Below are 72,089 nucleotides of genomic sequence, written 5' to 3' on the forward strand. Positions count from 1 at the left end.
TCAAAAATGTGCCCAATCTTTCATACCCACTCAGTATATGTTTTGATTCTGATTATGTTTTTGAGGGTGTAAAAAATGATACATATAATGTTGATTCTCTTCCTATGTTTGATAGACAAAATGATAATGCATATATGGCTGATAGGTATGATAATGAAGGTTCATATGTTGATATGAATTCTGGCTTTGATATGTATTATGAGGATCTACCTTTTAGAAGACATGACAGATCTAAGGTGTTTTTCTCAGATTTGCAAGGAGGAAATGAACCATTGGCAAGTAAAAATCATGTATTTTCATGTGTGAAAAATGCTGATAGAAATTGTGATTAGCATGAAGTTGAAGTACAGTCATGTTATGAGAAAGTTTTCCTCTCTAGTTTGCAAGATATTATTGTGAAAGAGTGTTTATTATTTCAGCAAACTAGCAATAAGGATCTGTCTGATATTCCCAACTTTCAGAGGGAGTTGAATTACTTCTCATTTCAGCAGAGAAGTAATGGTAAAAAATATGGCACTCTTTGCTCACCTAGTGACCAACCCTCTCAGCATGTGTTTGATTTTTAGAGATATCATGATTATAAACATGTTGATGATTATGTTTTATGTGATCAGCTAATTAGAAATGGAAGTGTGAATGATCAGGTAGATAACAATGAAAATTTCAGCTTACCTCCAGTTTGTGGAAATGAAAATCATGTGTTTAACAGAGGTAAGAATTGATTTCAGTTTTGATGGCCTGGGGCCATTTATAATTTGTAAATTTTGTACAGTCGCTTTTCTTTCAGTTGTGTGGTTTTCAATAAAGTGCCCTGTTTTTGAAATGAGATGAGAAGAGAAGAATGATCCATTTTTGGGTGGTCTGCTTAACTATAGATATCTGGATTCTTGTGTTGATCTTGCAATCAACCATCCCTAGTCAGAGCCACTATTGGGACTTATTAAAATTGAGTCAAAGTTTAGAGGCCCAATTCAAAATTTTGCTCTGCATGTCAGAAAGGCACCCAAATAAGTCAATTTGAATGGCCTAGTTTGTGAGAGGTCAAAATGGAGCCAGTTGATTTTCATGGGGTAAGGCTCGAGATTCATGTCCCAGACCTTTCATTTGGCCTATTCAATGATGTGCAACTTTCAGAATTCAATTTGGAGAAGTTTACCAGGTACCCATTTCGAGGGGTGAGCTGAAAGTGCATTTTAGGCACAAATGCAAATTTTATGGAGTAGCCTACTTTGAGCGATTACATCTTTTTCCCTGTTTATCATCATGGATAAATTCAAAGTGGATTCAATTTTATGCATAAAAGTGAGTTACCCTACAAAGTTTCAAGTCTTGATGAATCCATTTGCTCATTTTTCAAAGCCAAATCCGTTTGCAGTTTGTGTGGTTTGACTAGTCCCTGTTTCGATAGCTAGTCGGAGCCTTGTTTTGTGTAAGTGTAAAAGTTGCCTCAATGAGCATCATGCCAAAATGATTCTTCCAAGTTAATGCTGGTATAAATGATGAGCTACATTTAAAATTTCAAGCCTTTATCAATCCGTTTGATCAGTTTTCAAAAGGATTCATTTAGCCATCGTTTTCAGTTATCCATACTTTCAGTGACGTATCAGTTAATGTAGCCATTTTTATGAGCGCGCCATTTGCATCCTGTTAGCTTTTGGTCGAATTGAGAATTCAAAGATTTAATATGTAATTCAAGGTACCTATGTTTCAAATTTGAGGGTCTACGGAGGTCGTTTGATATTTTTAAGAAAGGCATCATGTGTTGCCAGAACATTGACTTCATCAGGTCCGCAGTGTCCACAAAGCCAATTGGGCATTTTCAGCAATTAATATCTCTTTGCTCAGGACTCATCTTGAAAAATCATTTGGTAGAGTTCATCCTTGTATATCAGATTACACACCTGTCAGATGGCGAGGTCCAGAAAGGTGTTTTGACCACTTTGAAAATTACGTCTTCGCGATTAAATGCGAAAATGTGGCATAGTTGCCTGAAGGTTGCAAAATTTAGTCTGATGATCCAAAAATGGTGTCAATCATTTCCAGAGGTAAGTTTAAGGTTCCTGAGGTATTTTAGAGGCCATTTCTATGAAAACGAGAATTTTTTAGCCGGATCCACTTTGGGGCCCGACCTAGCTCATGCTCACGGATTGATTTTATTGACAACTGTGTTTAATAAAGGATTTTCAGAATATGGCATGATGCTGAATTCATCCTGGTGGCAGTGGAAAATGAGAGGGCAACAATAACTCCTAGCAAATGAAGAAATAATTAGCAGCGAATGCCAATCTCCAGTAGTCCTCCCTGTGTGTGGTGTTAAAAGGGGACTTAAAAATTAAAACAAATGCAAGGTGAGGTGCAGACCAAATATCCTCCTTGTTGTGGTATGTGGGGTTTTATGTTTTCAAATTAATGCATATTGGTAGCCAATGTTCTTCTTGGTGGAGTGGCGAATAAAGAGTCAACAGAAAACTTTCAAGCAAATGCTTTGGGTAGCTATTCCCATGTCGTGGCATTGGTGGTAGGGGACAGCGTTGAGATCTTTTACTAAATGCAAAGACCAGTCCATCCTCCTTTCTCACATGGCATGCAATGCAATATGGAATTTAGACCAAATGCAATTTAACAGAGTAACTCCTCCCAGAATGTGGCATTGTAAAAGCATTGAGAAACCAAGCAAATGCAAGCAACAGCCTGCATGACTGGTAAAGGAGCTTTCAAATAAACATTTAGCCAATGCAAACCTTGTTTCCTCCTCCCTGCATGGAACAGAATGTGGAGTATGGAGACAATAGCAACAATTAATTCCATACAAGCAAATGCAATTAGCAGATGTTGAAGGAGGAGTGAGAGGTAATAGCTGCGATGGTGAGTGAGATGGATTGTGGCGTGAAGATCCTTTGCCAGCACCTTCCATTCTCCATGCTTTAGCATTCCTCCCAGCTGTGCGATAGGCATGGTGTTTGGAATGAAGGTTAAAGCATCAAATTAATTTAAAAGGCCAATGCCAAGGTTTGAAATTGTTTCCTCCCTGTGAGTGGCATTATGGTTTGCTCAAAAAGCCATTGAACCTCATGCAAATAGAAGAACTCACCATTAAAGCTCAGGAAAGCTTTCGAATACATAGTGCCAGGCAAATAACAATATCCCACATTCACTAGGAAGTGTTATTTTTTGGTATTTATAAGCAAAAACAAACCCATCTAATATGTCAAAGCCATCTGGGCTTTTGACAGACAGTGCCTATGGGCGCCCAACGTGGGCCCATGTGTGGGCATGGATCCCAAGGCGACAGAGGAGGTGATTGAGTGGTGACCAGGTGGACCCCATGCAGGCACGCTTCCTAAGGCAAACATGCGAATTTTGAAGAGAAGGGTCGGCTTAACTGTTGAGCAGGTTGCAGAGGATCCGACGAAGCAGGTGATTTCGCGGGCCGAAGATGCACGCGAGTTACACCCTGCGAAATGGTGAAAAAGGTAAAGATCGTGCATGTTTCGGGAGGTCAGATGGTATGCGCAGTTTTGCGAAGGAAATTTGTGTGCCAGTTAAGCCTAGCGAAACAACAAAATGTGAAATGGCGAAAATGGTGAAAATGTAGCATGGTAAAGGTCGAGCAAGTTTGGAGCAGATCGATGGCCTGCGTGGTTTCGTGGAGTGGAGATGCACACTGGATAAAGGCCATGAAATGGCAAAAGCCAGGTGGTGCACAAGTGGCAGGTCCAGTCAGTGGTCCAGCAGGCGGGCCCGGTGAGGTGGCAATGACGTGGCACAGAGGTGGCACCTAGGTGGACGACGAGTAAGCAGACACGTGGCAGAGTGACGAGGTGTCATCCTAGGTGGTGCTCAGTGGACCCCATTGACCAATCAGGTTCTACCACGTGGCAAGGCATCAGAGCACAATCAGAGCAAAAATCAAAATTAAAATCAATTAAATGATATAGTTGAAACTATAGAGAAAAATTGAAAAATTTAAATGATGTGCACATGTTGAGGATTAATTCACTCAGGGGCTTATTTTTTGTCAAAATGGCAAGTATTATATATTTCCAAAAATCTCTCGAGATGAGGAATCCGGTTAGGCAGTTAATTTTGACAAATGTGGGATATTTCGAGAGGAGTTTCCATGGGAGTGAAATTCAGTTAGAGAGGAGATACTTGGCAATTTCAGTTGTAGATTTGATTTTCTTCCCTCTCCTTCTTATTCCCAATTCTTCTCATTTTGTAAGCATTCCAGAAATTTGGAGAATGACTCCATATTTTCATGGCTTCCAATTCTGAGTTTTCTTCAAGATTGTACAGAGCAGGGCTTTCCTTTCAGTAATGGTGTTCAATTCTTTGCTATAGGTGTTCTTAGTTGCAGGTTCTTGTGTATGTAAGGCATGCTAAAATTCACACAGAATTTGTCTCTGGATTTGTATTTTCATTATATTCAAATTAGATCCTCAAGGAGGCTGAGATTTGTTATCTCAAGGAGGTAGTTGTGATTGTTTGCAGGGATTCTTCAAGGAAGAATTTAAATTCTGTAATAAATCATGAATAATGGAATATAGTTTCTGGATTTGATATTTTCTGTGAGTGAGCTGAGTAATGCATTTATGCAAGGCATTAATGTATGAATATTTCATAATGAAGATGGATTTGCAATCGAAGCTTTCATTTATAGTTTGATGTGTGACTTTGTTGCCCTTGGATAAGGCACTAATTCTATAATTAAGGGGATTCTCAAACAATTTAAAATCCAATCAGAATATCTTTAGTGTATGTTATGTTTTGAAATGTTTCATCTATCTCATTCTCAAGCATAGTTGAGTTTTATGTGTAGATTTAGCCCATCTGTAATAAACTACTTGTTTTAGAGCCCTGGTGAGATCTATCTGTTTATTGTTGATGCAGATATGTGTCTATAATTGTTGTATTTAATGCGTCAAAGGGTGTCCCCCCTAGGTCTAGTAGAACTTGAAGTGTAGGAGGATCAATTAGGGTCCTATGTTATGTTGTCCAAGCCCCGATGTGTTGTAGATTGAAATTGGCCATTTCATAGAAGGATTGCAGGTGTTCTTCGGTTATCACTTTTGGTGAACAACACATCCTTGTAAAGATAGTTGGTGTGTTGATGTTGATTGTTGGGTTGATATGATAAGTGGTCATCGTTTGAGTATTTCACAGTGTTTTCTTGGTATCTGCTTGAATTTGTATGTACAATGCATTGTCATTTTTTTGATTGATTTGATGTTTTCTGATGTTTTTTGGATTTGGTGAGATACTTTTCCAATGTTTTTGGCATTTTGATGATTGTTTTGAATGTTTTTGGATTTTGTGAGACAGTTTATAATGAAGAACTTAATGAATCATAATATAATGTAGAATCCACTTCCATCAACTAGATTAAGGGCATTGCCCCCAGTTTAGATATGACTATGAAAAAATGGGATGCAAGGCGCGTGAAGTACTATCCTGGATTGCAGATCAATAACAAGCCATGGTTTGGGCAGATGGATGAATGGATGAAATGAATGTGATCGCAACACATCTAAAAGATAAAGGAGCCATAGCCACTACGAGTGGCACCTATTTGCCAGGTTTTCACCAGCGCACTTACCCAAGGTGCCATCGGAGTGGTTGTTTATCGTTTGGATGCATAATTTTGCTTTACTATTTTGATGTTTTTGTTTTTTTTCGGGACATTTATCTAAATCTTTTTTTTTTTTTTTGGTGTTTTTCTAGTATGTAGGGGAGCCTGATGCTCTGTATGGCTTATGTATAAAACCGTTTGAGGTGCATGTTGTTGATCGGATCTGCTAGTGGTTCTCCTTTTGAAGTATCCAACTGATATGCCCCGAACCCAAATACAGTAGTGATAAAATATTGACCCAGCCAATTTGATTCAAACTTTCCTCGATGTTCTCTATTTGGTTGGTTATGAGGATTATCTTGAAGAACAAGATCACCTACCTCAAATGTACGAGGTCTAACCCGATGATTATAGCTTCTGCTCATGCACTGCTGATAGGCCTTGAGGTGATTGTATGCAGCTTGTCGTTTCTCATCAAGTAGCTCTAAGTCCTGAAGACATGATACTCTGTAGGCTTCGTCATCTATAAGATTATGCAAGGAAACCCATAGAGATGGTATCTCGACCTCAATAGGAAGGATAGCTTCTGCACCATAGACCAATGAGTAGGGAGTTGCGCCTATAGGGGTTCGAATGCTAGTTCGGTATGCCCATAGTGCTGGATTTAATTGAACATGCCAATCACAGCTGGCATCATTGACGGTCTTCTTGAGGATTCTCAATATGTTCTTGTTTGATGCTTCGACCTGACCATTTCCTTGTGGGTAATAGGGAGTGGAAAAGCGACGTTGGATATGAAACTTCTCACAAAGTTCATGGACATCTTGATTCTTAAAAGGAAGACCGTTATCTGTGATGATGGACATGGGTACACCATATTGGCAGATGATGTAATTAAGGATGAATGAGGTGATCTGCTTGCCGGTGACTTGGGTAAGTGGAACAGCTTCGATCCACTTTATGAAGTATTCGGTGGTGGTAATAATAAATTTGTGGTTGTTGGATGAGGATGGATGGATCTTACCCACAAGTTCAAGTCCCCATTGACAAAAAGGCAATGGTGTTGTGATTGGTTGCAATTGTTGTGCTGGTGCATGTATCAGATCTCCATGAACTTGGCATTTCTTGCATTTTCTGACAAAATAGTAGGAGTCTTTTTCCATTGGTGGCCAATAGTATCCAGTGTGCATGAGCTTCTTGGCTAGTGACAAACCGCTTGCATGAGTTCCACAAATTCCTTCATGTACCTCTTCCAAGGCCTTTGTTATCTCATCTTGTTCTAGACATCGAAGGAGAGTACCATCAAGACTATGTCAATATAAAGTTTCAGCAATAATGGTATATCGAGTGGTTTGGTGAATGAAGGTTTTACGTTGGCTATTTGATTGGTTAGGAGGAAGTGTCTGATCATGGAGGTAGGTGTAGAACTCACCATACCATGGGGATTTGGAATCGATAAGGCGACATATTATCTCAGATTCGGGGATATCATAAGCAGGAATCCAAAGTTGTTCGACCAAGAACTTGTAGCAAGTTGAATTTTGTGGAAGATCTAAGAGAGAGGCGATGGTAGCCATAGCATCAATAGCTTGATTCTGATCTCTAGGTATTTTCTCAAAGGTGATAGTAGTGAATGATGTTTTTAATTTGTCTACGATTTGTTTGTATGGCATGAGTTTGTCATCCTTGCTCTGATATTCATCTATTGCTTGTCGAATGACCAGTTGGGAGTCGCCATATACTTGTAGTTTTTGTAACTTCCATTGTATGGCTAGCCTGAGCCTTGTGATCAAGGCCTCATATTCAACTATGTTGTTTAAATATGAAAAAGTGAGCCTGTAAGACTTCGGGATGTTGTCACCTTGAGGTGTGATAAATAGAATGCCTACCCCCAAGCCATGTGTAGTGTATGAATCATCAAAGTATAGTTTCCATGGTCATGTTGTTGTGATCATGAATATCTCTTCATCTGGAAAATTGGAAATGAGAGGATGATCGCCTATGAGTGGTGCATTGGCCAACTGATCTGCAATGACTTGTCCTTTGATAGCCTTACGGTCCACATACTTGATGTCAAATTCACTTAGAATCATCGCCCATTTGGCCAAGCAGCCTGTCAATGCTACTTTGCTGAGTAAGTACTTGAGTGGATCAATCTTTGCAATGAGTTGTACTTTATGTGTCAATAGATAGTGCCTCAGTTTAGTGGCTGCCAAGATCACTGCTAGGCAATCTCGCTCAATAGGGGTGTAATTAATTTCATGGCCAACCAGTGTGCGAGAGATATAGTAAACAACACACTCTTTCCCTTCTGCATTATGTTCTGCCAGTAGTACACCCAATGCTATATTTGTTGCTAAGATATAGAGTAATAGAGGCTTACTTAGATCCGGTTGGATCAGCAATGGTGTATTCATGAGATAGTCTTTAAGCATTTGAAATGCTTGCTGGCATCTGGTATCCCATTGAAAGCGGATGTTTTTGTGTAACAGGTGTGTAAAGGGGTGACACTTATTCTCCAGTTGTACAATGAATCTTCAAATGGATTGTAGTTGCCCTTGTAGTGTCCTTAGATGACTAATGTTCTTTGGTGGTGGTATGTCCATGATTGCTTTAACCTTTGCTGGGTCGACCTTAATGCCTTTGACTGAGACAATGTATCCTAGAAGCTTCCCTGAGGTTACTTCAAAGACACATTTCTTTGGGTTGAGTCAAACATGATATTGTTCCAATCTATCAAATATTTTCTCTAATATGTCTAGATGACCTTCTCTTGTGAGTGATTTTGCTAGTAAGTCGTCAACATAATCTTCCATTATAGTATGCACCATGTCATGGAAGATGGTGGTCATTTCTCATTGATAGGTCACTCCTACATTCTTTAGACCAAAAGGCATTACATTTCAGTAGTATGTTCCCCATGGACATGCGAAGGCTATCTTATGTTGATCCTCTGGTGCGATCTTTATCTGATTGTACCCTAAAAAGCCATCCATGAGTGAAAGCATTGCATGTCATCCTATTAGGTCTACTATTATGTCTATGTTTGGTAGGGGGAAGTCATCTTTAGGACATGCTTTGTTCATATCTTTGAAGTCCGTATAGATACAGATGCCCCCATTTGGTTTGCCGACAAGCACAATATTGGAGATCCAATCTGCATAATCAATTGGTCTAATAAAACCAACATCTAGGAGTTTCTTAAGTTTTTCTTTGACTAGTACTGCAATCTGAGGATGCATCTTGTGAAGCTTCTTCTTGGCAAGTTTGGCTCCTTTTGTGACAGTGAGGTGATGCATGACTAAATTAGGATCAAGACCAGGCATATCTGCATATGACCATGCAAAGTTGATCTGACACTTCTAGAAGAATTCGACAAACTTAGGTTGTTCCTCTGGAGTTAAAAGAGATGTCAGGTGTATGTGGTGAGGTGTTTCAGGAGTCCCCACGTTGTATTCTTTTGTCTCTTGAATGAGAATTGTTGATCGTTCCTGTTGTGTACTAGAGAGGAGAATGTCAAACCTTTCATCCTCAGGTGCCTCAAAGAGGTTTTCACCATTGGATAGACTCTTTCTTTTTACTTTTGCGGGATCAAACAATACCACAGTGTGGTTTTCACTGGAAGATCCATGTTTTATTGTTATATTTTTGCAGCTGAAAGGTTTGGCATCTGCCCCAAAGTATGTTGTGCTATTAAGTTCGATGGTGAATCCAGCTTTGTGATCCCCACTTGGTATGTTATCCTATAGTTCCAAAAAGTCAATGATCGCCTCATCATTTTGGAAATGGTCAAGACATGGGGGATTATGTTGGTTCCATTCGATGAGTTCAGGATGGATAATGGGCATTACCTCATCGATTAGGTTTAGTTTGTTAGATGTGTCAGTGAGGGTTAAGATGTTTTGGTGAAGGTCATTGATGGTACTCTCCATGTCAGAATCAGGCGTAGGATGTGATGTAGGGTCTGTGGAAGAAGTTTCTAGCTCATGAATCCAAGAGGTCTTTATCTGTGCTTCTTCGTAAATAGGGATGTCTTTGCGAGGTGGAGGTAGTGATGCATCTTCCTCATATGAAGTATTAAGTTGTATGGAATCAAATTCCCATTCATGTGAGTCAGTCTCTGAGTCACTTTCTAGTATCCGATTACTATACCATACTGGGATATTCTGTGAGTTAAACACTGCAAGTGTGATTGGTTTTGTAGATGAAATGATTGGTGATGTAGGAAGGATTATGGGGATCAATGAATCTGATATGGGGAGTATCAGTTGTGTTGACTCTACTGCTTCTACTAGAATTTCCAGTGTCATAGATATTGTTGTGGGTTTTGATATAGTTGTTGCTGTTAGTGGTGCTATTGATGTTATTGCGGTTGTTGATGGGATTGTTGGTTTGATTGGTGGGATGAATGGTGTTGTGGATGTTATTGTTGGGATGTTTAGCCTCAGTGGGGCAGTTGCTATGGTGTTTGATGCTACTTTTATAATCAAAGGTGACCTCTTTGTAATAGGCTGATATAGTGGTTTGCGGGGTTTCCCTTTGAATCTGAGCTTAAGAAGGGTCTCTTTTTGAAAGCCTAGGCCAGTGTTATCTTTGAGTTTTAATTCTGGTTGTAGCGGTTTATGTCTTCCTTTCTTGTAAGGTCCCAAAGCACTCTGACCATCATAACCCATTATTTGCATAATGAGAAGGCCTTTGCCATACAAATCTGTGGGAAGCTTAGCTTGCAGAATGTCAGTAGTGATAGGATCTTTATAGATCCATTTTGCTAAGTCCTCATCTCTGGTCTCTTCTTCTTGACTCTTTCAAAGGATGAATGGCATCAAAGTACATGTTGGCTTGATCAGTGGTTGTTGAAGTAACCGTTGAGGTTTACCATGAGTTATAGGAGAAGTAGGCATTTGTCCAACACAAAAGAGTTGGTTGAGATTGTATTCCCCAGGACCTTCCTCTGCTATTTTCATCTTGAGCTTCTCTTGTTTGGGTATAGTGGTGTTTGAACTAGAAAGAGAGGTTGGACTTATGTATAATGTGGATGAGATGGCTTCTCTATTGTTGGGAATGATAATCTCTAGTTGATGACTTATATAATGACAATATGCAAAGGGGTTTGCATCTCCTAGGATTGTGATTTCTACACCATTATGTGGGAACTTGATACACTTATGGTAGGTGGATGGAAAGGATTGCATGGCATGTATCCAAGGTCTTCCTAATAATAAATTGTATGGTAGAGGAAGGTCCAAAACTTGACAGATGATGTGTTTCACCACAGGGCCCACTCGGATTGGTAGCACCACAGCTCCTTTGGATGAATGCTCTGCATCATCATAGGCTTTTATTGTTATCTTCTTGTGGGGATCCACTGATTCAATTGCATATCTCAATGTCATGACCAATTATAGTGTACAAATATTTAAGCATGCTCCATTATAGATTAAGACTCACTTGAACCTATGTTGGTTGATACACCCTTCAATGTGGAGTGAGGTGTTGTGAGATTACTGGAAGGACGAGTTGTCACTTTTAGAGAAAGTGAGACAAGGTGATGATCTTAGGTTTCCAACCATAGCTTGGAACTGATCTATATTTAGGTTTGTAGGGACTGACACCTCTTGGAGAGCTTGATCCAAGATTGTTTTATGGGATGGAGATAGGCATAATAGCTCTAAGATAGATATTAGTGTGGGTGTTTTATCTAATTGGTCCACAAGGTTATACTGCTTTGGGATAGATGGGGTGCCTTGTGAAGCTTCTTTTATTGTAATCTTGCCACAATGTGTAACAACATTGCAAGTGGAGCTAGGATTTTTGATAGTAATTGTTGCAATTTGTTCACTGGCATCATATAGGTGATTCATAGTGTAATTATATGCGGCTTGCATATAATTGGTGGTATCTGTGTTTCTCCCTGAAGTGGAAAGACCCCTTTGATCTTGTGATGGAAGTGGATTTTTTAAACATGAGATGATCATTGTTTGTTGTCTTTGGGTCATGTCCTTCAATTTTGATTGCACCTTGGTCAATAAGATCCTGAATAAGATCTTTCATATGTGACAATTTCTTGTCTTATGTCCTTTCCCTTGATGGAAGTCACAATGTTCAGTATCCCTCCACCATGAAGGTTTTACTTGAGGTTCATAATTTGATGTTTTGGGTAAGGTCACCAGATTTTGAGAAACCAACTAACATAACACTATTTTGATGGGTTCCCCTAAGGGAGTGTATGTTCATTTTCGTTTAAAATTTTGTTGACGTTGTTTGGGTTCCTCTTGAGATGTGTTGCGACCTTGATTTGGAGGAGCAACTGTGTTATTCTTGGATGGGGGTTCTATCCTACAAATCATACCATGGGTTGTGCACTTTTGATAGTTCTTGTATCCACAACCCCGTCGTTGACAATGTTTTTGTTTTTGTTCCAGAAGTTAGATTCATCACTATTGAAGCATGGGTGAGGGCCATCCTTTGGCTCATTATATATCTTGATAATCCCTTTCTTGATGAGAGCCCGCTCACATTTTAGACCTTTGGTGATCATGTCATTGAAAGAATCTAGGTCTTTTACGTCTAGGTGAAATTCCATTTCGTCATTTAAGTTGGAAATAAATATTTCCAGTAGTTCTTGTTTAGGTAACTTAAGATAACGTCTGCTAGACATTTGACATCATCATTGTAGAAAGACTGAAAATAGCTCACCTGGTTTTTGTTTAGTGTTACATAGATCAGGCATTGTGATATCACGTTCAATGTTACGTGAGTAATCTGTCAGGAACTTTTGGATGAGTTATTCAAATGTCCTAATGCCACCTAGTAATCGAGAGAACTATGATGTGGTTGTCCCTCCCAAGCTTTGGGGAAAAATTCGCATTAGGTATGTGTCCTCGTATGCCACTTCGAGGCAAGATGAATGGAATTCTCTAACATGATCGTGAGGATCTCCTTTCCTCAGTACTTTTCAAACTTGGGTGTTTCAAACCCTCGCGGAAAAGGTGGCATATGAAGATTCCTATCAAAGGGATAGGGACAAATGTCATTGAGGGAAAATTGATTGGTTTTTACATCACTATGAAGTTGTTGGGCGAGATTCTCCACTTGTTGTCGCAACATGTCTATTTCATTTGGAGGAGGAGGTGGTGGGGGATTACCTTGATGAAGGTTGTATCTGATATGTTCTCGACCTCTTTCATCCTCATTACAACTTTGGCATTCCGATGCTTGTCTTAGTTGTGCAAAATCAAAGTCAGAGGGTAGTTTAGCCCCCTCTTGAGCAAGTCTTAAAAAGTGAGCATCGACATTGCTCCTGAGTATTTCATCAAAAATTCTATTAAAGAGAGGGTTGTGTTGTTCCCTTTCTATTTTCATCGGAGTAGGAGTGCCTGGATTTTCATCATTTATATTTCCTCCTAGGGCTTCTTGGAACTCATTGATATTTTCCTCCTCTTCCTCTTCAATTTCTTGTTGTCTAGATCTTGATCTGGTATGAGCCATTTTGTTTACAAGCTTTTGTTGAAGTTTTATGAAAATGATGATGAGATGGTGATGAGATGAAAGATTGATGTTTGGTGAAGTGTTTCGCATATGAATCTCTAGCACTAAAGATAGGTGCCGCCAAAGTTCTTTCTTGAATTGCTTGTTGTGTTTGATTGACAAAGTTTGATGTGATAAGGTTTAGAGAAATCTAAGATGTATTACAAACTTAACTACCTAGTAATGAGAGGATGCACTCATAGACTAGTTTTAACCTGCATAGAAATGTCTCTTAGGATGAGCTTATCCTAGATGTAGAGACACTCTAAAAAGTGATGTGTTTGTGTTTGATTTAAGCAATATCGAAATAGAACTTAGGACAAAAACCTTTTGATGTTTTGAGAGTTGGAATGGAGTTGATGAGATATGAATATGATAATGGATGAGATGTTTAACTTCAATAGAAACTTTGTGTTACAAAAGGAACAAATTCTTCCTCTTCTTGTTTAGGGGTTGGTGGTTCTTCCCAAGCTACGTTATATGTGATGCAAATGTCGAGAAAGAAGTCAGGATTGATTTTTCCTCCTTTGTTCTTATGATAACTCAAAGCTTGATATTGCATAAAAGCTCTGTGGTTTAATGACTCTTGATCAAATTTGTTTGATTTCCCTTGAAGATATAGACACATGCGACGTAGGAAGGTTCTATGAGAGACAAATATTTGTCAATTAAGATAGAATAATTTCCTCCTTTTGATAAGAGCCTTTGAGCTCAATGGTCTTTTCTTCAAGTTGATGTGTTGATGAAGATTCTGCTTTCTCAAGATGTGAAGAATGGTCATATAATTCGACACCTTTGTTGTTGCTCTTGGTTTTTGATCTTTTGTTCTTGAAATGTTTGTGTTGGATGAATTCTTGTTTTGGATTTTGGATTTATGATGTTTCTTTGACAAGAAAACAAAGCAAGCACACAAACACAAGAATGTTGCCTCAAAAGGCACAAGTAAGTATGGGTCTAGATCAACCCAATCTTTTGAACTTTTTATGACCCTTTCCTTCAAATGTATTTTAGGTGTTTCCCAAAGCTTGAAGTCGTCTCAATTTGCACTGGTCTTGACTCAAAAACTAAAACACTTCAAACACTTTTTATCCCTAAGGTCAAATGGCCAGTTGCGATAATTTTAGCCCACATCTTGATATTTCTTCAACTTTGGTACTACATACCTTATGAATCCTGTCGTGGCAAGTAAGGATGTGATATACTAAGTCTTGCATGAGCATAACAAATACATGATCCCTATGATGGGGGAGTCACCACTTTTATCAGGCTACAAGTAACCTTTCAAAAAGCTATGTTTCTACTCAAGGAAATATGTATGGTGAGTATCTTGGGAGCAAAACCTTTTATGCTCTTGCACTAAATTTTATCACAAATATCCTCAATCAATAGAATGGGTGGGCTTCTACTTAAAGGTGTTTAGTAATTTTTTATGTCTTTGGACATAAGTTCATTCTGGAGTGACTCACTTAAGAGCCTTGTAACTTGTGGTGGGGCCCATTTTTCCTTTCGGCAAGTTACACTGTAGGAACAGCTATACCCAAGGCTACAGCTTTCACTCTCACCTAATTTCTATAGTGGCTTGAAGGATTTACTGCGCGAGATCATTCCAAAGAGTGATGTGTCTCTTGGTAGGCCTCTCTTAAAAAAATAAAATTTGAGTGTTACTAACACCTTTCTCTTGCACCTAGGACCACGAAAGCCAAGGGAGAGGATAGTGTGTGTTAGAAGTAGGACCACTCGACAAACTCTTTTGCACAAGTGTGCCAAACACAAAATACACTTGTTCTTTTTTTTTAATTTGTCATTGCAATGATGTTCTATCTATTAGGAGATGTTGCTCCAACATTCATGATGTTCTTTTTAATTTCAAAGGCAATATGTTTAAGTAAACTAGGAATTTGAAATCCTGGTCAACTGAATGAAAAAAACGTTGCATGAAGTAAAATCGTTTTGCAAAATGAGACAAGTTGATTGTTCTTTTTATTTGGACACCAATTGAAGTGTTGATTGTGAATTTTTAATTCTAGATTGATGCAAGGAAATTAAATTTTGCATTGTTGATTTTAAGCACCAAAAGAAAATTTTGATTCCTAACTTGCAAGAAATAAAGGTTTGTTTTTTTAATTTTAAGCACCAAAATGAAATTTGAATCCTAACTTGCAAGAAATAAAGTTGTTTTGTGAGTTTTTAGAGCACCAAAATGAAAGTTTTTGATTTTTTTTTTTTAACAAAAAGGGGTTAGCTTTAAAACCTACAGATGAAGCAAAAAGTTAGTAAAATCCAAAAATATGGTGGGCTTCCACAAGCCTAAAAAAATTATTTTATTGATTACATGGCCTTTTTTACAATGTTCTCTTACAATAACACTACTTTGTGTGACAACAGAAGTGCTACTTAACACAAACACGCTAGAGTATAGATAAGAGTGCTAAAGTAAAATACTTAAACAACAATACAAGCATGCTAAAGTATGGACAAACACGCTACTTAAGAGACAAAAACGCTAATATATAGACAATAGCGCTAAATTTGAGACAATAGCGCTATTGTAAAAATAATAGTGCTAAAATATCAAATTGCAATAGTGCTAAAGCATGAATAAAAGCACCAAAGCATGACCTATGTTTCAAGCTAAACAATCAAAAATTTAGTTTGTTAAAAAAAAGTTGTGGGATTCACGTCAGGTTCACCAAATGATGCTTTGCAAAATGGGCAATGTTAGACTATAACCTGTGGTAGTATAACACCCAAAAACACAAGAAACAAAGACAAACATTAGTGTTAATCAACAAAAAACTAGTCAAAGCAAGCATACCAAAAGAGACACTAAAACCATGATAAAATATTTAACTATGGAAATAGATACAACAACGCATCTCCAAATGCCTTCTAACATGCTTTTAGCTCCTTCTCCCTTGTTCCTCTCCTCTCTAAGTTCCAAATTGGTATAGCTCTCAGTAGCTTTTTGCACTATGGATGCCTTATGGAGGTTCAAGATTGTAGATGATTATGAAAAGTATGCAAATGCAAGCTTAATAACCAAATAAAGATGAGTTATCTAAATGCTATTTGTTAATTTTAACCAAAAGAGTGATTATGACTAAAATATGCTAAATGCTCTCTAAAATTCTCTATAACTTAGATGCATACAAGTTTTCAAGATCTGAATTATGAATAAATGGGCTCTATTTATAGGAAAAATGGAGCAATGGATGGTTGAGATTGAGTAATCTCAACAAGGGTCGGGATTGAATGGTTTGAGATCTGTGTGAGGGATTTCAACCCAATCATAGGATGACAAGTCTCAATATGAGATAGGTTGAGAGGAGAGGGAATAAACATTAAACGCTTGACAAGACCTGAGAGTTAACTTGGGAGTTAAGGTCAAGGTTGGGTTGAGTGAATAAATTCTTTATTCAAACAATAATGCTTTTATCCAATGGATAAACTCTTGTGCAAAGGTTAAAGGGATAACCAATGTCAAAGCAATAAATGTTTGAGGAGACACATGAGTCATATGAGGGTTAAGTTAGGGGTTAACCATAAATGGTCATGTAAGAGCCATAAGTGGTTTGGAAGACATTAGAGGTTAAATTGTTGAACACACATAGCATTTAATGCTTTTCAAAGACTTTGAAGTCTTTGAGAAGTGACTCCAAGTTGCTTAGGAATGTGACAATAATTAGGAGATGGATTAGGCTAATTAGGAAGGGTTTAGAAGAATCTAGAAGGGGGTTTAGGAGTGCAAGTGGATTTGGTGGGTGAGGGAAAATAGGATTTTAATTAAAACAAAATTAATTTATTTCAACTTGTGGTTGCAACTTGCATTTGTAGGAAAGTGCAAGTGGGGGGGAATAAATGATTTAAATAAATGTTTTATTTAATTTATTTAAAAGAAGAAAGGGAATTAAATGAACTAAATAGAATTTATTCATTTAATTGATTGTGAATTTGGTTTAATGAATTAATTAAAATGTTTGAAGATATATTTAATTAATCATTGAAAGTATATTTAATTAATAGGAGAATGTTTGAAGATGAATTAATTAAATATTAATTTAATTAACAGATGGCTAGTGGGTTTTTAATAAAATAGATAGCAAATATTCATTTAATTAAAAGAGACAGATTTATGTGACTACATAATCTATGTAGATGTTTAGTAATGCCTTTTAGGATGATTGATCCTAGATGTAGACACACTAGAAAGTAATTTTATTGGTATGATAAGCAATATCTGAAAGGACTAAGGACAAGACCTCTTTGTGTTGAGAGTTGAATGAATTTTTGATGTGTTTTGAATGAGTGTGAACCTTGGAATTTTTACTAAGGGACTATAAATTTGAGGATTGATTTTGGAAATGATTTTGAAGTGAGAAAGATGGAAGAAAATGTAGGAGGATTATGTGAACCTAGAAATCTCTAATAAGTGATTATGGGTTGTAGAATGTATAATGGAGGAATGTGTTGACCATGATTGTAATGATATGATAGAGCCCTTCTTTGAAAGAAAGCTTGTGATGCAAGTGGTTCTAATTCAAAGTTGTTGGTAAAACCGTGACTAGAATCATGATATCGATGGATGAAAGTGCGATGTTTCAACAACTTACGGTTTTTGTATAAGAAACTTATTCTCTTTTGGGTTTTCTTTTCACTATTCTTCTTTTTGATTTTTCTATAAATTGACTTTTTGACGTATTTGAGAGATTTCCAAACATGAAGCATGGGTAGTTTTTTGCAAGAATGTATGAATTCTTTTTGTTGAGATTGTTGTTGGGTGTAGCTTGGTTTAAATGTTTGATTCCTTGGACAAGAAAACATGTCAAGTACACAAGCACATATTCTTGCCTTTTCAAAAATGGCACAAAAGGTTTGGGTCTAAATCAATCCATTCATGAAATTTTTGACCCTGATAATGTGTGTATGTTCATAGACATAAATTTAGCCCAAATTTTCATTGGTATGAAACAAGATGAAGACAACTCAAACACTTTTTTATCCCTAAGGTACTGGCCAGTTGCAAAATTTTCAACCCACGGCTTGATATTTCTTCAACTTTAGTACTACATACCTTATGTATCCCATCGTAGTAGGTAAGGATGTGATATACTAAATCTTGCACAAGCATAAAAGATAGGTGGTCCCTCTGATAGGGGAGTCACCACTTTCATAAAGCTACAAGTAGCCTTTCAAAAAGCCATGTTTCTACTCAAGGAAATATATATGGTGAGTATCTTGGGAGCAAAACCATCTATTCTCTTGCACTAAACTTTTCACAAATATCCTCAATCAATAGAATGGGTGGGCTTCTAAAATAAGAGGTGTCTAGTAATGTTCGATGTCTTTAGATGTAAGTTCATTCTGCAGTGACTTGCTTAAGAGCCTTCTAACTCACGATGGGGCCCATATGTCCTTTCAACAAGTTACACTGTAGGAACAACTACACCTAAGGCTACAACTTTCAATCTCACCTGATTTCTATAGCGACTCGAAGGATTTACCACTCAAGGTCGTCCCAAGAGTGATGTGTCTATTGGTAGGCCTCTCTTAAAAGTAAAAAATTTAGAGTATTACTAACACTTTTCTCTTTCACCTATGACCACGAGAGCCAAGGGAGAGGATAGTAGGTGTTAGAATTGGGACCACTCTACAAATTTGCACAAGTGTTCCAATCACAAAAGACACTTGTTATTTTTAACCCTTTATTGCAATATGATCTATTTGATACTTGGAGATGTTGCTCCAACAACCACAATATTCTTTTTAGCCAAGATAGCAATGATTATGACTTCGGAAAGGAAAACTTTGAAAATAATGCTTTGATCAAAAACTGAAATTGTGTAGCCTTAGCAACCAGAAGGTAAATGTGAGGCTCTTTCCTTTATGCACCAAAATAAAAAGTGGAGTTGGTTTTAGGTGCACCAAATAGGAAATGTGAAGTTCTTTTTAATCCCTTTGTTAAAAACAAGAATGATTAAGTTCTTTTTATGCACCAAATTGAAAATTTGAGTTGTGTTTTAGGTGCACCAAATAGAAAATGTGAAGTTCATTTTAATCCTTTTACTGAAAATAAGAAATATTAATTTTAAAACCTAAAGACCAGAAAAATGTTTCTAGCTAACTCCTAAAAACCTGCACAAAGAGTTAGAAAGCCTACAATGAAAGCATGCAAAAAGTTAGTACATTTGGTGGGCTCAGAAGCTTAAAATTTTGTTTTTGAGGTTACAATTTTAGTCCTCTATCCAAGACAAAAGCGCTAAACTGGTGCAGGTTTTAAAAGCACCAAACAGAGAGAAAAAGCGTTAAAATAAGTTAATGATGCTAGAAAATGCTATAAAAGCACTACAATATGCCAAAAGTGCTAGAAAACCGAACAAAAGCGCTATTTCTAAATTTTCAGATCAGTAATAGGGCGCTAAACTGCACTGGAAAAGCGCTAAAATGTGTCAAAAGCGTTATTTCGAGAGATGAAAGTGCTAAAAATTTGCCTATGTGTGGAAACCTAAGATTTTCCAAAAAGTTAGACAAAACTAGATCAAAAGGTTGCATGTTCAATTCACGTTGGGTTCACCAAATGATGTTGAGGAAATGGGGACAAGGCAAAAACAAAGTTCAATGTTAATAAGTTAGTTTCCAACCATAAAACCAAGACAAAGAACTAAAATCATTCCAAACATATCAAGAAAGATTAAAAAACATGTAAGTAAAGAAAGATAAAAGAGGAGACGGGAGATAAATCTCCCTAAGATGCTTCCATGATGCCTTTTGACGCTTCTTCCTTGTTTCTCCCCTCTCCAAGTCCCAAATGAGTGTAGCTCTTAGCTTTTAACACTATCCATGGATGCCATATAGAGATTCAAGATGGTTGTAGATGACAAACAAATGTTATGCAAGTGTAAAAGGGTTTCTATGAGAAAGCTCCTAATGTCTATGTAAATTTCACTATAATAACCATGTTCTAATGCTCTCTAATGCCTTTTTTTTCTTGGAGAATGAGGTCCTTTTATAGGGAAAAATGTTGATTGTATGGCTAAGATTGAGTGAGCTTGTGAAGGGTCAAGATTGATGGGTTTAGGATCCATGTGATGGCTTTCAACCCAATCCCACAATGACAAGTGTCAACATGAGATGGGTTGAGAGGAGAGGGAAGGAGCACTTAATGCCTGAGGAGACATAAGGGTAACCTCATGTGGGTTAGGTTATTAGATAAATATATTATCCAAGGGATAAACTCTTGTGCTAGAGTAAAAGGGATAACCATGGTCAAAGAAATGAATGCTTGAAGAGACCCATGAGTTAAAAGATGGTTGAGTTAGAGAGAAAGTCTCTAACCAAAGGTTGAAATTGAGTTAACCATTTATGATCATGTAAGAGACTTTAATGGTTTTAGAAGACTTTAGATGTTATCTTGTTGGAGACACAAAGCCTTAATGGTTATTGAATACTTTTGAGTTGTTTTGAGACGTGACCTTTCTTAAGGGATGTGTAAATGATTAGAGAGAGGTATTAGCCTAATTAGAAGGGGTTAGAAGAGTCTAGAAGAAGGGTTAGATATGCAAGTGGATTTGGTGGGTGAGAAAAAATAGGATTTTATTTGGAAATAAAATCTATTTTTGTGTACAACTTGCATTTGTAGGAAAATACAAGCAGGGTGGGATTTTAAATAAATATTCATTTATTTAAAAAGGGGAATTTGATTTATGTTTTTAAATAATTGTTAAATATATCTAAATGAGAGGAATGAGGGAAATTAAATAAATTAGATTTATTTAATAATTGGGTTATAGATAGGGATTTTTAATTTAAAGAAATTTATATAATTTATTTAATTAAAATAGAAGAATGGGGGTTGAATGAATTAATTAAATGTGAATTTAATTAGTAGAGGAATATTAGTACATTAAAATAAATATTAAATATTTATTTAATTAATAGACAAATTTATGTGCCTACAAAAAGTATTTTTTATTATTCTATTTTTGATACAAATATAAACAAAAAAAAATGTTTTATGTTGTTAAAAACCTTTTTTTATTGTAGTATATATAAAAGTCAATTATTATTAAACTAGAAGAGATTTTATTTTTTAATATAAGCAGATAGTGAAAATGATTTTTTTTATTAAACATTATTAAAAAAAAAATTAAATAGAAGTAATTTTTATAGATGGGATGGTGTGTTAGGTCCCAGAGACAACTGAGAGGGGGGAGGGGTGAATCAGTTGTCCAATAAATTCAACCAAACTTAACCAAAACTTAATGCTTAATACCTATAAACCAAACTTTATGCTGGTAGACAATTTTAACAGTTAATTGCAGTACCGGTAAATATTAATGCATGAAATAGAAAGATAATGACATCCACAACACATAACACAAATATTTGTACGTGGAAACCCTGTAAGGGGAAAAACCACGATGGGAAGCCTTACCCACAATCAAATGATACTACTGCAGATAGTATGTGTGTACAATATGGATTCTATACATGCAGAAAGGCCAATTGCCTAGAGCTCACTGCTCAATCACAAAATGAGAGTTACACTAACTACAATTGGATGGTTAAATCCAATGATAATGTACTGCACTAAATAGCATCTTCATATGCTAGATTCAGTACTGGTTTAGTTCTGATTGCCTTCACAAAATCCTTCCTTCAACCTTCAAATGATGTCTGCATGTATAGCTCTGCTTATTTTTAGAGATACCTTATTGCAATCCTTTTTGCATTCACACATTTGTCTCATAAATGAGATCTTACAAATACCATAACCTAAGACCAATTTGAATAGGTCAGCTCACTAAAAGATATTACAATAAAATCAATTACAAATAAATCAATATCCGATGCATGATGTCGGATCAATGCATTTACAATAATAATAAATCATCTCCATAACATGTCGTGCTGATCTGGAATAGATATACCTGTCGGTGCATATCCTGGACCATTTTGTCGGTAACAACAAATATACAAACCCGAATAAATAATTAACCAAATCACCAAAACCAAGTGATCGAATAATGTCTTCAACATAACCAAGTAGTTTCCAAGTCATTCCAAGTGTCGGTGAAAAATATAATATGTTGGTGAACCAAATACCGGTGACTGTGCATAAGTCTGTAACTTGTCGGTGAACATAACCAAAATCTCCAAGTGCTGATAAGTGTTGACAAGTGATGACATGTATTGACATCAATGACAAAACCATATCAACATATCCAAAATACAAACAATATCCCCCTTTGGCATTGATGGCAACACAAGATGGAAAAACCATTAAAGTACCAAAATAGAAATGCCAAAAACCAAAAACCAAAAACCAACAATCTCCCAAAGAGATCATTAACCAGAAATCAAAATACATAATATCTCTCCTCTTAGGAATAATCTCTCCCCAAAATAAAAAGATAATGTGTTTTTCCATATCAATCTCTCCCCCTTTGACTGTAAAAATATCTGCAATCTGCTCTTTAGTATTCACATAAACCAATTTCACTTCTTTTGCCTCAACATTCTCCTTTAGAAAAACATGTTTAGTTTTCGAGTGAAATATTGGGTTCTTTGATATATCAATTGCTGCCATATTATCACAACAGATAGTTATAGGTTCCTTGCATTTTACTTTTACATTCTTCAACATTTGCTTGATCCATAATACCTGTGTACAATTTGTTGCTGCTGCAACATATTCTGATTTTGTTGTTGATAGACTTGTACAACTTTGTTTCTTGCTCAACCATGAAATTAGTCTGCTACCAAGAAAAAATGCTTTGTCGATGGTGCTTTTTCTATCATCCACATCTCCTGCCCAATTAGCATTTGTGTATGCACATAAATCAAAATTTTCATCTCTAGGATACCATAAACCAAGATTTGTAGTGCCTTGTAGGTATCGAAAAATCCTTTTCACTGTTGATTCATGATTTTCTGTAGGATTACTTTGAAATCTTGAAACAATACATACTGCATTCATAATATCAGGTCTTGTTTGTGTCAAATACAGTAAACCTCCTATCATATACTTGTATCTAGTCAGATTAATAGGTGTTGATTCATCTTTCAAAGATAATTTATCAATTGTAGCCATTGGTTTGCTTACTGGTTTACAGTTTTCCATGCCAAATTTCTTTAGTAATTCCTTCAAGTACTTAGATTGACATAGGAATATACCTTTATCAATCTGTGAAATCTGCAATCCTAAAAAGAATTTTATCTCTCCAATCATAGACATTTCAAATTCTTGCTGCATTTTGTTAGAAAAGTCTTTACATAATCCATCTTCTCCTCCAAAGATTATATCATCAACAAAAAATTCAATAACCAAAATGTCATCATTAGTCACTTTGTAGTATAGATTGTTGTCAGCATTACCTTTGGTGTATCCAAGCTTCAAAAGATATTTGTCCAATCTAGCATACCAAGCTCTAGGAGCTTGTTTCAATCCATATAAAGCTTTCCTTAACCTACAAACCATGTCTTTGGTATCTGTCAAAGAAAATCCATCAGGTTGTTCAATATAAACTTCTTCTTCAAGACCTCCAATCAAAAATGCACATATAACATCCGTTTGATATACTTTATAGTTCTTATGTGCTACAAAAGCCAATAAAAGTCTAACTGTCTCAATTCTAGCTACCGGTGCAAAGGTTTCATTGTAATCAATTCCTTCTTTCTATGAATATCCCTTACACACTAATCTTTCTTTGTTTCTGATTACCATGCCATCTTCATTAAGTTTATTTCTGAAAACCCATTTAGTTCCAATTACATTTTTGTCTTTAGGTTGGGGAAATAATGACCAAGTGTTATTTCTTTCAATTTGTTCTAATTCATCTTCCATAGCTTTAATCCAATATTTATCTTCACATGCCTCATTAATTAATGTAGGTTCAATTTGAGAAATAAGACATACCTCCTCATTTGCCAATCTTCCTCTAGTCATAACTCCTTGAAATTTGTTTCTAATTATTTGATCTTCAGAATGATTCAGTCTTACATAATGGGGTGTTTTTACTTGTTGATGTTCTTCAATGACTGTTGAATCTCCAGATGATGTCGGTATCACTAGATAACCATTCTATACTAGTGTATTCATAGTAGGTTCATTTGTGATTATCTCTATTGTCGGTTCAGAGTCTGTGTACCTTGAATTTCCTCTAAACTGTTCATCAATCTTCACATTTGCACTCTCAACAATTTTCGGCAATCTCTTGTTAAAACATCTATATGGCTTTCTCTTAGATGAATAACTAAGAAATATCCCTTCATCACTTCTAGGATCAAATTTGCCAATATACTCATCTCTTCTAATATAGCATTTACTTCCAAATATTCTGAAATATTTAAGAGTAGGAGTATTACCAAACCATAGTTCATGTGGGGTCTTACTGGTTTCACCTCTGATGTGAACTCTATTGAATTTATAAACTATTGTATTGGCTGCTTCTCTCCAGTATATATGAGGTAGATTTTCTTCTAATATCATACTTTTGGCTGCATCTAAGATAGTTCTATTTTTCCTTTCCACAACTCCATTTTGCTAGGGTGTCCGGGGTGCTGATAATTGTCTTCTGATCCCATTCACTTCACAGAATGTATTAAATTCCTTACATGTGAATTCACCTCCTTGATCTGATCTCAAACATTTGATTTTCTTGCCAGTTTCATTTTCTACCATCACCTTGAATAGTTTGAATTTCCCAAATGCTTCAGATTTTTCTCTGAGAAAAGTAACCCAACACATTCTAGAATAGTCATCAATGATTATCATAAAATACCTATCTCCTTGTATACTTCTAGTTCTTGCTGGACCACACAAATCAGTATGAATTAAATCAAGAACATTGTTATACTTCTCCAGAATACTTTTGAAAGTTGCTCTAACTTGCTTTCCTAATTGACATTCCTTACATATCGGATTGTGAGGTTTAACAATCTTAGGTAAATCTCTAACTACCTTAGTTGTACTGATTTTCACCATGCAATAAAAATTTACATGACAAAGTCTCTTATGCCATAAACAACTTTCATCAATATGTGCAATCAAACATGCTTTCTCATTGTTGTTCAAATGAAAGATATTACCTCTAGTCTGATTACTGGTTGCAATTTTCAAACCAATTCTGTTTAAGATTTTGCATTTACCATTTTTGAATTGTGACTAAAATCCTTTCTCAACTAATTTACCAACACTCAAAAGATTATGCTTCAAACCTTCAACATAGTAAACATTATCAGTATTGTGCTTACCATCAAAATATATAGTGCCTTTTCTTTTGATTAGACAAGCTTTATCATCTCCAAATCTTACTAGACCTCCATTGTAATCCTGAAAGGTTAAGAATTTACTCTTATCACTAGTCATATGATGTGAACATCTTGAATCAATGATCCATTCATCCTTATCTTCAATTTTAGCTGCCAGGGCTTGCTCTACCGGTTGAACAGTAGGTGTCAGTTAATCTTCTGTTATAGAAACAAAATCCCATCCATTGTCTGTTGGATCCTCATCAGAATCATCAATAACTCCTTCATCAACATAATAACAAGATTTGTCTCTATTCTTCTTGAATTTGTATTTCTGATAGTCAAGGTTAGGCTTATATGTTTTTTTAGCTTCTTCTCTTAATCTTGCATGCTATCAAAACATCTAGAAGCCATATGACCATTCTTATAACAGTTAAAACATTTAAAGGGTGCTTTACCTTCATACTTACTTCCAATTGGACCTTTTGGCATTTTCCTTGCAAATAGTGCTTCAAGTTCTTCATTTTCTCTCATGCTTTCTTCAAGTTCTCTTGCATAGAAGGCTTTCCAATCAGATTTATCACATGATGATGATGATGATGTAGTTGATGATGATGCTTTAAAAGCTAGATCTGTCTTGATAATAGTAACAGGACCAAATTCCTCAAGTTCAAAAGCTGAAAGTTTTCCAACCAAAGTGTCTCTAGATACTGATGCATTAGGCATTGTTCTCAATTCATTTATAGTAGTAACTTTCATTTTATATGTCGGTGGAAAATCTTTTAAAACTTTAGAAACAATCTGTACGTTAGGAAATAGGAAATCATCACAAGACAAGTATAAAAACTAATCATTAGCTCAAAATCACAAATGCATAATTGCAATGAATCTATCCTAAGACACATTCAATAGAGACATGAAAACAAAGCATACAAAACTAATGATTGTGCAAACCAGATGCAGACTTGAATGCTCCTTCATGCGGCTCCATTGTTCTTCTTTCCTCTTCAAATGGTTGGATTGTGGATCTCACCTACAAGTGCACACACAATATTGAAAGCAAGATGGACATTGATTATTGATCAAGAGTACTAGAAGCATAAATTCGATAGCCTGATTACCAATTACCAATTACCAATTAGCCTTGATTGATGAAAATCATCCAATTTATAGAAGAATTGGAGAGATGACAAGATTAGCATGATAGTGGTTCGAATGGAAATTCAAATCAAGAATAGCAAAATTATGACATGTCTATGACAAATTGCTATGCAAGGATTTATGACAATTTATGACAAATTCTATGTCAAGAATTTATGACAATTTATGACAAATTTCTATGTCAAGAATTGATTGATTGTCAATTATGACAAATTATGACAAATTTCTATGTCATTCCCATGAATTTAGGAGAGAAATAGGAGGAAATTGAAATTAAGAATTAAGAAATTAGAAAAATTAGAAAAATAGGAGGAATTAAGAAATTAGGAAATTGATGAAAATTAGAAATTAGGAATTAGTGAATTAATTAATAATTTTTCATTTATTAATCAATTCACAAAGAGGAATAATTATCCAATTAAATGAATATTTAATTGTAATGAGAAGACTTAGGATAAATAAGTAATTTATTAATCCTAAAGGAAGAAAATGATAAGCAAGGTTAAATGATTAAATCACAAAACCCTAGAAGATAAATTAGCAATGCGAGAATGACAATTAGGTCTTGATTGAAGATGTAGCGTCCTAAAATTGCGACACTTGCAATTTCGACTGCATTTTGGTCTTCACGATGGCGACGCAACACGCAACCTGAATGGAGACCCCAAAACTTGCTCATGACACCAAAAACTGCATTTTTCAAGCACCATTGGCCTGAACCTCCTTGCACCCCGCTGTCCTGGAGGTGGGACCAGAGCGCCCAGCGCCCTGGTCCCTCAGGACCAGGGCGCCCTGGTCCTCCAGGACCATGGCGCCCAGTGCCCTGGTCCCTGGGTCCTATTTTGGGCCCGGTCTCCTAAGTGATATCGGGTCTTTTTGATTGCAATTTGGGAATATACTTCCCTGGTCGGCCTAAGGTCGGGAAAATCAGTCTATCAGCCCTAATTGACAAGTATATAAACTACATTTTCCTCTCTCATTGGGAGAGATGGAAAAAAGGCAAAAAGCAAGATTCAAACATTCAAGCATTCAAGCATTCAAGCATTCAAGCATTCCTTCTAAGTCTCCATTCAAGGCTAAGTGTTGCATTCAAGACAAGGATTCAACCATTGAAGAGGAGATCACTTACTACATGCTACATACAACATGCTACATATTACGACATACAACATCTAAACCTTTGCACATAAGGATACAAACATCCTTAGAACAAGGTATTAGTACTTGTTTTACATTACAGTCATTTACATTTACAACACTTGCTCATTTCTTGGTTAATTCCAAAACCGGGGTTTGACCTAAAGGCAAACCCCTAATCCCTAACCCCCCAATCATCTTCGCTTTTCTGTGTGTAGGTTGCAGGTACGCGACTGAGATTGAAGATCTGGAATCCTTGTGCAGAGACAAACCGATCCCCCTTCGTTTGACAGATTTTTCGGAGGACCGTGGCGCCGGGCGCCATCGTCCCAACAACTTTTGCTCAAATTTGCAGGACAGCGCCGTATCGACATCTTACTGCTAATTCCAGGTCCGCAGCTTCATCCTATAAACCTAAACTCAGTTTATAAGCAAATCTTTGTCACTTTCTATGCATGCTTAGCTTAATTCTTCTATGCACATTCTTTACAAAAGAGGGTAGCCTTGCTTTCCTAACCCTTGAAATTCATTTAGCATCCAATCTTACATTGTGTGGGATTGAATCTTATGAGTTTCAACCCCTCTTTTGAATGTAAAGTCTTCCCCTTAAGTGAAAACCCATCGAATCCTAGCGAACCTCCCTTCTCTCTCCTCGGAGTCGGAAGAGGGGAGAACAACTAGGGTTCGACCGCGATTTTCTGCTTTATAGAAGATAATTGATTTGATTTGATCATGATTTTGATTAAACGATTTTCTTAATAAATACGCCAATTGACAAGGAACAATGACAAATTGATCCAAATTGACACAATTGAGACAAACAACAATTGATAGCGAAATGATCGCAAAATGACAAATTTGACAAAAGGACAAGGATCGATGACAAAATAGATTGCAAGACGACAGGATTAAAAATGACCACGATCGATGACAAATCGATCACAAAATGACAAGATCGAACATGACAATGACCGATGACAAATCGATAGCAAATCGACAAGATTGAAAATGATAAAGATTGATGACAAATTGATAAGATTGATAAGAGGACAAAACCCTAATTAGGATTGACGATGTCCAAAATGATGACAAATTAGCACGCACATTGATGCGACAAGATAAAATCGATCAAAATCATGATTGGATAGTGTTGTTGACAAGACCAAATTTGAGAGCGAGACGAATGAAGAATGTAGAAGAATGACTCGATGTTCGCAAATGATAAAAACCAAGTGCGTGACATAGGAGAAATGTTAATGCGACGCAAAAACCTAAAATGAGGCAATGCGCAAATGTTAAAGTATGACCTCGCAAGCGTTGACCATTTTTAGGTGTCTACATTTTGCCCCTCTTTGAGACAATGCGATTTTAAGCGTTGTTTCAAAGAATAGTAATGAAAATGCCCCAGAAAATGACAATGACATATGCATGCCCCCTCGAGGAATTGGCTAGAAACATGCAGAAAAGAGGCCAATTGATCGATAAAAATGATAGGATCGAACGGACTAACAATCGGATATTGGATGCATGAAGGACACGCAATTGACTATCCGAACTGACGGAAGAAATGTTACTAAGAAGAAATGAGACAGGGGAGAGTTAGAGACGAAGAAAAAACTTGCTTTCAATAATGCACTTTGTAGGTGAGAACCTTTATTTTAATATAGCAAAATGGATGCGTAGCATCATGGCATTGAAGGCCAGAGCTGGAACGCAACCCTTTTTTGCAAAAGAAAGACACATCGCTGACAAACAACAATCACAACAAAAAGGAAAAGGACCATGAACCATCTCGGTCACTCTAAATCACTCAGTGACATCATCGAGCAACATAGGAACATGATCGAAAATAAATCAATAAAAATATAAGACTCACAAATTCAAACAAGTCAAACAAACATCTTGATCTTCATTGTCAAAAGTTGAAAGTGCTGATAGGATGATCATGCTATCTGGTTTCAGGACATGTGGTACCCCGTCTAAGACAGGACACAGTCTGGTTTCGAGTATACCACACCCTGTATAAGACCCATGATAGTAGAGACAAGGACAAATGATATTGATGGTAACGTTCGATTGATATGACAATTTTGATAAGGTTGAATGTTTGGTTTTGATTGAAAAGAGTACATCGGTTGAAGCGTGAGTTCATTAAAGCGCAGTGTTGAAGTGATTGTCATTGGAGGTATGCTCAGTGATCTGTCTATGCACAAAAGGATCATTTATTGCAAAATGTTTGTTTTTGTTTTTATTTTTTCGAGTTTTTACAATTTTTTTGTGTTCATTTTTTCAGGACTTTATTGAAATTTTTATGATCTTTTTTCAGGACATTTTGCAATTTTTATGAATTATTTCAGGACGTTTTTCGATTTTTTTGGATTATTTCAGGCAATTTTTCAATTTAATAGTTCCAGTGATTGATCATGACAAGGGGAAGGCACCCAATGCGCATTTGAAAAACACATAGACCGGGACCAAAACATATGTACAAGAAACTGGAGTAGGCAAGACAGTGATGTTGACCAATAACAGGCCTGGAATAGAACATTGGATCGAGACAAAGATAGGCATGATAAATCGGCTGAGAAAAAACATAGCTAGAAGTCATGATAGATGATGAAGCAATAATCTCATTACTCATGGTGCCTGATTGCCAGGTTTTCACCACGGTACTTTCCCAAAGCGCCTGTTTGCCAGGTTTTCACTAGAGGGCGAATCATTTTTTTCTCTTTACTTTTTTGCTCTTGTTTCTTTTGCTTTTCACTTTTTTCTTTGTATTTTCTTGATTTTTTTTATTTTTTTTATTTTTTTGTATTTTTTCAGGATCATATTTGAAGAAGTGCTGATAAAAAATTATGCCCAGTACTTGCGAAGATGCATGCTATTGATAGGATCAGACAGAGGTTCACCTTCTGGAGTCGCAAGCTGATATGCCCCCGAGCCATAGGCTGCAGTTACTATGAAAGGCCTAACCCAATTAGGTTCAAACTTGCCCTTGATGATGTCAGTAGACTGTGCATTCTTGGGATTTGCCTTTAAAACTAGGTCTCCCACTTCGAAGTGTCGCCCTTTGACTTTCTTATTATAAGAGTGACGGAGACGGTTTTGATATGCTTGCAAATGTGTCAGAGCTGTCTGACCCTTTTCATCTAACATCTCAAGCTGATGTAGCTGAGAGACTCTGTGTGTCTCATCATCAATCAGGTGTTGCAAGGAAACCCGCAAGGAAGGAATCTTGACTTCCAAAGGTAAAATGGCTTCCGCACCATACACCAAGGAATAAGGTGTTGCGCCAGTAGGTGTGCGGATAGAAGTGCGATAGGCCCATAGTGCTAGATTTAACTGTACGTGCCAATCTCGACCAGCGTCATTGACAACTTTCTTCAGGATCTTGATAATGGTTTTATTTGATGCTTCAGCTTGACCATTACCTTGTGGATAATACGGACTGGAAAAACAATGTTGAATATGAAACTTGTCACAGAGTTCTTTGACATCTTTATTCTTAAAAGGTTGACCATTATCTGTGACTATGGCAAGGGGTACCCCATATCTGCATATGATATAGTTCAGCAAGAATTTTGAAATTTGGATACCAGTTATATAAGTCATGGGGATAGCCTCGATCCATTTGGTAAAATATTCTGTAGCTGTAATAATGAACTTGTGTCCATTTGCAGATGTTGGGTGAATCTTGCTGATAAGATCCAATCCCCACTGAGAAAAGGGCCATGGAGATATGACAGAATGAAGCTCTTGGGCTGGTGCATGAATATAATTTCCATGGATCTGGCACTTGTAGCACTTTTTAACAAAATCATGAACATCTTTTTCCAAAGTAGGCCAATAATACCCAGCACGAATCAAATTTTTGGCTAAGCTAAGACCATTGAAATGGCCCCAACATACACCATCGTGAACCTCATGTAAAGCCATTTGTGCTTCGTCAGAATCCAAACACTTGAGGAGAGTATGGTCAAAAGAACGACGGTAAAGGGTGTCGGCGATGATGACATATTTAGCTGTCTGTCGGATAAAGGCTCGACGTTGGTTAGCGGAAAGGTTAGGTGGTAAGGTTTGGGATTTTAAATATTGATATACGTAATTGTACCATGGGGAGTTGGGACCAACAAGAACGCACATCACATCAGCTGTCGGAATGTCAAAAGAGGGGACCAACAATTGTTCGACCAAGAATTCACACTTGTCCATATTATGAGGCATATTCAACATGGAAGCGATTGTAGCCATTGCATCTGCCGACTTGTTTTGCATTCTTGGCACTTGACTGAAATGGATAGCTGTGAATTTTGTCTTGAAGAAATCTACCATGTGCTTATAGGGAATAAGCTTTTCATCTTTTGTTTCATAGTCATCATTCACTTGTCGGATGACTAATTGAGAATCTCCATAGACTTACAAATGTGTGATGTTCCAGTGGACTGCTACTCGGAGTCCTATGACCAGTGCTTCATACTCTGCAATGTTATTGGTACAATGGAAAGTTATTCTGTAAGACTTGGGAATAGCGTCACCTTGAGGGGTGACAAACAAAATGCCTGCTCCGAACCCGAACTTAGTATGGGACCCATCAAAGTATAACTTCCATTCATTAGAGGATGTGAAAGCAAAGACTGATTCATCTAGAAAATTGGTCAACATGGGATGATCGTCAAAAATAGGAGCGTCTGCAAGTTGATCTGCTATGATTTGTCCTTTTATCGGCTTTCGCTCCATATACTCAATGTCAAATTCATTGAGAATCATGACCCATTTTGCTAAGCGACCTATCAAAGCTGCTCGGCTAAGCAAATATTTTAAGGGATCAATTTTTGCAACCAACAATGTTTGGTGACTTAGCATATAATGTCGGAGCTTTTGTGTTGCAAATACCACTGCTAAGCATGCCCTCTCAATAGTTGAATAATTTAATTCATAACCAACCAGTGTCCGGCTGATATAATAAATAGCTCTTTCTTTGCCATTCTCATCTTGTTGAGCCAAGAGAACTCCTAATGTTTTTTCAGTTGCAGAGATATACAATAAAAAGGGCTTTCCTTCTATAGGAGGCATTAGAATAGGCAGTGACAGCAAATAGTCTTTGAGAGCTTGAAAGGCTGATTGACATTGCTCAGTCCATTTAAAAGTGACACCTTTGTGCAGTAGATGTTGGAATGGATGACATTTGTTGGCCAACTGAGCTATGAAGCGACGAATTGACTGGAGCTTTCCTTGCAGACTTCTTAATTGCCGGAGGTTTGAAGGTGGAGGCATATCCATTATTGCTTTGACCTTGGCGGGGTCGACCTCAATGCCTCGGTGAGAAACAATGTATCCGAGTAATTTGCCAGCTGTAACACCAAAGACACACTTTTTTGGATTGAGCCTGAGTTTGTAGGTCTCCATTCTGTCAAAGATTGGGCCCAAGATGGCTAGATGACTATCTTTGGTAACAGATTTGCATAACAAGTCATCAACATAATCCTCCATCAAAGTATGCATGAAATCATGAAAAATTGTCGTCATTGCTGTTTGATATGTTGCACCTGTATTTTTGAGACCGAAGGGCATCACATTCCAGCAATAGGTGCCCCAAGCACAGGTGAATGCTGTCTTATGCTGATCTTTAGGAGCAATGCGAATTTGGTTGTAGCCGGAGAAACCATCCATTAGCGAAAGCATCTCATATCCAGCCGTCATGTCCACTATGATGTCTATGTTTGGCAATGGAAAATCATCTTTAGGGCATGCTTTATTGAGGTCCCTAAAATCTATGCAGATTTTGATGCCCCTAGTTACCTTGCTAACCGGTACTAAATTTGAAATCCAGTCTGCATAATCAATGGGTCTGATGAAGCCCACATCTAGTAATTTTTTTAGTTCCACTTTGACCAAAAGAGCCACCTGGGGATGCATCTTTCGAAGTTTCTGTTTGACGGGCTTAGCATCTACTTTCAATGGCAAATGATGAAGGACTAACTCTAGATCGAGGCCAGGCATATCTGCATAGGACCACGCAAAGCTGATCTTCTTCTCCAGAAAGAAATTGATAAAATCTATCTTCTCTTGTTTTGACAGAGAGGCAGCAAAATGAATGACCTTAGGGTTGTCAGGTGTTCCCAGATTGATTTCCTCGGTCATCTCCACAAGAAGTGTTGATTTATCCTGAATTGATAGGGGTACGTCCACTCTTCCACCTTTGGGCGCCTCAGAAAGGTTTTCACCCGCAGGTACGTCTTTTATTTTTACTTTTGTATGATCAGAGAGTGCCTTACGGTTTTCACTCAAAGATCTATTCTTTTGATTTTTTTCTTTTTCTTTTACTTTTTCATGACTGGAAGAGGGAGTTGACTCCCCAAAATATGCTGTGGAATCCAGGTCAATAGCAAATCCTGCCTTATGATTGCCTTGTGGTATGCCTTCCCGTAGTCCCAGAAATTCTGCAATTGCTTCGTCATTTTGAAAACAGTCCAATGTGAGCGGTTCTTGTTGGTCATGTTGGATAAGCTGGGGATAAATGAGGGGCATGTCATCATCGATTGTAAGGATAGAGAGGGCTGATATGGTAAAAATGTGAACATCTGTGGTGTCACTATCCGAACTGCTTGTATCGGATTTAGAGCTTGGATCCCAGAATGATTCTATCCAAGCATGAGGACATGTTTTAGGAAGAGGAGTTATTTCATGTTTGTCCTCCATAGGCAAATTATCAGGGTCAATGAAGATATTGTCGAGGGCATAGGAAATAGAAGAAAAGGAACTCCATTCCCATTCATTAGAATTAGTTTCAGGTTGGGTATCCTCAGGTGTTATTTCATTGTCAGAATCACGCCCTTTTTGACACGTGGGCACTTTGGTAGATGTGGATCCAATTCATAACGGTACAAAACCTAACCCTAAAGTTGGAGGTCGCCTCTTGGGTATAACAGGTTCTAGCCTTCCATTGTTATTCAGGCCTAAGCCACTGCAACCATCATATCCTTTCTTTTGCAGCATAGTGAATCCTTTTCCATAACGTTCCACTGGCAACCTGACAGGTGGGGTCTGAGTTGGATCTTTGTAAAGCCAATCTATGACATCATCATTTACATTTTCTTTGTCAAGTTCTCCCCATCTTGTAAATGTAGTGGGAGGCTGATATTGAATAATGACCTTAGGTTCTTTTTGCAATAAATGCGGTTTTCCATATGATTTTGGCGATATTGGTAAATTCCCTATGAGGAATGTTTGATCCATTGAATATTCTCCGCATCCTTGATCTTGTATCTTCAATTTTCCTTTGACAACATCTAACAATGCATTAGGATCCACATAACTATCTGATTTGGCTTCTTTATTGACTGGGACTTGCTGCTGAGGAGTATCCTTTAAGGTAGCACAGAATTGAAATGGATTAGGATCTCCGGGAATTGTTATCTCAGTTCCATTGTAGGGATATTTTAGACATTGATGATAGGTGGATGGAACCGCTTTCATTGCATGGATCCATGGATGGCCAAGAATCATATTATAAGGGAGATCAAGGTCTAGGACTTGCAGGAAAGTGTTTTCTGTCACTGGACCGACTCTGATAGGCAATGTAATTATCCCTTTGGATGGGCGCTCAACATCATCATATGCTTTAATTGTTATTCTTTTGGAAGCATCAATGTCATTTTCTGTATATCCAAGGCCAATGACCACTCTTAAGGTACAAATATTAAGACCTGCTCCGCCATCTATCAAGACTCGTCAGATTTTGCAATTGTGGACAAAGACTTCAAGGTGCAAGGGATCATTATGAGGGATTTTATTAGGTGAGATATCATTATCAGAAAATGTGACACTTTGGGAAATAGCTAGATGTCCAATCCGGGCTTGAAATTGGTCAACATCAATATCTGTCGGGACAATGGACTCAATCAAAGCTTTATCTAGGACTGCACGATGCATTGGAGACATTTTCAACAACTCTTGAATGGATATTTGTGCAGGTGTTTTTCCTAGATGATCCAAAAGATTGTACTGACTTGCCGGAGTTGGTTTGAAAGGAGCTGCAGGAGCTCCTTTCAAGACTATCTTGGATCGACGAGTGGTGACCGCGCAAGAAGGATCTTGTTCCTTTATTCTCAAGGTGGAAACATACTCATTTGACGCATGAAAACAATTAATAACATTGTGATAACCGATATTTGCATAATTGGCCATTTGAGCAGAATTGGAAGAAGACGCTTTACCCTTGTCATGATCAAGCAAAGGAGTTTTGAAAATAGTATGATCAGTGTTAGAGGTTGGATGGGGTGGATCTACCTCAATTACTCCTTGCTCTAATAAATCTTGGATCATATGTTTTAATTGAAAACATGATGCAGTTTTATGTCCTTTGGATCGATGATATTCACAGTACGCATTATCATTCCACCAATGCGGTTTTACCACTGGTTCTGCCTTGATATCTAGGAGCTTAATAAATTTCGCTTGTATCAATTGTCTCATTACTGATTCAATAGGCTCTCCCAATGGCATAAATTGTTGAGGAGGCCCATCCCGAGATCGGAAGGGTTTGCGTTGTTGGTTTTGTTGTTGGCCTTGTTGTTGATTATATTGTTGAGTATGTTGTTGTTGAGCATTTTGTTGGTATTGCGGTTGTTGAGTAACATTGCTCATTGGCACTTGATTTTGTTCCATAGTCGACATATTAGGAACACTCAATTTCTTGATCATGAATGGGGGTTGATTTGCATTTACCGCTCTTGCATCAACAACACCATCATTAGTGACATTCTTGTTCTTATACCAATATCTGTTTCTGTCCCCTGAATAATTTGTGTTGTCATTGTCTTTATTGAGCTTGATAATTCCTTTAGCTACCAAAGCCGTTTCAATGCTCATTCCTTTCTTAATGAGTTTCTCTATAGTACGGGGACTTTTTAATTTTAACTCATACATCATTTCTGGGACCAGATTTTGGATAAACAAATTCACTTGTTGTTCTTCAGGTATATCGAGAGAAGAACGACTATACAAGCTTCGCCATCGTTGCAAAAAAGTCACTAATGGTTCACCTTGCTTTTGCTTGGTATTGCACAAATCTGACATAGTCACGACACTGTCGATGTTGAACGCAAAATGAGATAAAAACTTTTGAGCCAATTCTGACCAAGTCTTTATATTTCTTGGCAGATGTGAATACCAATCCATGGCTTGTCCCATGAGACTTCGGGCAAATAATCGCATTAGATATGTCTCCTCATAGCTTACTTCAGTACATGCCGTGAAAAATGCTCGAATGTGATCTTTTGGATTGCCATTCCCTTTATATTTCTCAAAATAAGGTGCCTCAAAATGTTTAGGGAATGGAGGCATGTATACACTCTTGTCAAATGGATTAGGACATAAATCTTGATCTGTATACAACTTCTTTGTTCCTTTAGTTTCTAATGCGTCAACTTTTCGTTGCAACTGCTCAAGTTGTTGCGCAATTGTATCAGATTTTAGAGGTCCATCATTAATCCCAGTGGGTATTCTTTGTCGATACATCGTGTTTCCAATCGGTTGTTGGTATTCTGAAATGGCCATTTTTGGTGTCTCCAGCATATAAACTTCTTGGTACATTTCTTGTTGTTGCGGTTGTGCTATGCCTTGATATCGACCTTGTTGTTGTGCTTCTTGTAGCCTAGGCTGATATTGCAATTGAGTATGTGGTTGATATTGCACAGCGCCAATTGCGGTTGTGAAGTAGGATAGCTTGCTTGCCTTGGCACATATTGAGGCACATGTTGTTGATGTTGATGAATCGGAATTTGTTGACTTTGTGCCAATTGTTGTCGCGGTGTATATCCCATCATTTGTAAAAAACTTTGTTTAGGTGGTTTTCGTTGCTTCTCCTTAGGATGGGGTATGGCACTTGCATTAACTTGTTGGGTTGTTTGTCCAATCCATTGTGATGGTTGCAAGTTTGCATTAACTTGTGATGGTGCCGAAGGCGCTGCAATTTGTTGTCGAATGCGACATTGTTGTTGTTGCACATTGCTAGTTTGCACATTCGATTGCTTTTTGTATATTACTCAATTGTTGCAACAATTGCTGTTGGTGCAAACCACCATCCATAGCTCTTTGTGTCGCCATTATCGAAGGATTTGTTGCAATAGTGTTTGGCACATATATTGAACTCAATGGGACATAAGAACTTTGTTGCATCATGGAATTACCTTGGACATTGGTGATATTAGGCATTCTAGTTGTGAAGCTTTCCTACATCTTAGATTTTGATCCAACTTTATGCATGTAAGGAACCACTTCTTGTTGAGGGACAGCTATGAATACTTGCATGTTCTTCATTTGATCTTGTGTTACCGGTGTTGTATTAAATAATGGATTATTTATTGTCTCAAATGGTGACTTTTGAGGAATAGTCACTGTCAATGCCTTTGAAGCACGTTTGCTCATCAAGGTAGGTTGAGTTTCTTGTTGTGCATTTTCTTCATTTGGATGCGGAGAGAAACTTAACAACTCAGCGCCTTGTTGTTCTTGCACATTGATTTGTTCACTTGAATAGGTCACATTACTCATCATGTTAAGATACTTTTGTGGAAACATATTAAAGACCTTGTTCAAGAACTTATCCATCTTTTTTGTCATCTTTGGATCTTGAAAGAACACGTCAACATCATCAGAAGCGTCAGAATCGGATGAAGAATCTGGTTGGACATTTGGATTCGCTTCTTGTTGGATGCCTTGATCTGAACCAAATCCTTGCGAAAGAGTTTGCTCTTCATATAACGTTTGAGTTTGAATGTCATGTTGCAAGTTTGGTTGATTCCAATTGAAAGGTGGACTTCCTCTTGGAGTAGGTGGAACACTCCCATGTCCTGGTTTCATAGGTACAAACACTGGTTCATATAATGGAGGTGGTCCAAATTGAACCATTCCATATGGTGGTAGAGATGTGTTTGATGAACCTTCGATTTGCACTGTTTGACTAGTTTGAAAGTGCGAATTTGCTATGTTGTCCATGGGTTGATACGTTGGTTCGCCCATCTTTTTAGATTTTGATCTTGTCTCAACAGGCATGTCACTTATGCAAAATGTAATTTTTTTGGAATTTTTCAAAGACAGTATATGATATGCAACTAAATGCCAACTAGATAAATGAAGATGCAATCTATGTTTTTGGGTATTTTGGAGATTTTTGACAAACTTATGAATGCAAATCTAAGAGAGGGACCCTTAGGAAATTGGAATGATATCTAGACCTCAAAGGACAAAAGGACTTAATTGACAAAGGACAAGATGACAATGTCTCCCCTATATGCTTGGATACTAAGCTAGGTTTGACGAAATGACATTGATGATAAAAGGACAAAAGGTTTGATAAGGTCTAGACTTCTTAACAATGACTTAGGATTTATCAAAGATTTGGATTACTCAAGGATGACAAAACCTAGTTTTTGAGACTATATGGAAAGGGACAATTAATATGCAAATGACCCTAATATGATATGACAATGACTTAAGCTTAATGAAGAGACTTAGGATATGCAAGTGCAAATGTATGACAATGGTATGACTTTAATGCAAGAGGACACATGCAAATGGGTGACTCTTATTGATATGAAAAAGAGTATGACTTAGGTGAAACCTAACCTTGGTACTTGACAAATGACTTTGCAAAATGCAACGTAGGATGAACCTAAATGTAAGTGTCATGCATGTTAAGACAAGATTTTGAACAATATTTGACAACCATGTTTGAAGATGAGTTTTTGAATCTTGTTGAACCTTTGTTGGATGAATGTCTCTTGTGTTTAACCTTGTTTTTAATCAATTTGCCTTGTTTTTGAAATGAGATAAAATTCAAATTTTGACAATCAAAGAAGACAAGATATTGCAACTTAGACTCAAGACAATCATGCTCATTTCCACATTTCTTATGGTAGGCAAAGACATTAGGTACTTGAGAGGTAGACTCATTATGAGATTCAAGGAGAATACATAGATGCTTGACCCCACGGGCTCCCCTCCACGGCACTCACATCTAAGGGAAGCCAAGAATTAGTCCCCATGGAAATCTCCCCATGGCGAACTTAGTATCTCTTCCAAGTATCCGAATTTGTCCTTCTCAAGCAACTAGAAGGGTTTTTGGCCTCTAAAAACAAGTTGTTTAGTAAGGATTTCTGTTAAGCATTACTCCTTGATGTCACGCAAGAGTGATTGAGACATTAAGACCATCAAGATACCAAACAAATTTAGTCGTGCAAGCATGATTTAGACCAAGAGGCCCTACTTAGATGTTGATTTGAGAAAGAGTTCAAGGGTCATCACTTCCCAAGTAACTGCAATTCCCACGTAACACTTCCTTCAAAGCTTTCGCCCATCAGGTATTTTTTTATAGTGAGTTAGAATGCCAAGGAATTATAGCCATACTCACTTTGGGTCGTCCCATTCTCACAATTATCACTTGCGTACAAAAGCAAAGTGGTCGGGAAGGCAGGCCCTCTAAAGGAGACAAACAATTGAAGACAAAAGCATGGTATCGAAGATCTGGATTTTTGATCACCCTAAAAGGATGAGAGAATACTCTCCTACTCCAATGTCATACTCAACAATCAAAGAAAACAAATGTTCATTCCAACCTATTTAGAAATCGCTAAGTTCCTAATAATTAAATGCAAACACAAAGTTTGATTGTTTCTCCAAGGCAACCTGCAAAAACCCAAGTTAGGAGTTTGATACGCTTATTCTTTGACTTTTGAATCTGCACAAAGCATGTTAGTAGTTTGATTTATTGTCTTTGCCATGCGTATGCCAAGATTCTACACAGCTAATTAGTACCAAGATCCAAAGCACAGAAAACAGAATGCAAAAACACAACAAATTTCAAGTAAACACTGCATTTTTTTACCTCTGTTCTGGACTTTACACAAGCGCAGAACTCATGACACAGGCACAGAATGTCTGACACAAGTGTAGAATGTCCTCTACACAAGCGTAGAATGCTCAACACAGGCGCAAGTTGTCTTACACAGGCGCAGAAGACTCCAGAATACCCTGCACGGCCCTATTTTTGGGTTTTTGACCTGCAAATCAACTTCTAAGCACTCAAAAACACAACAAAGGGGTTAGATGGTTAGTGTTCACGTCGGGTTCACCAATTAATGTATGTTAGGAAATAGGAAATCATCACATGCAAATATAAAAACTAATCATTGTCTAATCATAAAAAGCTAGAATGCAATAAAATGTAGACACCTAAAAATGGTCAACGCTTGCGAGGTCATACTTTAACATTTGCGCATTGCCTCATTTTAGGTTTTTACGTCGCATTAACATTTCTCCTATGTCACGCACTTGGTTTTTATCATTTGCGAACATCGAGTCATTCTTCTACATTCTTCATTCGTCTCGCTCTCAAATTTGGTCTTGTCAACAACACTATCCAATCATGATTTTGATCGATTTTATCTTGTCGCATCAATGTGCGTGCTAATTTGTCATCATTTTGGACATCGTCAATCCTAATTAGGGTTTTGTCCTCTTATCAATCTTATCAATTTGTCATCAATCTTTATCATTTTCAATCTTGTCGATTTGCGATCGATTTGTCATCGGTCGTTGTCATGTTCGATCTTGTCATTTTGTGATCGATTTGTCATCGATCGTGGTCATTTTTAATCCTGTCATCTTGCAATCTATTTTGTCATCGATCCTTGTCCTTTTGTCAAATTTGTCATTTTGCGATCATTTCGCTATCAATTGTTGTCTGTCTCAATTGTGTCAATTTGGATCAATTTTTCATTGTTCCTCGTCAATTGGCGTATTTATTAAGCAAATCATTTAATCAAAATCATGATCAAATCAAATCAATTATCTTCAATCAAGACCTAATTGTCATTCTCGCATTGCTAATTTATCTTCTAGGGTTTTGTGATTTAATCATTTAACCTTGCTTATCATTTTCTTCCTTTAGGATTAATAAATTACTTATTTATCCTAAGTCTTCTCATTACAATTAAATCTTCATTTAATTGGCTAATTATTCCTCTTTGTGAATTGATTAATAAATGAAAAATTATTAATTAATTCACTAATTCCTAATTTCTAATTTTCATCAATTTCCTAATTTCTTAATTCCTCCTATTTTTCTAATTTTTCTAATTTCTTAATTCTTAATTTCAATTTCCTCCTATTTCTCTCCTAAATTCATGGGAATGACATAGAAATTTGTCATAATTTGTCATAATTGAGAATCAATCAATTCTTGACATAGAAATTTGTCATAAATTGTCATAAATTCTTAACATAGAATTTGTCATAAATTGTCATAAATCCTTGCATAGCAATTTGTCATAGACATGTCATAATTTTGCTATTCTTGATTTGAATTTCCATTCGAATCACTATCATGCTAATCTTGTCATCTCTCCAATTCTTCTATAAATTGGATGATTTTCATCAATCAAGGCGAATTGGTAATTGGTAATTGGTAATCAGGCTATCGAATTTATGCTTCTAGTACGCTTGATCAATAATCAATGTCCATCTTGCTTTCAATGGTGTGTGTGCACTTGTAGGTGAGATCCACAATCCAACCATTTGAAGAGGAAAAAAGAACAATACAGCTGCATGAAGGAGCATTCAAGTCTGCATCTGGTTTGCACAATCATTAGTTTTGTATGCTTTGTTTTCATGTCTCTATTGAATGTGTCTTAGGATAGATTCATTGCAATTATGCATTTGTGATTTTGAGCTAATGATTAGTTTTTATACTTGTCTTGTGATGATTTCCTATTTCCTAACGTACACAATCTCATCTTCACTTAAGATTCCTCCACAACATTGTATACCTAAAACAATTTCATTTACTCTTTCCATAAAAGCATAAATTATTTCTTCTTCTTCCATTTTCAGACTTTCATACCTGACTCAGAAGCATTCAAGTTTTGCAATTTTGACTCTGGAATATTCTTCATTCAATGTTTCCAATTTGTCCCAAACAGATTTAGCAGTAGATCTGTCTGACAATCCCATGACTTGCTTGTTAGGCCCAATATGGAAAGCTAATGTATTAAGAGGGGAGGGGTGAATCAATACTTCAAATCCTTTCTTCAGCAATAACTTTACTATTAAGCATAAACCAAAAACTGTTGTAACATAACATAAAGCTAAAACAAATGAATAACAATCATACATGATTCACTCCATAACACGTATATTTTGGTTACGCAGAAACTCTAGGTTAGAGAGAAAAACTGCGGTGGGGATGGCACCCACAACTTCACTACTGCAATAATAAAGGTTGCTTGGTTAGAGCTACATGTTCATCTATTTCTGATAGCTTACCCTGTTACGAGTATCAAGATCGTTAGATCTACCTTGCTAAAGGATTTTACAACACTTATTCTAAATGTTGCACCTGGTTAAAGGCTTTACAATTTATAGACTTTGTTAGAGTCTTTTACCCTGTTAAAGGTTTCTCTTACAACTCAAAATATTACAATAAAATCTTTACAAATATCTGCAACTTCACATCTAAAATGTTATAGCAGATTCTATGTGCTCAAAATGAGATTACCTTGCTTATAGCATACCTCGGTAATTCATAAAGTAACTCGGTAAACCCTTGTGTTTACTCTGTTCCTTGACTGTTCTCTGAAATCCTTCTTGGTGACCTCTATGTCTCTGATAGTCATAATACTCAGTGCTTCCTTATCTATTACACATGTCTTGCTTCATGCACCTCTCTTATCTGATCCTTAATTCATGTTGTATAAATAGATCTCTTATGTCGGTGATCTATTCATGCTTTGATCTTATAAACATGATTTATCAAATGAATAACCATACAAAATACCTCAAAATCATACACAATCTAGAAGTGCAATTTCCAATGTGATAAAGGTTCTTTGTTCCTCGATCTTGTAACACGTTTCCACACATGTGTCTAGGTTCAATGAATTTGGTAACACATTTCACTTGGTGTATATCAACTCAGTGTATCATATTTGCTGCTCGGTAGACATAGAGTGTTACTCGGTAGACAGCTCGGTGTATACTAAGCTCTGTGACTACTTTCTTCTATAACCGACTGCTCTGTGCTTAACAACTAAATGTTTTGGTAGTAGTAACCGACTAGAGTATATATAATGACTTTGGACATAAAACTAATGGCAACTTAGTAAGTAGTAACAATCTCCCCTTTTGACATTAGTTGAGATGTTTGACAAAACTTCTTTCAAAGTCACAACTCAAAAATCTATATACTTACAAAATTTGACTAAACTAACAGTATATACATTTGTCAATGAAATAGTATATTTATATATACTCCCCTTATCAATATACTATACATAACTTTGATTTTGCATGCTCGGTGATCAATGTTCTATGTTTAGTGCACTTGTTCTTTGCTCTTTGATTACTGCTCGGTGTTTACTGCTTCCCTGTCAAATTCAACTGTGCATTTGGATACTCTGTTCTGTATACTCCTACTGTATACTACACCCCCCCTTTGATACTTTGATACTATACTCCCCATTTTTGACAAACATCAAAACTTATTTACCATTTGGTGGAGACAACTGGTCAAAAATGTATTTGTACTTTGTCCTTGCATTGGTGAGAGCGGCAGAGAGGGCATCCTTGACACTATCCATGAGTGAATTTTGAGCTGTAATGTTAGCTAACAGTGAAATTAGTCCATCTAAAGTGCTTCCCTCTAGCTGAGTGGATAGGGAGGTAGCCTTGTTGATATTCTCTTGGATAGAGGACAAGTGTGGAATGAATAAAGTTTGAAGAGTCATAATATCCATCCTGATTTTCTGCTCTTCATTCTTGAGTTCTGATTGTTGAGCCATGAGCTTTTGTAACTTTGTATAGAAATGCTGAATAGAATTTGGCTCAGTGGTCAACTTATTTGAGATATCGGTGATCTCTTTCTCAATCACTTCTGTTTTATTTTTTATATCTTTAATGAATAAATAGAATGTATAGAGTTTCTGAAATAAATAAAGAATGTGCTTGAGTTGAGGGGACAACTTAGCAATAAATTTGACAAGTTTTACTTTGCCAATAGCAATGGCTTTCTATACCTCTTCAATCATTTTTGCAGTGAGCTCTTTGTCCTTCAATTTGCTCAAATATTCAGATGCGTCTACTCTAGATGTCTCGATCTGATTGAGGAGTTCATCTAGTTGAATATGGATGGCTGCATCTTTTGACACTATAGCTTCAGGTAGCATATCTGTTAATAGTGCTTTCACCTTTTGAAGTACTTTGTTTTTCTTTTGAATAGCCATTTATTTTTCCTGTTCTTCTTTGGCTTTGCATAGTTCACTGAATTCAATGAATGCTTGCCCTTTTATTTTGGATATGTCTACATTCGGCAACACTATCGGTTTTGACAAATCTAATTTGAAACTATGCTTTTTCATTTTCTTTTCTTTATTTTTCACAGGTTGAACTAATATAATGGCTTGGGAAGCTTGTTGACCCTTGGTAGGTTGCTCAGTAGAGGCAACACTTTTGTCAATTTCTTTAACCTCTGCTGTAGCCTTCGATGAATCTTTGCTCTGGGTCTGAGTTGTAACATTTTTAGTGCTAGAAGGGGCTTGAGAGGTATGTTCCTCGGTGGCCTAAGAAGTAGCTTCTCCTTTTGTAGACTTGTGATCCTCTTTTCCTTGTTCAGTATCCTAAGGTGTCTCGGTTAAATAGGCTGAGTGACTGGAGGATAGGGCTGAACTTGTTCCAAAACTGACTCACTGGATACCAGTTTGGCATATGCATTCCCTTCTATCATTTCCTGTTCTTGTGCCTCGGGAGTCCATGATATCCTCATCAATTTGTATAGTGTCATAAGGGTCTTTCTCAGTGATATCAAGATCTTTCTCGGTGACATCAACTATTTCAACTTCAACTTGCTCATCAGTACTCTTGATTCGAAAGATTTCCTGCCATTTTTCCTTTGTCTCCTTCTCGACATCAAGATAGAGGCCATTCATCAGTTTCAAGGCTCTTTGCTTGACTAGGAAGTTTGAGTGGTAGTTTTTCAGATGTTCACTTATTTCATCTACCGACTTGTCTGGAAAGAGATGTACCAGACTTCTTTCTCTCATCTTCTTTTCTGAGTCCATGGTATATTTCCACCTATTATCAGTATGCAAATACAATTCTTTTGGAAGAGAATTAGTTACTTCCAATGGGACCAATCAGAATTTTAGAAGAGTGCAGATTATGGCTTCTTCTATTTCTCTCTTTTCATCATTATTTCTAGATTCATACTTAACATATCTAAATGATCCAAATCCACCATATTGCTTCAGATTAGCACAAAAATTATCAACACTATGTACATCTTCCTTTTTACTCTTGACAATCTGAAATTTACTTTTGTCTTCAAATTCGGTGTCACTGGACTCTTTAGTCAAAAATGAGTCTCCAAGTAGATTTCTTATAAGTTTTTGTTGCCTTTGGAACAACAACACTTTTATGTTTCTTGCTCGATGACTCTGCAGATGATCTAGTGTTTGGGTGCTTTACTGAAGGAGTCGGTGATACCTTTGATGTATCCTATTTCTTCCGTTTCAAAATTTTCCCTTTAGGCAAATCGGTGCTCAATGTAATAGCTGCCTCTTGGGCTTCAGATTCCTCCTTGGTGATGACTAGAGTACCCTTGATAGGTGTGGAGGAATATCCTTCTCCAAATTTCTCCATTAATGCCTTGATCAGTTTTGTTGCTTTCCTTGTAGCCTTGGGTACTACAATACTCATCTTAACTTTCTCTTTAACTTCTTCATATGTACCATATTTCAGCTTGGTAGCATGCCTTGGTAATGTAAGAAAAGCATCTATCTACTGTTGTGTGATGTCAAAATCAATCTCATAACCCATAGGTGGCAAAGATTGAGTTCTTGGTTCCACGGCATTAACTTAGCAGTAGTCGGTGTCTACTTCAAAGTATATGTCATCTTTGTATCTCTCTACTAACTTGGGTTGAATTCTATACCTGTTATGCATCTTTTCTTGAAACTTGATAAAGTAATCATCCATAATATCATTAAATTTATCACCTAGCCGTTTGATGAAGTCATTGATTTGATGAGTGATTGGTTGGTGTAGCTCCCAAACTACATTACCGACTGATGGAAATAATTTCTCAAAATAGAAAAACATGCATACCAAAAGTGATCCAAACTTCAGTGTGTTAACCGAGTTGTTCTTCTTCGGCTTCCTTATGGTGTTTAGATTCTCAAATAGGTTTTTCAACAATACTTTGCATAGATCAATTTTCATTCCTTTCTTCACAATTTGATATGCTAAATCGATTGCTGCACAAGGTACACTATTTTCCCTTGCCAATTGAAAGAAACAATAACCTATTACTCTAATGGCAAACTTCAGCTCTGTATCTATGATATTGTTTAGTTTCAGTCCTCTACAATCAGATTCAACTCCGGTTAAACTGATCAATTCCTTTTGTGAAATCATTTTTTGAGCTCGAGCATGATCAAAAATAGGGTAACCGGTGATCAAATGAATGATTTCCTTGGTGAATTTAAATGGTTTCTCCTCTAACCACATGAAATCATCATGAACTCTACTCAAAACAAATTTAACCCATTGGGGTTTGAAGACTCATGGGTAGGTTAGGGCTTCAATCAATCCCTTGACTTTAATGTGTTCAAAGTTGTTATCCAGTTTCCCATCGGTACATAATTCATCATATGTGACCTTGATCTCAACATGACCTAGTTCCTCAACACGACACTTAGTGAAGAATCTGACATCCTCAACTAATAAAACCCTATCCAAAATGAGTGAAAATGCAGTTTTATCATCCGGTTCAGATGCTACTTTAGGAGTTAGAGAGTATTTCAGTGAGGGCTTTTCAATGTTCTCAACAACAACGGGCTTCTGGATCTTCGGTGCCATTGCAAATTTTGGATAATCACTTAACAAAAGATCCTTAGGGTTTGATAACTTTTAAACGGCAGATGCTTCCCACTTAACAAATGTAAAACAGATATTCACAACTGATATGATTGGTAAACTAGCTTGACAATGCATTGTGATTGATGTAAATACCTTGAATTTCACTTCGGAGGAGGTTTGATCGCCTTTGAATTGCTTTGCTCTGCTTTCTTGAAAACTTGGTAATTGTAAAATGACTGTGTAAAATATTTAAGTACACAATATACCTTATCGAGCTTCATGCAGTTAGGTCAAAAAGCATTAAATGCACTCGGTTCCACTAAACCAATTTACCTTTCTTTTTGTGCATTTACCGAGTAGCCAGACTTCCTGCATTTATTGATTAGACAAGCTTCCAAAAGACTTGATAAAATTTCAAATTTCCTAATGCATCTTTAGCTATGCAGATTTTTAATTAAGTACATGATAAAATAGGAACTGTTAAGATTTAACCTTGAGAGAATGCAGTCCCTTTATACCTTTACCGATTAATTTGGAATAGGTGCACCTAACTCGGTAGGTAAGGTGCTTTCTTCATTTGACACAATTTCCTTCTTTTTCCAAATCATTTGTAATTTGCCTTTTATTTCTTCAATATCTCCTCTAGGTTGATCTTTGCAATCTCTAGCCAAGTGTCCAACTTTGTGACAATGAAAACATACCATACCAGGATTTCTCCATGATCTTCAGTTGTTCATTCCAAACCTTATAAAGTAGTTGGCACTTATATGTCCATATCTTCCACAACATTCACACCATATCCTTGTATTGTAATCCCATGGTACTACAGAATACTGTCGGTTAGGATCTGTGTGGGTTTAGTAGCCTCTAGTATTTGCTCGATGTGCAAACCACATATAGTTCTTTTGCTTAAACCAACACTTCTCAGTACTATGTCCATATCTATTGTAGGTTTTACAAAACCCTTTGAATTTTGCCTTCTGATAATTGCTAGCAGACGTTGTCCTACATTGGTTAGATGTGTGACCATATTTATTGCAATTGTAACAATAACCATTAGACCTTGTGACATTTGGTTGCTTACCTTTTCTAATTTGGCACATGTTAGCACTATGTCCTTGTTTTCCATAGTAGTTGCAAATAGGCTTCTTTCATTTGATGTTCTTCTTATTTCTAGCTTGCTTTGATGATTCTCCTCTCTTGGTAGTGTAGATTCCCTTTTCGGTAGAGTCTTTTCCTTTGTAACAGAGTCCTACATCTTTGTTGGGTCTTCTTGTATTCAGTTGCTCATCCAACATCTTTGATGCTTCATAACTCTTCTTCAGTGTTTCTTTGGATTTCTTTTCTGCTTCAAGTTCATCGGTCAACCTTAATAGTTCAAGTTTTAATGCCTTCAGATTTGCTTCATGATGTGCATAACCCAATTGATCTGACAGATTTTGTTGAATCCCAGTCAACCTTGTGATTTCATCATTCTTTTCAGATACTAATGCTTCAAGCTATTGTTTTTCTCTTTCTAGATCTCTTACTTTATCCTTGGCTATCCTCAATGCATCAAGATTTTCAGTCATCTGTGTGTTGAAATGTTCATGTCTTCTTTTCATTTCTTTTAGCTGATCAGTCTGTGCTTTATTTTTTTCTTTTAGTTCTCCAATCATCTCTTCAGTCTCTTCAGATATACTATTCTCAGATGATGTCTCAATTTATTCCACTAACTCTTGAGAGTCCTACAAATCATCAGACAACCTACTTCTGACTTTCAATGATTTTTGCATTTGTCTTTGCATGTCTGCAATCACTTGATTAGCATGATCCAACTCTTCTTGCAGATACACAATTCTCTGAGATTGTTTATAGCCTTCCATTGATAAGATCTTTTTCTTTAGGCTATTAAACCCTTTTCCAAGATTCAAGCTCTGATACCAATTGTTAGGCCCAATATGGAAAGCTAATGTACTGAGAGGGGAGGGGTGAATCAGTACTTCAAATCCTTTCTTCAGCAATAACTTTACTATTAAGCATAAAGCAAAAACTACTATAACATATCATCAAGATAAAACAAATGAATAAGAATCATACATTATTCACTCCATAACACATATATTTTGGTTATGCAGAAACTCTTGGTTAGAGAAAAAAACTATGATGGGGATGGCACCCACAACTTCACTACTGCAATAATAAAGGTTGCTTGGTTAGAGCTACATGTTCAGCTATTTCTGATAGTTTACCCTATTAGGAGTATCAAGATCGTTAGATCTACCTTGCTAAAGGATTTTACAACACTTATTCTAAATGTTGCACCTAGTTAAAGGCTTTACAATTTATAGACTTTGTTAGAGTCTTTTACCCTGTTAAAGGTTTCTCTTACAACTCAAAATATTACAATAAAATCTTTACAAATATCTGCAACTTCACATCTAAAATGTTATAGAAGATTCTATGTGCTCAAAATGAGATTACCTTGCTTATAGCATACTTCGGTAATCCATAAAGTAACTCGGTAAACCCTTGTGTTTACTTTGTTCCTTGACTGTTCTCTAAAATCCTTCTCGGTGACCTCTGTGTCTCTAACAATCACAATACTCAGTGCTTCCTTATCTATTACACATGTCTTGCTTCATACACCTCTCTTATCTGATCCTTAATTCATGTTGTATAAATAGATCTCTTATGTCGGTGATTTGTTCATGCTTTGATCTTACAAACATGATTTATCAAATGAATAACCATACAAAATACTTCATTGGATAGATGACCTCAAAATCATACAAAATTTAGAAGTGCAATTTCTAATGTGGTAATAGTTCTTTGTTCCTCGATCTTGTAAGATGTTTCCACACATGTGTCTAGGTTCAATGAATCTGGTAACACATTTCACTTAATGTATATCAGCTTAGTGTATCAGATTTGTTGCTCGGTAGACATAGAGTGTTACTCGGTAGACAACTTGGTGTATACTAAGCTCTATGACTACTTTCTTCTATAGCCAACTGCTCTGTGCTTATCGACTGAATGTTTTGGTAGTAATAACTAACTAGAGTATATATAATGACTTTGGACATAAAACTAATGGCAACTTAGTAAGTAGTAACATTGCTGATCTGACAATGCGCTCAAAAGTGCTTCTCTTGCTTTGCAATCATTTTCCTCACCTTTAGCTAAGTTAGGTGGATTAGGTTGACCTTGAGTAGGAACTGTATAGCCATTCTTTGTAACATCCCATATGTCCTTTCTAATGCAATTCAAATGTGTCTCCATCCCGATCTTCCATATGCCATAGTTAGTTCCATCAAGTTTCAGACTGTCCTTCCTCAAATAGTTAAAAGACATTGGATCTCCTCAAGCTGTTAAACTTCTGTAAAAAGAGGACTGGGCTCTGATACCAATTGTTAGGTCCCAGAGACAACTAAGAGGGGGGGTTGAATCAGTTGTCCAATAAATTCAACCAAATTTAACTTAACCAAAACTTAATGCTTAATACCGGTAAATAAAATTTTATGTCGGTAGATAGTTTTAATAGTTAATTGCAGAACCGGTAAAGATTAATGCATGAAATAGAAAGACAATGACATCCACAACATATAACACAAATATTTGTATGTGGAAACCCTATAAGGGGAAAAACCACGGTGGGAAGCCTTACCCATAATCAAATGATACTACTGCAGATAGTATGTGTGTACAATATGGATTCTGCACATGCATAAAGGCTAGTTGCCTAGAGCTCACTGCTCAATCACAAAATGAGAGTCACACTGACTACAATTGGATGGTTAAATCCAATGATAATGTACTACACTAAATAGCATCTTCATATGCTGGATTCAGTACCGGTTTAGTTTCGATTGTCTTCACAAAATCCTTCCTTCAACCTTCAAATGATGTTTGCATGTATAGCTCTGCTTATTTTTGCATATACCTTATTGCAATCCTTTTCACATTCAGACACTTGTCTCATAAATGAGATCTTACATTTATACCATAACCTTAAACCAATTTGAATAGGTCGACTCACTAAAAGATATTACAATAAAATCAATTTCAAATAAATCAATATCTGATGCATGATGTTGGCTCAATGCATTTACAATAATAATAAATCATCTCCATAACATGTCGTGCTGATCTGGAATAGATATACCCGCCGGTGCATATCCTGGACCATTTTGCCGGTAACAACAACTATGCAAACCCGAATAAACAATTAACTAAATCTCCAAAACCAAGTGATCGAATAATGTCTTCGACATAACCAAGTAGTTTCCAAGTCATTCCAAGTGCTGGTGAACAATATAATCTGTCGGTGAGCCAAATACCGATGACTGTGCATAAGTTTGTAACTTGCCAGTGACCATAACCAAAATCTCCAAGTGTTGATAAGTGTTGACAAGTGATGACAGGTGTTGACATCAATGACAAAACCATATCAACATATCCAAAATACCAACATGGTGTGGGCATCCACTCTTTTTTTTTTCATATTGTTATGAGATTTGACACTAATAACTTCATTGGTGTTTGAGAGTTCCTTGTGACTTTTTAGAAAGCTCTTTAGGTTGGAAGAGGATAATTTGTGAGATATACTTTATGATTTTGGTCTCTCTTTTAAATAATAGAAATGTATCAAAAATATTCTTAGAAATTGGCATCTTATGTTAAAAAAATTATTTGTCTTTCATAAAAAATTTAGATAATCAAATGCTATTGTTAATTGTATAGTAAATGGGCCTTCGATGTTATTTACATTTGAAAGGTCACATATTGGACATCCTTGTCTTCAAGTCAATCTTTTCAAATTCTTCAGCTCATCCATAATGATTTGGTTTGATCTTTCTAGTCTATAATTCTTTAATATTTTATATTTTTATTGGTTTTGTGATTTTCTTGAGTTCTTGGAGGAGGTAGGTTTGTGAAAAAACTCCTTGAATGCTTAACCTTTAAATTTTAATGACAAATATTGTTATTTGGAAATCTTCTCATGATTTTCACTCCTTTAATTGATATATTTATCTTTTTAATAAAAAATAAAAATGTTAACTTTTTCAACATTTTATCAATTTATTTTTTATAAAAATAAATATTAAAAAATAACTCTTATTAATTACACTTATATATAGGTATAGGTATATAATATTCTATTTTCTCTAAAATTATATCATGAATCTCAAGTCTTATTGTCTTGTGTGGGACTCGATTACAGGTAGCAGGGCAAGTAAACTATAATGGACATTCAATGAAGGAAATTGTGGCACAACAAACTTGTGCTTACATAAGTCAACAAGATTTGCATAGTGCAGACAAGTAAACTATAAGTGTGCTTACGAGAAATCTTAGAATTCACCTCTCGATGCCAAGGTATAGGTTCAATATATGGTATGTCTTAAGCTTGAAATTAGTTGTTGTATATATCATGACACCTTCATAGTCAAGGCAACAATGTAGTATATTATTCCTAAATGTAAACTAATGTGAACAATGTACTACATACAACTTTTGAGGACTACATCTCTTTAATGGTGTTGTTGTTGATGCTAGGATAGGAAGGGTAACTTTTACAAACTTTCTCTCTCCTCTGTACTGATTATAAATAGAAGTCCCTAGTACATGTATGTCTTTTAATGCTAGTATTGTAAAGAACATCACAATCCCCGGATGAGAGCTTTGATTTCAAGGACGACGAGGCCATGGAGGAAAGGGTTGAAAGGGAGAGGAAGATTAACTTCATTGCCAAGGCATGGGAGGTGTATCGTGTGGGAGTCATGAATTGTGACCTGGGGCCTTTTAGGAGACTATTGTATTCTACAGACAATTGGCTCAATGCGGCTTTGGTGGTCCATGTGGTTGATATTGGAGAAAGATTGCCTATCATTTACCATTATCTAGAATAGTGTTTGAATAGTGGCTATATTGCTTAAGCTTTCTATGTAATTCTAAGAAACTGAATGTACTGGAGCTATCCCCTTTTGATAGCACTTAATAATAATAATAAAATAATAATTATTAAAATAAATTTGAATAAAATTTTAAAAAATTAAATATATAATTTCAAAAATAATTATATGTATTAAAATCTTAATATAATATACATATTAAAATAACTTAATTAAATATTATACATGTTATATAGTAATTATTAAAATAAGTATAAACAACACTTAAAAAATCATTTATATTATTCACCTATATATATTTTTTAAAGTTAAATAATGACATTTTTAAAATTTTCATGCAATATATCCTAAAATCATTTAATTACATTATATATGTTATAATATAATTATTATTAAAACAGATAAGAATAAAGAAATTAAATAAATATCTTATTTCAAAAAATTAAATATTAATATATATATTATATTTATCATTTTGTTAATGTAACTTTAAAAAATAAATAGAGATAATTGTTAAAAAAAATAAAAATTAAAAAAAATTAGTTTTAAAAATGAAAAGAATGTTAGTGTAAAAATCTAAGTGGGAAAGTGTTAGGTGACGTGGCCCCCAAACTGGGAAAAATCCTATTGATAATGGGACCCACGACAACTGACAATGGATGTTGTCGTCCATTGGATGAGCATAGATCAACAACATAAGGTGTATTTCGGGCCGAATGTGGGATCTCTAATTTTTTTTGCAAACTTCCACCGGAAACATGTGTTATTGAACACCGACATGAAAGAAAGGTTATGGCCCATGGGACGATGAAGTGTTAGATAATGTGGTGTTTGGGTGGCAAAAATCCTATGTATAATGGGACCCACAACAATTGACAAAGGATATCGTCATCTATTGGATGAGCACAGGTCAACGACGTAAGCTGTATTTTGGGCTGAATTTGGGAACGATAAATTTTTTTGCAAACTTCTACTGGAAGACTTCCATAAACGATAAAAATTTAATTAAGTATAGTTAAATTCTAAATTTGTAATTGTATACTTAATTAAGTGTAATAAGCTCTATTTCAGGCAGAAGTTGTAAAGGATTAAAAAGTCTTCAAAAACATTCCAGAAAAGTGACTTGTGTGACGTGTCAGACTGTCAGTCCTCAGAATTTAGAAAGAAGCAATGAATTTTTTGCCTTGCGATAGCGAATAGTTATTAATAATAATTTATAAAAATAAAAGACAATTCTAGAAATTTTTCCCTTTAGGTTTTACTTTTGAACATTCAAGGGTTTTCAAGCTAAGGGACTCATTGGTATTTTGACTCTTGGACAAATTAGTAAATCCAAGGAGATTCAGAAAGGGCTACTAGATTGAGGAATGCAACAGAGTCTCTCTGCGCCAGTCTACTCAAATAGAAATTCTGGGTAAAATCTAGAACATCTACATCCTGCATTTTTAATTTTTGAATCTCGTGGTTTACCATTTAGATTGTAGAACTAGAATTAGGGGTTCAACTTGAGGGTTAGCAATGTTTTGAACCATTAACAGTACCAATGATGGGGAAACAAGATAGTACACCTAAAACCTAGGTGAATAAAAAAATAGACTTAACCAAATTGGTTAAAACAACAGGTTTCACTGATGAATACCATAATATTTATGACCATCTTATCCATGGTAGAAAGCGAATCATAGAAATTAGATATGCATTGTCTAATAAGGCGAGAGATCCAAGCAGGGTAAAATATACTATCTTTAACACAATGTTAAATGCAAGTACAAATAAAATTGCGTCATGGTATGTTGGACTTCCCAGCATGGTGTTACCTGAAGTATTCCCTTGCCCATAAATTGTCATGGTTCGTGCCCAAAATTATGATGAAGATAGAAAAGCAATTGTCAATAAAAATAATCAAGAGAAAATTTTGTCCATAACAGAGGAAAAATTTGCTTGTTTGTGGAACCTAAGGTTTGAAGCACAAAACTCAAATGTCCACATTGACCTGGGAAAGTTGGCAGATCAATATGACAGAATCGATGCCAATTATAAAGATTTATTTATTAAAGGTCTAACAGTGTGTGGTACTCGATTGGATGGAATCATAAGCCTCCTTATGATTATAATATTTTTGTGCCATGGGTTCATGATACTATTTCCTTGCTAACATTTTGTTTGGGATTGGAAAATGATAGGGAAGTGGGTGTCAACCTTCTTGAAATGATTTTTAATATCCATTGCGTAATAGGACCAGTAAGATTTAATTTTGTTGAGCACTTTGTTCAATCCATGCAAACACAATTACTAATGACTAAAATAGGTTCCTATAATACATTTAGGTTCACATCCTACTTGTATCAAAGTATAGTGCAATATTTGAGACCAACAAGCTTCACATTGAGGTCTATAAGATTGATGAGAAGACTCAGAACATAACAAAGTATCCAATATATGAATGGACACCTAAGATAAGGATGGATGATAACAAAAATAAATAGAACCATTTTGTAGACTTCTTTTTGGCACCAATGTATAATGAAATTATAGGCACTCCAATGCCTAGATTGCTCATGTCTTGTAGAGATTGCATTCAACTCGAAAGTCAAATACAATTGGATGATTGGTTCTTCATGGAAGAATACACAGTGTTAAGGCTTCACATATCAACAGTAGAACCCTACAAACTTCCAATACATGTGACAGATAGGGTTTTTGCATTGGAATATGTATGACAGTTGGAGAGCACAGATGTACATATGTGGACTCCTGGGATGAGGTAAAAAAGGAGATGAAGAAAATTGCCGCTGACAATAAAACTTCAAAAAAATAATTGTCATCACAAATTATGGCATTGCACACACAGAAAACAATAGAGCGGGGCATCCAAAATAAAAATTAAAATAGGAGGTCCAACAATTTCTACCAAAAATTTGCTAATCCATCTAACAAAGTTATTCCCAAAAAATACTGCAAGAATGTAAAGACGGAGATTGGACTCAAACCAAAATAAATGTTTTTTGGACTATGAGGAAGAATCTCGATGAATCAAAGACCAATGTAGAATTTGATGAAATTGACAAGGATATTGAGTTTAGCAAATTATGGAATATGGAGCATCCCATAGAAGGATATGACACAAGTGATTATGATAAATTTGAGTATGAGGTTGAGGTCACTCCAATAGCTACTACAGTCTCTATAAAATTGAGTGGAGTCAATGCTTCCATGAAAGAAAAATATATCAAAGGGGAAAAAATTGTGGAAAAAATGGGTTTTGAAGGTGGTGGTCTAGGTCCCAGAGGAGAAGACCCTTTGTTTCCACTTGAGGTACCACTTCCATCAAAATCAAAATCAAAACGTCCTGAGAAACCAGTCATTGGACTTGATTCATCAGATTCATCACATAAAGGTACTACTCATTACCCTACATCTCCATTTCAATCGGTTAGAGCTTCAAATCCACCTTGTGCAAACACTCAGATTCAATCACAACCACTACCACAAAATGGTATTCCTATTGGTGATGAATCAAGTACCACTGCCACAGGTGGGGAATCTTGGGATAGTATTCCTATTAGTGTTCAATCAAGTGCCACTGCCACTGGTGGGGATGGCATGGGTACTAATACCAGTTATCCTGATCAAGTACAACAAGATATCTCTCGCAAGAGGACAATAGTAGTAGATACTATACATAATCCTAGTGATCAACACAATGTGAAGAAGTAAAAGGTTATGACAACAATGATGAGTATGAAAACACCTTTAGAACAAACCCCTCAAAAGGGTATAAAAACTAAACTTGCAAGTGACAGTGGGACAAGATTAGGAATGGCTTTTGGTACTACTCAAAATGTTGTAATTAGAACCACAGGCATAGGTGGAGCCTCATATATCACTGCAAATGCTATTTCACCTTTTAAACATTCAATTGCTTCAGCAAACCCAGATTTTCATTACAATGTTTTCTTTAATAATTTGCACAAACAACAAATATGAATAAAGAAAAAAAGAAGACATTGAAGAGGGGTGCCCTTACTGCAACTTTAGAGGAACAACCTGCATTGAACAGGGTATTTCCCACATATGACCTAAACAAAGATATGATGGAGTTCATGGTTGTTAGGCCCCCAAATAAACATTAAAATCCACCATAGAGTCAGATAGATCCCTATGAATTTCACGTTAGCACCCTCCAAATGGATTTTTCCAAAGTTCAAAATGTGGACAAAATTAGTGTGTCAAAAAAGACCAACAAAGTGATCTACACTTCACTGCTAAAGATGGAGAGAGAAAAAATTAAGGTGGAGAAACAAATGGAAAAGTTACAGGCAGACCTTGAAAATGAAAAATAAAAGAGGAAAGTAGTAGATAACATGTGCAATGAATTATACAAAAGGATAAAAATTTCAGCCTCTACATCAGCAATTACAGAACAGGAACAAATGGAGACAGACCTGAAGGAACTGAGGGAAAAATTGGATGAAAGCATTAAAAAATTTGATGATGAAAGAGCCACTTCAACAAAATTCTAAAAAATCCTAGAGTTTGTTGTTGCCTTAAAAAAAATTTAAAGAACCGGTTGGAGCATGAGACAGAAAAAGAAAAACATTTGGAAGAGAAAGCAAAGGAAGAAAGAAAAAAATGTGCACAAATGCAAAAAAAGTTGCAGAATGCAAATAACAAAATTAAAAATTTGGAAGACAATATGAAAAATACAGTGAAGTATATAAAAGAAAACATTTGGGGGAAAATAATGAAGAGGAGTGACAAGTTGTCTGAATGGTTTGAATTGAATGAAAGTCTAAGAGTAATTTTTTGGAAGCTTAAAGACCACATTGAGAAGAACAAAAATGTTTATTCAAAAGAGAATAATGCAAAAAGAAATTGCAAGAAGTCTCCAGTACTAGTGACAGCTATTTCACATCCAATGGAATTCAGAGCTGCATTGATGCCTCAGTAAAGGCATCATCTATCATTCAAAAATACCAGAAACTAAGGGAAGCACAAGAAATTATGGATAAAGTTGGAAAAATATAATTAAGATGCAAGAAAATACAACCAAATTGTTAAATCTTGGTTTGCCGAAGATTGTTGACACATGAAATAAATTCATTGGAAAAGAAGCTTTCAAAAAAAGGATGGAGGACAAAATGAAGTCTAAATTAGACTTGTTTCCTTAGGACACAATTGCTCACAACTTTCTGAATTTTATCAAACCATTGACAACTTTGTATTCAGTATTGGGTGAAACAGTGGCGTCAATTCACTCTTCCAAATATGAATATTTGATGAAGTTGCAGTTGACTTACTCTACTTTAAAATAAATTGGAGTTCCATAAGGAGAGTGGAGCACCCTACAAAAATAGGCACAAAGATCTCATGAATTATAGTAAGTATTGCATAGTTTTCTGCTTTTACTCTTCATTTCAAGTTTTTTGGTTTTTGGCATCTCTTGAAATAACTCTATTTTATGAATAAGAAAAATGCAGCACTCAATATTACTAATCCAGCCTATGATGCACACCTTCAGCCTTGTAAATTTGTATTCTCAATTTCTCTCATATTTTTACTTTTCTGCCTTTCTCTATTTCTGATTTCTAGGTTTTGTGCACTGCCATTCTCTATATTTAATTTGTCATGGCTTGAGTTAAGTTTTAAGTTTGAACTCTATTTTTTTAATAGGATGAGGAGACATGTAGCAGTTGCTAAATTGCTAATCCAGCCTATGATGGTCATAGACACCTTCAGCCTTGTAAAATTGTACTGAGTTTGTGATACTGATGGGACAATAGATTCAGTGCCTTGGTAACTGATTTTGATGTTGATTCTTCACATGTTGCAAATAGACCTGAAGCTGTTGTTGCTCCCTTGTTTCTATAAAAGGGAATTTAGGGTCATTTGCAAAGGGTTCTAAAATTTTGTATTGACTTTTGCATAGAGAATCACACAGAGTTGTGTATTGAATGAATTATATCATATGACTATATTTTAAAATAATTAATGAAAATCTCAACATGTCTAAATAAACATAACTCTATCAATAAACATATTAGACTCTTTTATTCTGCTATTTTCTATCCAAAATTAGAAATTTGAAAAATGCAATTGCAAATCAATATTAAATTTTAATTGCAAAAAGTTGACACACATAAAATATCATCAAGTTATCAACCACAATATAGTATGTTTTTGTAATATGAATTATGAGATACGGTAATAAGATTAATAAATACCTATGAAGTGGTAGTCCTAAATCTCTTACAGTTGCCATTCCTCCTCATCAAAATCAATGCTTCCTTTATTCATGCCCATGTTTTCTTCACTCTAAGTTTGCATACCTCCATTGAACCGCATCTCAATGCTACCAGTAGGTCCAGTACATGAGTCAATTGTCCCACTAGCACTTTGGTTTGAATTTTTGCCCAAACCTCTTCTTTCACATTTGGACCTCCAGAGTTACATTGCCCTATCGTAAGGAAAAGTGTGGACAACATACCTAGATTTATAGAGCCTCAAGATATTTTCCAAATTCTTGTCTACTTTTTTTCTTAGCTTTGATTTTAGGAACCCCAAAGCACTAAAAAATCTCTCATCCTCTACCGAACACAATATCATGGTAAGACATAAATCAACAAGCTTGAAATATTTTGATATTGAATCACACAACAGTTCACTCTTACCTATATTTTTCTAAAGCCTTGTTACTGATCCCTCTTTGTGGGGGTTCTCCATTATGACATATTGTTCCCTCATAGTCTCATAGTGTATGGAAAATGGGTTGATTGCTCGCTAAGAAGAGTTTTGTTTAAAATTCCATTTATAGCTACTCCATTGAATTCTTTGGATTTGCAAAATTAATTTATCAAAGTGAGTAGCTTAGTTCAAAAATCAGTTGAACTCTTGAGGTTCCAATATTGAGGAAAACACAATAGACATGGCTTCAAGTAGTTTCTTAGGAGGGAATATGCTTCTAATATGTGAGGAAAGATCATAGGCAATTTTCTTCATAGAAGCAGTTACAAACTCAATAATCTTGCTAAACTCTTCTCTTGTGACTCTTGCTAGTCGCTTCTTGGGGAGCTTTCCTAGTTCCTTGAGCTTGACTGTGGCAAAGTAGTGCATTGGTATCTCAACTCTGTGTACACTAGCACATAACTCCCTATTTGCACCGATCTATAAAAAGTAATCAAGATTGTTCAAATCTGTGTGTTCGCCACTTAGCAAATTTTTCATCAGATAATGTTGGTTGAGATCCATAGAGATTATCGAGGGTGGGGCATGTCATCTTACGCAACTTATCATATTCTACAATATACATAGCTATTTGTTGGGCTTTTTTCATAATATTCTTCATTTTCTCTAGCATGGGGAGAAGAGCTGCTAAAGTTAAGAGTGTATCTATATTACTTAACCTCTGAAGCAAGTCAGGAAATTTAGGTTGCTTTGATTCATCATGATTTGTGTGAAATAGCCCAATCAAGGAAGGATATTATGAAAAAACACGATGCATTAGTCCATCCAAAGAGATCCATCTGGTGTCATTATCCTTAAGAAGCTTATTACCATTGGTTATTCTATCAGCAAAGTGTTGAAATTTCATAAATCGTTTGGGAGTTCAACAAAAGTGTGAGTAGAGATCTCTTATTAAATGTTAAATTTGTTTTACTGGAGCATGCTTGCTCACAATTCCAAAATTTAGATTCATTTTGTGGGCCATGTAGTGAATGCCAATAATGTAGGGTGCACAAGAACTTTCCATCTTTGTGCAAAGACAATTCATGTGACCTTGCATTACTGAAGCTCCATCTGCTCCAACAAAAACCAACTTTTTGGAAATTGTCATGTCATCCATACCTCCATATTCAATTTAACAACTCTTTACTAGTTGAAATAAAATTTTTTGTTGTTGCACTATCCTTCATTTTAGCAACAGATAGTAGATGAGGTTGGTGGGCATGATTTTGTATAGTATAAACATGCATGCATACCCATGAAGTATTATCTATTGTTGTAACTTCATCTAAAGACAACTCAATAAAGTTTGACTCTCTTATTTTTTCCGTTACATCTTATTTTTCAACCTCAACAAGACAACTTACCCATTCCCATCCACTATTTACTGATCAGTGACTATTAGGATAGTTAGGAATTTTCAAAAAGTAATAAACCACTCATTGATGGGCAGTCTATCATAGCACACCCTCTACTCAAAATATAAATAACAACACTTAACTGAACAAATTTTCCCAGTTGTTCTATTTGCATTTATTTTCCAAGAATAGCTTCAATAGAACCTTTAACTTCAGCAGGCTTCGTCTGTATTTTCTCCTGAAAATAAAATTCTTCGACATTCCTCACATGCTTACATTCCTCCTTTGTTTTCCATCTTAACACTGACTTTTCAACTCCTTCATTTGTTTTTCATAAACTTTACACATATGCTATTCTATGGTGTCAATTTTTAGCTGCAATCTCTTTTCCTTTTTATGTTTCCAAGTGCCAAACTTACACCTACATTCTATTGGAGGCTCGCCTTCAATTGGATTCTCCACTAGTTCAATGAATGGATACTTTGACACCCAATTAATTTGAAAATTAATTACTAACATATCCCACTCCCGATCCTTTTTTGATTTGGTTTGATCCTTTTTTTATTTGGCTTTTCTTTTCCTCTTCTGTGTATTATCATCTATGGCATTATCACCCAAGTCAATTATATCATTTCAGCTAACCTGGGGCTAGGTATCTACCAGGAAATATTCTTCAAGTTCATCATGATCTGAGATATCAGGTTTGTCACCTTGTTCAATATGTGGTGTAGGGTGTGAATCTTTTACTTGTACTTGTGATGATGTACCTTCCTAATTTTCACCACAATCTTTGCCAATGCCAAAGTACGATGACAATGTTTTGTGTTTTGTTGGCCTTTCTTGGCCTTCCACACATGCAGGATTCCTTCCCTTCTTCTTGTTTGACATCTCCAACAAAATAAAGGCTGTAAAAAAATATCAACTTGTTGATAAGTAATAATAGACTATATTAGTCATTGGTCCTACGACCTACAATCTAGATGTTTGAAGTCTCTTGGGTGACCACTGAAGGGTCCCCAAAGAATAAGAAAAAACTCAACAATTCAAATAGATAGAGATGAATTTAAAATAATATTATAACACTTCAAAAATATGATCACTTACCTTTAGGTTGTTGGAAACCAATAACACTGAGAGGGGGAGGGTGAATCAGTGTTATACCAGAATAGTAGATTTTAGCCTTAACAAAACATTCATACACCAACCGGTATACCGGTATAAATAGAATTAAAAGAATTAATGCAACCAATAAGCCAAAAACATAAATGAGAACCATAACACACAGATTTATACGTGGAAAACCTCAAAGAGGTAAAACCACGGTGGGATTTGTGGCCCACAATATCAATTCACTGGCCATATGAAAAGATATTACAATATATGATGGGCCTGCACTTGCAAGAAGTCTTACATTCTAGAGCACACTTATCATAATAATTTTGGAAATATGGATGAATTGATTATGTGTTGCATTGATGTTTTTTCATTTATGTCAACACTAGTTGTTATGGTTGGTTACCGACAAACAGGTTTTGGTTACCGGTAGAAGATCAAGTGTTACCGACATAAGGGACTATCTATTGGACACTTCGGCATGTTTGGATCAATGGAGTATGTTTGTTTTTATGTGTTACATGCTTCTAGAGCATTTTTTAGTCAGTTGGTATTGACTTAGTAATCGGATGCTATCATACACTCTTGTAAACCCTTACTGGCATGGGTTTAAGGTTTAACTGGCAAAGCTTTCACTCAGAATACTTGACATAATGATAAGTGGTGTTGGTGCGGCTTCTAGATGGAATTCAAGATGCGGAAGGTGATCCTTGACCATGCCTTAGCTGATTGAAGACATCTCTTTGGCATGGTGGACCCAGATTAGGTCTGGTACCTATCTAGGTTATGGACCAGTATCATGTTAACGTGTTCTCTACATGTTACCAAGATGATTTATGGATTGGTTATTGTTGTTTTGGTCTTAAGTCAACATGGAATATCATTGTAATATGGATGTATGTAATATCTTTTAGGTGGCCGACCAAATTGGTTTAGGCCTTAGGGTTTGTATAAATAATGTAAGATCTCATTGTAGATCATGGTATAGTATGGGAATGGAAATTTAATGATCGTGGTCATGGAATGTAATATCATATGTGAAGGAGATTTGATCGATCATAGGTGATTGAATTGGGTTTAAGGAAGAGGTCAAAGGCCTTCGATATTGATTTTAACCGGGACTGTAAACAGGCATGGTAGATGTTATCTCTGGCAGTTCATTATTTTGGATTGTTGTCAAATTATCTTGAGGTTGTTATAACCTCTCTATAGTTAGTGAGACTCTTTTGTAATGAGCAGTACGCTCTAGGCAGTGTGTCTTCTTGCATGTGCATGCCCCTTATTGTATCACATATTTTTTGTATAAGTATCATTTGACTATGGGTAGGCTTCCCACCATGGTTTTTCCCTTTACTGGGTTTTCCACGTACAAATCATGGTGTTATGTGGTATGGTTATATTGTGTTAATTCTCTGTTTCATTCTTAAGTTTTATTTTACTTGCGTCTATTTATGCTATTCCACTATTCAATGTTTGTGTGCTCCAGTTAAAGGTTATTAAGTGGTTTGATTGACATAATATGTTAACAACTGATTCACCCCCCCTTCACTTGTTTATCGCTTATCCTAACAATTGGTATCAGAGCTTTGATCCTCTTTTGTAGAAGCTTAACCACTTGAGGTAGATCCTATGGCAACCAATACTTCAAATCCATCGGCAACTATTTTCAGAAGAGAAATCCCTAAGCTTGATGGAACAAATTATGGGATATGGAAAATCTAAATGGAGACTCATCTTAGATGTCTTAGCAAGGACATTTGGGAGATCACTGAGAAAGGATATACACCTTATGATCCAACACCTAGAAATCCTACTCCTGCAAACCTAGACAAGAATATTGAAAATGATTGTAGAGCTAGAGAAGCCCTCTTGTGTGCACTTACTGATCAGCAAATCATGGGATTGGCTGATAAATCATCGGTAAAGGTTATGTGGGATAAATTGAAAACTCTGAATGAAGGTGATCCTATTGTCAAAATTTCTAAACTTGATGGTTACCAGGTAAGGTATGAAAAATTGAAGATGGAAGATAATGAAAGAACTGCTACATTTATGGAAAGAGTAAATGAGATTGTCATAGGAATTCAATGTTGTGGAGGATCTCCGAGTGAAGATGAAATAGTTTCCAAAGTCTTGAGAGCCCTTCCACCGGCTTGCAAGATGAAGGCAACCGCAATTAATGAACTGAGAACAATGGCAAACACTTTAGTGAACAAAGACATTTTGATTGGAAAATTATCTGCTTTTGAGCTTGAAGAATTTGGATCTTCTAGAGATGCAAAATCTGAACCTTCTTTTCATGCATCATCATCTACTAGCAAAAGTGATTAGAAATCCTTATATGTGAAAGAATTGGAAGATATGATGAAAGAGGATGAAGAATTTGAGCAACTTGAAGCCTTATTTTCTAGAAGAGTACCTAAAGGACAGGCAAGAACTAAGTATGAAGGAAAGTCACCTTTTAAATGTTTTGCATATAATAAGATTGGTCATTTTGTATCTAGATGTCCTGAAAGGAATGCAAGATTTGAAGAAAGAGTTAAGAAATCGTTTAAGCCTAATCAAAATAGATATAAATTCAATAAAAGTAAACAATGCTACATAGCGGATGAGGCATAAGAAGTGATGACTCTGAGGATGAACCAATAGTAGACTCTACTAGTGGATCTGATAATGGAAAGGAATGGGTGTTCTATGCTTTAAAGGAAGATGAACCAGAATCGGGTATCATGAATGAAGAAAAGGCCCTGGCAGAAAAAGTTGAAGACAAGGATGAATGAGCAATTGATCGTGGATGCTCACATCATATGACTGAAGATAAAGAAAAAATTTGTCCTTGCAAGAATACAATGGCGGTCAAGTCAGATTTGGAGATGACAAAGTATGTATGATCAAAGGTAGAGGTATTATTTCTCTGGATGGAAAGCATATTACTGATAATGTCTATTGTGTAGAAGGTTTAAAGAACAATCTTTTAAGTGTTGGTCAATTGGTGGACAAGGGTTTCCAACTTCAGTTTAAAGATAGAAAATGCAAAGTCACTAACAAAACTAGTTTGGAGATTGCAACTGGTACTCAGACTGCAGGTAATATCTTTCACTTGAACATAGGTAATAAGACACGTTTGATTTCTCATATTGATGAGAGTTGGCTATGGTATAAGAGGTTGTATCATGTTAATTTTGATTGTATTGTTAAGATAAGTTCAACTAAGGTAGTTAGAGATATACTTAAGATTATGAAGTCTCATAATCTAGTATGTAAGGAATGTCAATTGGGAAAGAAAGTTAGAACTTGTTTTAAGTGCATACATGATAAATCTAATGATGTAATTTATTTGATTCACACTGACTTATGTGGTCCAACAAGGACTAGAAGCTTTCAAGGTGATAGGTATTTCATGCTAATAATTGATGACTATTCCAGAATGATATGGGTGACTTTTCTAAGGGAGAAGTATGAAGCCTTTGAGAAATTCAAGATCTTTAAAGCAAAGGTAGAAATAGAAACTGGATTTAAAATCAAATGTTTGAGATTAGATCAAGGTGGTGAGTTCACTTCTCATGAATTTAACAGTTATTATGAGACAAATAGAATTAGGAGACAATTATCTGCATTTAGGACTCCTCATTAGAATGGAGTAGTGGAAAGAATGAATAGAACCATTTTGGATGCAGTAAGAACTATGATGATGGAAGCCAAATTGCCTCACATCTATTGGAGAGAAGTAGTGAATACAATAGTCTACACATTCAATGGAGTTCACATCAAAGGTGAAACCAGTAAGACCCCTTATAAATTATGGTTTGGACATACACCTACTATTAAATCTTTCATAATTTTTTGAAGTACATGTTATATCAAAAGGGATGATTCAATTGGGAAGCTTGATCCTAGATGTGATGAAGGGATATTTCTTGGATATTCAATTCAAAGAAAATCATATAGATGTTATAAAAAAAGATTGTAGAAAATTGTGGAGAATGATCATAACTAAACTGACAATGTCTCAACCAGTAGAGGAAACTAAGACAGTTACACCAGCATAATCAGAAAATTCAACTATGACTAATGATCAGAATAGTGAACATGAAGTTCAAAAGACACCAAGGTATGTAAGGTTAAATCATTCTGAAGATCAAATCATTGGAGATGGGAACAATGGAGTTATGACAAGAAGAAGACTAGCAAATGAAGAGGCATGTCTTATTTCTCAAATTGAACTGGCATCTGTTATTGAAGCTTGTAAAGATAAACATTGGTTAAAGGCTATGGAAGATGAATTAGATCAGATAGAAAAGAATGAGACTTGGACTTTAGTTCCCCGACCTAAAAATAAGAATGTTATTGGAACTAAATGGATTTTTAGGAATAAACTGAATGAGGATGGTCAAGTTGTAAGAAATAAGGCTAGATTGGTTTGTAAAGGATATTCTCAAATAGAAGGAATTGATTATGGTGAGACATTTGCACTTGTAGCTAGAATTGAATTTGTTAGACTATTTCTTGCCTATGCAGCTTATAAAAACTATAAGGTCTATCAAATGGATGTTAAATGTGTATTTTTGAATGGTGAACTTGTGAAAGAAGTATACATTGAGAAACCTGATGGATTTTCACTGATAGATGATAAAGATATGGTTTGCAGCTTAAGGAAATCTTTCTATAGTTTGAAACAAGTTCCTAGAGCTTGGTATGCAAGGTCGGATAAATATCTTTTGAAGCTTGGTTTTGCTAAAGGTAGTGCTGACAGTAATTTATATTATAAGATCACTAATGATGATATTCTGATTATTGAAGTATTTGTTGATGATATCATTTTTGGAGGAGAAGATAAATTATGCATGGAATTCTTTAATAATATGAAGAATGAATTTGAAATATCCATGATTGGTGAGATGAGATTTTTCTTAGGTTTGCAGATTACTCAAACTGAGAAAGGCATTTTTATCTGTCAAACTAAGTATCTGAGGGAATTGTTGAAGATGTTTGGTATGGATAATTCTAAATTGTTAAGTACTCCTATGGTGACTAGTGAGAAATTATCTATTAAAGATACATCTACACCGATAAATTCAACAAGGTATAAGTCTATGATTGGTGGTTTGTTATATCTAACTCAGACTAGACTAGATATTATGAATGTAGTAAGTATTGTTTCAAATCCTAAAGAAAATCATGAATGTGCAGTAAAGAGGATATTCTGGTACTTGCAAGGAAATTACAGAATATAGCTTATGGTACTCTAGAGATGATAACTTCACTTTATGTGCATATACAGATTCAAATTGGGTAGGAGATACTGATGACAGGAAGAGCACTTTTGGTGGATCTTTCTTTCTTGGAAAGAAATTGGTTTCATGGATCAACAAAAAATAGTCATGCATTTCTTTATCTACTGTAGAAGATGAATATGTTGCAGCACCAACTAATTGCACTCAAGTCTTATGGATGATGAAAATGTTGAAGGGTATCAAGGTAAATTGTAGTGAACTGGCAGTTATCTATTGTGATAACTTTGCAGCTATTGACATGTTTAAGAATCTGGTATTTCACTCTAAGACTAAGCACATATCAATAAAATATAACTTTTTGAAGGACAAGGTGGAAGAAAAAGAAGTCAAATTGGTTTATGTGAATACTAAAGAGAAGATTGTAGATATATTCGCTAAACCGTTGTCTATGGAATCATTTGAGTATTTGAGAGACATGTTAGGGGTTTCTGCTCCTTCGACGGAGACTTGATTGATGCGGTTTGGCATCAGTCTGACATGCATTATCAGAGATACTATTCATTATGGCACTGATGAGTGGTGCTACTGCTTAGGGGGAGTAGTCAGCTTTGAGATTCAGAGGCTTATATTCTTACTTTGATATTTTTGTCAAATTTCAGGCATTGATGTCAAAGGGGGAGAGATAGTGATGTGAAAAATAAATTCAGAAATTTACAGAGATATTATTCACAGGGGGAGATTTATTGATATTCAGAGCTATATACAGAAGATTATTAGTTGTCTTCCATAGGGGGAGCCTTGTTTGGCATTTCTTGGTACTTAGATGTTTTTCACATCTAGTGTTGCCATCAATGCCAAAGGGGGAGATTGTTGGCAATATGGATGAATTGGTTATGTGTTGCATTGATTTTTTGTCATTGATGTCAACACTAGCTATTATGGTTGGTTACTAGTAGACAGGTTTTGGTTATCGGTAGAAGATCTAGTGTTACCGACAGAAGGGACTATCTGTTGGACACTTTCGACATGTTTGGATCAATGGAGTATGTTTGGTTTTATGTGTTACATGCTTCTAGAGCATGTTTTGGCCAGTTGATATTGACTTGGTAATCAGATGTTATCATACACTCTTGTAAACCCTTACCGACATGGGTTTAAGGTTTAATTGGCAGAGCTTTCACTGAGAATCCTTGACAGAATGCTAAGTGGTGTTGGTGCGACTTCTAGATGGAATTTAGGATGCAGAAGGTGATCCCTAATCATGCCTCAATTGATTAAAGACATCACTTTGGCATGGTGGACTCAGATTAGGTCTGGTACCTATCTAGGTTATGGATCGATATCATGTTAATGTGTTCTCTACACGTTACCAGGATGATTTATGGATTGGTTATTATTTTGGTCTTAAGTCGACATAGTATATCATTGTAATATGGATGTATGTAATTATCTTATTATAATATATTTTAGGTGGCCGACCTAATTGGTTTAGGCCTTAGGGTTTGTATAAATGATGTAAGATCTCATTGTAGATCATGGTATGGTATGGGAATGGAAATGTAATAATAATGGTCATGGAATGCAATATCATATGCGAAGGAGATTTGGTCAATAATAGGTGATCGAATTGGGTTTAAGGAAGAGGTCAAAGGCCTCTGATACTGAGCTTAATTGAGACTATAATCAGGCATGGTAGATGTTATCTCTAGTAGTTCATTATTCTGGATTGTTGTCAAATTATCTTGAGGTGGTTATAACCTCTCTATAGTCAATGAGACTCTTTTGTAATAAGCAGTATGCTCTAGGTAGTGTGCCTTCCTACATGTGTGGACCCCTTATTGTATCACATACTTTCTACAGAAGTATCATCTAATTGTGGGTAGGCTTCCCACCGTGGTTTTTCCCTTTACTGAGCTTTCCATGTACAAATCATGGTGTTATGTGGTATTATTGCATTGTGTTAATTCTTTGTTTCATTCTTAAGTTTTATTGTTTGCCGGTACTTATTTCTTCTATTCTGGTATTCAATTTTTGTGTGCTCTGGTTAAAGGTTATTAAGTGGTTTGATTGACATAATCTGTTAACAACTGATTCACCCCTCCATCTGAGTTGTTCACCAGTTATCCTAACATATAATAGGAGCCTCACTGATTACATAACAATCCAGACAACAATCTGGAGAAGTATGAACTACTTAATATAGCATCTCCTATGCTAGAATACAGTTTTGGTTTAACTTTGTTTGTTCCAGTTAAAACCCTAAACCTCAGTACTGGAATAACCCTTACAATGAATTCCTCACATACATAGTCTCTCTGATATATTTTTGATTACATCACATCCATATATTCATCCTATCATCCTGATCCTTATTCTAAAATGATCAAATCAATCTCCCCTATATACCCTATACAAATTTATGCCTTATGTCGGCTTACAAAGATATATTCAATATCATATTTACATATCGTCCATATAACATAAATGAATAAGCATTAAAATAATTTGTCGATGCCGGATCCAAGATGTGTTGGCCTCCAATATCCATGACCTTTACCATACCATGTCAGCCTCCAATACCAATTACCTTTACCATACCATGTCGGCCTGCACTGCCAGTGACCAACGAAATCTTCTATCCAATCGGTCTTGGTGTCGGTGTAGAGTCTGTGAAGTGCCTATCGGTACACCATATGAAATCAAAACCCAAAATAATGTTTCCATCAATGACAACATAGTGAAACCAACCAATAGAGTGTCAATTTCCAACAATCCCCCCCTTTGGCATTGATGGCAACACTCATGTGAAAAATGGTCATGGTTTCAACTGTCGGTTTCATCCTGCCCTGCTCCCCCTAAGTTGAATATGCAAAATGCTCTACTACTCCAAAATTCCAAAAAATTTGTAACTCCTCCCAATGTATGCAACCCTTCATTCTTTTTCACATCTATACTACTCCCCCTTTGACATCAGTGCCCAAAAAAATGTAAAAAAAATGTCAAAGAATAATAACTATACACTGAATACCTCCAAAAATGTCTTACTAGATCTTGACCAATTTCAAGATTTCTGGGTAAGCTTTCTCTAATAACTCTACATAAGTATCCTATGCAGTTTTGAATGTGTTGGAGATAGATATAAGTCCACTCATTAAATATGTAAGTGGTTCTTTCTCAATGAGTTAAGCTGGTGTGGGCTTACCAAGCATATCCATGCATTCCTTCTTATGTACATTGAGTGAATCCAATATTAGACTCACCAAACCTCTGAGACTTCTGGCTCTCTAAATGATCTTATCTCTTTCCTTTTCAAGAGCAGAAATTTTATTCTCCAAGGTCAAAATTTGTCCATCAATAGATGTGGTCAGTGAAGTTAGTCCATCAAAAGAGTTAGCAATACTAGCAATTTTCTCCTGTATCTCTTTTATCTTTTCATCTACTTTTGTTGTAAGAACCTTTGTATTGCAACATACCCTTTATATGTTAGTACCTTGTTTCAAATAATTTTCAACCAAAATTAGCTTCTCCTCAATCTTTTTCTTCTCTCTCTCAATGATCTGATCAAAAGTGGCTCTCTTAGCCAAAGTGAATTTTTCAAGTGCTTGTCGGTTAGAGATATGTTGTAATGATTGAAAATCTTTAGATATGTGTTATGTTATTACCTTAAGCTTTTTAGAAGGGCTCGCTTCATTCTCAATCTTATATTCTGGGACCAATCTGTGCAAAACAGTTATGGATTAATCTATAATCCCTTTGTTTGTGGTTCCTTCCTTCATCAATTTCTGAGCAACCATCATCATTAGTTCAGTGGGACTCATTTTTGTGATGTTTTTCTTCTCAACTAGGGAAGTGTCAATTGTCAATAATGATGTGTCAAAAACTAGTTCCCTACTGGATTCCCCTATTTTCTCTGATGATTTAACTTTTATTGCCTCCTCACTTGCATCAGTGGCTTCACCACTTGGTGCAGTTTGTGCAACTATCGGTTCCTCTCTAGGAACAATATCCTCAATCTGTAAATTAATATTTGGAAGACAAGTGTCCTCAATGTTAGTATCATGTACAATGTTCTTAGCACTAATCGGTGTTTTAGTATGTGTTTGTACATTTGTGTTAACCGGTGGTTCAATTTCCACTGTCTTGATATTCTTCAAAACTGAGGGTGGAGTACCCATGATTCCTTTACCTTTCCCTTTAACCGGTGTATCTATAATAT

The sequence above is a fragment of the Cryptomeria japonica genome, chromosome 9 (assembly GCF_030272615.1).
Source record: "Cryptomeria japonica chromosome 9, Sugi_1.0, whole genome shotgun sequence".
Classification (NCBI taxonomy): domain Eukaryota; kingdom Viridiplantae; phylum Streptophyta; class Pinopsida; order Cupressales; family Cupressaceae; genus Cryptomeria; species Cryptomeria japonica.